Below are 72,089 nucleotides of genomic sequence, written 5' to 3'. Positions count from 1 at the left end.
GGTTTGGAGCAGAGGATCTCTCTGGAGGTTGGTTATGATTATGTAAAATTTTAATGGGTTGGGTTTAAATTTTCCATGCTGAATTTTCAGAAACAGTTAGCCTGAGGCAAATAGTCAGCCTTTCCAGAGGAAGATATTTGGGATGGGGGACATTTTGTCCATGTTAAAAAAAATTCTGGTAAGCTTTACTCTGTAAAGCTCTAGCACCATGATGCTTTTGAGCAGGGAGTTGGAAGTGTGTGTGTGCACGCACGCATGCATACAGGCATATCACTCTGTTATCAGGATAGTGCTTTTTGCCATTCCCATGAAGATTTGCCCAAATTTGGCTACGTTATAGGCCTAAATTTTAAAAAAATCTCAATTCTCACACACTCAGAAGAGGTTTGTTAAAAATTTGGCAGCTAAATTCTTCAAAGATTCTGTCTGTTCCGCGCATCCTCCAGCCCAGAGTTGCAGGTTCAATGAAATTGCTCCTGCTTGCAGCCATGGCAGGTATGGCATCAGGCACAGGAACTGAAAGCAGAAAGATTGTCTATCCTGCACCCTCAATCCCACACATCATTGACACTCAGGCAGGGAAGGAGGTGGCAGACTAACTGGGATGCAGCGGGATGAGCAGGCTGCAGGAGCCAGAGGATGGGGAGCAGCACAGAAGAAAGACAACATGAGCAGATTTACTACCACTGTCACGAGCTATTTTTCCAGTTTTGATATTTCAGCTAGTGTTTGCTGTCCTGACACTCATCTTGTGTCATTTTGGATCTCTTCCAGTCTGAGTAAAATCAAGTTAAGTCAGCAAACTACCTAGAAGAAAGGACTTGATATGAGACTGCGCAAGCTTCAGGGTTCGTTTGTTTCCTCCCTCACCTTTAGCACCATTCTCTCTTTCAAAAGAAAAGAATAACCTCTAATATCAGTGTGATGGAAATCTGGGAGCTCAACACAATCTCAATTTGAATCCCCAGCTGGGACTAGAACTGAGTTTGAATCTCAAAATGAAGGCAAATCTGAATTTGTATCCTCAGTTTATGCTGAAGCTCACTGCAGACAGCCAAAAATCAATGCACTAAAGCTAAAAGCTTCACGATGCTGAGTCCCCAAACCAGCTGGTTCCTGATTATTTTACTTATTTATTTATTTGGTGCACTGTGAGCGGTGCTTTTCAATCACTAATACACTGGTGTCCCAGAAGGCTATATATCCTGACAAACAACCCTGAGAACCCTCATTAACCCATGGAATTCATCTTAGATCTTCTCCATTATGCAAGTGAAAAGTACGATTGGTTCTTTTTTATATGGAACTATTGATCTACACAATGCCACGTTAGTCTCAACAACATAATTAGACTGTTTAATTAGCAAAAAGTTGTGTTTGTGGAGGTTTTTCTCCTTTCTTATTTAAAAAACCACACACATTTCTGGCTAAAAAACAGATATGGTATGCTAATAGTACTGTCCAGTGCACAAATCTCCTGGAGTAAATCGTTTATAATGAAGAGCAAAGTAATTATTGCCCGAGGTATGCGAAGGGACCACAGCAGTTGCTTATATAAGCAAAATACTTATTTTTTGGTATTCCGAAAATGGATTTGTTCACTGGGGACTAAAAAGTTTTAATGATTATTAGCTGTTAAGTGACAAATTGTGACCTTAATAATAATTGAGTGAAAGCGCTTTGCACATAGAAACTATGGAAAGGCTGGCTCCCTGATACACCTGGCCCGCAGGCACCTACAACAACCTACAAACGGGAAACACAGCCCACTGTTGTACTCTTCAAGGTGATTTTGTGGCTCAGTAAATCTCTTCTGTGCAAAAGAGTATATGGTCCCGCCTTATCCCTGCCCATATTGTCTTCATGTAATAGGAGACCAAGCTGATCTACATATCAAATCAGTGACTCAGAAGTATAGGACACAAAACCTGAGTTTATTCTTGTAACACATACAAGAAGTGTGCAGCTATCAAAAAGAGTATGAAATGAGGAAAACCCATGAGTAGAAAAATCCCTTCCTGCTCTCCCTTTCAGACACCTTTACCCCACACCACTCACCCAAGTTTTTTTTTTAAAAAGAAAGCACTCTTTATGTGTAGTTGGTATCTGATGTGACCTTATCCCTTTAAATAGCTCACTGTTGTATTCTCACTTTGAGCTACTATATTCAGCACAGAATGCAAGAAGTTCCCCCCCTTGTAGTTACCAGGAAGTATCCCCATCAACCATGCAGATAAAAATAATAGTAGGAAGATGAGGAAGTCCACCAATAGAGAAAAGAGAAAGAGAAATATACTTATCTGTGTGAAGTGAATGACTTGGCACTTCTGCTGCTACTTACAGAAGTAAAACCCTATGGAAAAGACCTTAGGAGTAAATAGAAAATAACTTTTCTAATAGGATTTTTGAACTGTCCTATATAAAAGTAATAAAAGTTATATTCCTGCTGTAAAATTTTATAGTATGATTCCAAAACCTATAGAAAGGACTTTGTTGTCTTGGTTATTACAGTTGTTTCCACAGAACTGATTGTATGTCTATGGAACTCTGTTAGTTGAATTTCTATTAAATTCTATGGAACTTTCCCATCAGGACAAGAAAAAACACATAATGCAGGTTTCCCACACACCTCTTCCCTTTCAGAAAGTCCCAGTTGCCCTTAGAGAAGGGCATGAAAAGAGGGAGACACCATCTACCCCTTACATTAGGAACTCCTTTTCAGGAAGCCTAAAACATAAAGCGCTCTTCTGCACACTGCATTTGGATTGTAGGTGCCCATTTAATTCAGCCCAATACAAAGAACAACATTAAGCTTCCCTCTCCCTAATATTTTTTTTACATTAATATAATAATAAATAGACATCAGCGCTCATCCAATATCATAAATCAAAATATATTTATACTTAGAAATGAGAACATCAAGGTAATTTCTCACACACACACACACACACCCCTATTTATTATTCCCCTTTCAAGCTCTGTATTGTACTTGCCAACTTTTGGCTGGAGACAGTACTTCACCACTGCCAAGGGAAGCACGTATGCTACACCAGGAGACCTGGCATATCTTTCTGCAAGAGACATCATGAAAGCACATGCCAAAATGCCATAATATATTGTAACATTTTGAAATTAAGCTTTTATAGAATACTTTTTAGTCCTTATGTTTAGAGAGGTAGATCTTCAGTTAATATAAATGTGTAACTCCACTGAAGTCATTTACACTACCTTAGGATCTAGCCCAGAGTATGGTTTCTCTCTCTCTCTCTTTTTTTTTTTTTTAAAGTAAACTCTGTACATAATAATAAATTTTGTTTTTATAGTGCCACTCCCCTGCAGAAGTTTTCCTGAGGTTCCTGTCACATTGGTACATAAGGATCAAGACGAAACATGTTTAAATGCCATAGAATACAGTAAGACCTTAAAATAACACCCATCCTAATATGTAAGATTCATTTCATACATCTCTCCTTCTGCCATTTCCTTAATCCCATCTCAATCTCTCCTTCTCTTCTTTCATTTCAATCATTTCCACCATCACCCCTTTTTGCTTATCAGTTGCTTTCAAATTCCCATATCCATTTCTTCCACCCTTCAATCTCTCCCTCTCTTTTTTGTGACATTTAGGGTACATCTACACTGACGGCAGCAAAGTCACCGCCGTCAGATCGACCTATCTGGATCGACTGAGAGGTCAGTGAAGATCCACTCAGTTGATCCAGAAGTCGACGCAGTAAAACCACCCCCTCAAGTGGCGTAGCGCTGTGTTGACGGGAACTGCATTCAATGCAGTGAAGATGGCATGCAGAAGGGAAGTACAGCAGTCGACGGGAGTTATGCATGCTACTGTGTGTAGCTTGCGTAACTCCTGTCGACCACTGCCATATTTCCCGGTAAGTGTAGACTAGGGCTTGGTATCTTTCCTTTACCCAATTCAGTGTCCAGAGGGATATCTTAAGGGACTGACTAATGCTAGCCATATTACCAATTGTTCTTTGAAAGCACCCCGTAGCAAGAATGCCTACCGCTCCAGAAACCCTGATGAACACACAAAAAACATGGTCTCTCTATATCCCTCTCTAACTCAATGTCCAAGTCCTGAATAGCTCCAAGGCCAAGTCTACACTCCGGAAAATCTTGAGTTTTGGGGAGGTCCAGAAAGGTTGTGTGCAGCTCTTAGACCCCCAGAGCACATAGGCATCTTTCTCTGATTTTTTTATCCCTGTCATGGGGCCCTGCCCCAGAGTTAGTATTATGTGCACAGAAGCAACTTACCAGCCAGTGCTCCCTTGTGGCTGGGTACAGGATGGCTGGTCCTTCTCCATCTGGGTCTTCTGTGGTCACGCCCTCTTGCCAGGTCACTTAAAAGTTCTGTTCCCTTCCAGGGTACTCAAAGTCCCAAAATAAAGATTTCTTTCAACAGTCCCACATTAACACAAACAAAAATTCTTCTATTCTTCCCGGGCTCAACTCACAGTTCTCCATTCCTCATGTGGTACACTAAGCCCCAGGACTGGGTAACTCAGGCAGCTATTGCCTCTTTCCTTAAGCCAGGAGTTCCCAGTTCTCCTCCTGGAGCAGGGTGAACTTTACTCTGCAGTAGGGACTCAGCCAACTTCTCCCTCGGCTGGCCTCAATTAGTCCTCAATCTCAGCGGGACTGGTAGCCTTCTGCTGCTGGTGTCTGACTGGTAGGAGGGAGGCAGATAGCATATGTCCTAGATTGCATCTCCCAGCTCATTCGCCTTTTTGCAAGGCTTCAGGTCCCAGGCCTTTAAAGTAAAAATATTCCTTCCAAATGCTATTTATCCCTTAATCCTTTTCTTCTCTCCCCATATCTCCTCAGCTTTTGTATTTCACACCATCCCAAACTCTGAAAGGAGCCAAGCCACATGACAGCGATGAGCTGACCACTAGATACGACTAGAAGGGGCAGGTTACCCAATCAGAATCCCCCTTGACTACATCACTGGCATTTTACAATGTACAAATGTACTCAGGCTGTTACTTGAGTAACCCAAGTATGTTTGCAGCATTCTGATTACTCATCCCCAAAACCCAGCATCTAGGAGTTCAGGGGACGCAGAACAATCAAGGAACTTGGTCATGATCAACACCAAAACTTTTTGAATTCTACATGTGCCCAACTCCAACTTCTGCCTTTAAATGGGGCACGCAGATTACTACTACAGCCATGCAAGATTTTGAAAAGTCTGGGAGCAGATTCTTCACATTCTGATTAACCTGAAATCAAAAACATTCTTGTCTTCCAGATGGAACTTCAAACTCATTCTTAACCTCAGCATCTCATCACACACTACAGTAGTGTGGGTGGCTTCCTTTTCAAGCACTTTGATTGATATGGTTACTAGGCTCATGTAACCGTATAAGAGAAACATTATATACTCAGGAAGAGAGAGGCAGTTGTCACTAGTAAGCCTATATTTCTGGTCAAAGATTGATTTCCAGATCAGAGGGTGCATTTCTTCTTTATCTTATGATAGAAAGCAGGACTTTACAGCCTTCCAGTTTTTCAGAAATTGGTTGAGAGCTATCACCTCTTTCAGGTATTAGACTAGAAGACGACAAATGCTGTATTCTTGTTCTACAGAATCAAAGCACATTCTTTCAATCCCTGAGCACCTGTTACCCCTGGACAAAGTGAGGATGGAGACAAGGAGTCCCATGGTGAAAGAGGTTCCATGTTAATGTTTGCTAAAATGCAGATCGAGCCATTCGTCCTCCCTTTCATTGCCAAAGAATGGCCACTTGACAGGTGATTGCCCATAAAAAGTTTGATGACACCTGGCTAGAGGCGTCATCTTATCCTTTGTCTTTGTCCCCAGACTTTCCTGGTAAGCACATTTTAGTCATAATTTCAGTTCATGTTCATGATGCTTATTGTACATTTCACACACAAGAATATCAACAATCAATGAGTTATTAGTTTTTCAATAATATATCACAAGGCATATTTTGCTCAAAGATTATTATAGTAGCACGTAGGATGTGACTACAGGAGTGCTTTCAGTCACACCTACCCATGGACCTGATAATGTGAAACTCTGCCTTAAATACTTGCATAGAGTCTAAGGTCAAAACAGACCATTGTGATCATCTAGTCTGACCTCACCTATCACGCAGGCCATAGAACTTCCATAAAATAATTGCCAGAGTATACCTTTTAGAAAAACAAAATTTTAAAAATTGTCAGCGATGGAGAATCCACCATGAGCCATGGTAAATTGTTCCATAAGACCATAAGAATGGCTGTATTGTGTAAGACCAACGGTCCATCTAGCCTAGTATCCGGTCTTCCAACAGTGACCAATGCCAGATGCTTCAGAGGAAATAAACATAACAGGCAATCATCAAGTGATCCATCCCATCATCCATTCCCAGCTTCTGGCAACACTCAGAGCATGCAGTTGCATCACTGACAACCTTGGCTAATAGCCACTGTTGGACCTATCCTCCATGAAATTATCTAGTTCTTTTTTGAACCCCACTATAATATTGGCCTTCACAACATCCCCTGGCAACAAATTCCACAAGTTGACTGTGCATTGCATGAAGAAGTACTTCCTTTTGTTTGTTCTAAACCTGCTGCCTATTAATTTCTTTGGGTGACTCTTAGTTCTTGTGTAATGTGAAGGAGTAAATAACATTTCTTTATTCACTTTCTGCACACCGGTCAAGATTTTATAGACCCCCTAGCATATCTTCCCCTTAGTCGTCTTTTTTTCAAGCTGAAAAGTCAGTGTCTTTTTAATCTCTCTGCATATGGAAGTTGTTCCATACCCCTAATCATTTTTGTTGCCCTCCTTTGTACCTTTTCCAATTCTAATATATCTTTTTTGAGATGGGGTGACTAGAATAGCACACAGTATTCAAGGTGCAAGTGTACCATTGATTTATATGGAAGCATTATGATATTTTCTATCTTATTAGCTATCCCTTTCCTAATGGTTCCTAACATTGTTAACTTTTTTGACTGCTGCTGCATATTGAACAGATGTTTACAGAGAACTCTCCACAATGACTACAATGACTCCACCATGATCTCTTTCTTGAGTGATAACAGCTAATTTAGACCCCATCATTTTGTACGTATAATTGGGATTATGTTTTCCAAGGTGCATTACTTTGCATTTCCTCTCTGGTGGATCATCACCTTGTGATGATCATCACCCATGATTAACTCAAATGTATGCATCATTTAAAATTATCTTCCAATTTTTTTTTTTTTTTTTTTTTGGTATAAGAGCCATTTGTTGTGGGTGTACTATACCTGAAATTTGAACAGCGGTAGTTAGTTCTGTGCGAACGTATAAGTCACATGATTTGTATCCATTCTCTGACTGCATGAGAACAACCCATAGGCTACACTACACAACACTTTCACGTGGTGTATAGATCACATATAGGTACTTGCCATAGTGAAAAGCAGGCTGCGTCCACACTGTGGTATGTAGCTACGTGCGTCAGTTAAAGACTCTGGCAGGGGGAAGACAGTGGAGAAAGTCTTTCCCTGCAGTGTGGAAGGGGTCCAGCAGCCAAGAACTGGCAGGATCTGGCTTTCCCCACTGCATTTCCACTGCCAAAGCTTTCTGCTTCTGGGGGGAGTTTTTTCCTATGGTAAGGAAAGGCCCCAGCAGTGGAGAAACTACACTACAAAAAGTATCAGTGTATGGCATGTTTTTGCATAAATACCCACACCCTTCACTCCTGTCTTTACTCTACATGCCTAAGCCATGCCTCACTGGCTACTCCTGCTGCTACTCCTGTTATGGGGGTACATACTCTACATGCCACCAAAAGTGGCGTGTAGTGTAGATGTAGCCTCAGAGTCAGGTTCTGAAGCAAATGCTTGTGCTTAGAAATTTAAAATTTGCTTTTGGCAAACAAACATTTTTCATTATTCACTTAACAGTTGCTTTGCGTGTGTGTGTGAAAGATTCCTACCAGTAAACTCATTCACAAGAACATATACAGAAAGCAAACACGAAACAGGTGCAAATCCACCTGCAGTAAATGTATTTAAAACTCCAAAGAATATTCACAGAATGTTTTATAGGACTAATTCACCTCCCCTAATAACTGCTGGCCTATTGGCCTTGGACTACTTTGCTTGTTTGATTTAAAGAATTGATGTGAAACATTTATTTAAAGGGATGTGGGGAGAGAAAAAAAGAATATGAAGAATTACACAACTTTTATCAACATAAAAGAAACAAAGGAGCCAGGCATTCTTCACAACTTCTCTTCAAATATGGTCATAATGTTCTGCTTTAAAGTGACAAAGTAAGGAAATGAAGATTGATACTATGACCTTAACTCATGCCATTGTGGGGAAAGATGCAGTGACTCAAGTGAAAGATGGTCTACATTATACATATATTTAAGAAATGTACTATTATTTATAAAGTGTTTTAATGGCTAAGAATAAAATATTATTCCATGTCTTCATTTTAGGGGCTTCAGGAGTAAATGTAAATCCAAAAAATATACTACCACTGATTAGATATTTTGAAATAAACATTTATTAAATTGCAAACCAAAATCTTAAAATATTTAACTAATAAAAAAGTGAATCTGAAACCATTACATTCTATGGGCCAAATTCTGACCTTGTATATAAGTGGACGGCTCCATTTTGGGCCTAGTTTGTTTTATAATCAGAGCTAAAGAATATTTCTCACTTTTGCAAATAAAAATGATGTCTTCTTGAAAAATAGCAGGATAAATTATTTTAATGCAAAATAGATTTTTAGAGTAGTGTTACAAACTGAATGTTATGGTTGATTCAACTAGGGAGGATCAAATTAAGTAGTTTATGAAAGAACCCACACCACCAAAAATACTTTTAATACAAACAGAACCACAATACTAAACTAGATAAAGGGCTTTTTGCTGAACATAAATCTGTGGAAGTATTCTGAAATTTAATTTCAGACCACAATTTGAGTGTTGTGGTAACTTTTAACATGATGAAAATAGTTTTGTATTTATTAAATGCAGTGTTTTCTGGCCAGGGTTCAGTTACTCTCTTCGGAAATACAAACCTAATCCAATTGCCTTACAGTTCAGAAAGTACTTAAATTAGAACCTAAACATTATATAACTGGGCATCAGAATGGGTAAATAGACATAGAATTTGGTCCAACATATTCGAGGAGATTCATTCATTTTTCTTTTGCAGGGGTTGAGAACTGAGATTTTTTTTCTCTTCAGCAACAAATGGCTTGTATATGTCTTTGATAGTAAGGGCCAGATCCTTAATCATGCTACAAGCCCATTGTGCTGCTCCAGCTATGGAAGGGGGCTGTAAAGCCATCTTAAACGTGGAGAGTCATTTCAGGCTATCTTTGTACATCATAAGGCAACAAAGAATGGTACAATCCCAGCTGCCTCCTTTCCAAATCATGAAGATTACACAAACATACACACACGCACAGGGCTCAATTCTGTCCCCAAGTAAGACACAAAATGCCAGTTGAAGTCAACAGTAAAAAGTAATTGATTTACAACACATGCAACGCAATTAAAAATTGGCCCAAGTTTGGATCTGCACCAAATATTTAAAAAACCCTCTGTTTAAACAAGATTCACATGGAGGCAGGAAATTTTCACGGAGATTCCACCAGTGGCCAAATCAGGTGACCTTACTGCCATACTTTCAAGGTCTATCTGCTTTCCTGGTATTTTTTCCCCCCAGGTGTAAAGGGAAGGGGAATTACTATATGAAGGACAGTGAGAGAGTCTTACTTTTGGGGAATACAGGTCAGTGGTTAATTTTGGACATTGGATCAATTTGGCTGATAAAATGATAAAGATTTTATTTGCCCAGAACTCTGGATGTGCACATTGTAATCCATGTTAAAAATCTATAAGCTGCACTAAATAAAGCTTGTATGTGTTGAATTTGAAAGAGTATACTCCTTCCACCTCTTATAATCAGAGATGAGATTTTGCAAAGGGACTAATGGAGATGCATGCCCAGTTCCTATTGGCTTTCAATGGGAGTTGGGTGCCTAACAGTCCTTTGTGCCTTTGAAAAATCTCCCCTTATATCCCTTCCTGAGTTCTCCGATTCACTTTTTCCCTGTCTTTTGTCCCATTGGATATTCAGTCACCTACAACTTCCTAAGCACTTTTAGAGCCCAATTGTAGCTGGCCCTGAATGGGTACTTAAACGGAGTCTTCAATCACACCATCTTGTTCGGATGACAGCCACAACCTAGGCACATGATGCAAGCTCTGCACTATGCTATGCATGCCACAAGACACACCAAAGGCTACCGGGTGAAGTCAGGGCCAATGCCCATCCCTCCTATGACATCTAGCAGAGCTAGGCTGGCACAAGATGGAGCACATGCTGACCCTGCTCAAAGGGTGACAGAACTGCTAATTCAGCATGTATTCAGAGGGTCCTCCAGAATTCCACCTGAACTCATTACTCATCCTTATCCTCCTGCATACAGCCTTGCCTTTGATCTCCTCTTGAACTACTACATGATGCCATGATTCATGAGCACAAAACATTATGCTCATATTTTCTCTCAGTGCAGTGCAGTTCCAAAGTATCAGGATTGTTTTTTATCTACCCTGGAATTCTGGTGCACTGTCCATAGCACCCTCTGAAAAATGTCAGCTGAAGTTCACTCAATTCACTGTTTAAGAGCTCCGTTTAAAGAGGTTTCACACTTAAAGTGATTACTGGTGTAACAATTAGCTAACAGGGATATCATTCCAGAAGGATGACATGCAAGAAGCTACTATCCACCCATCTGGAAATAATTCAGGCAAGCAAAAATTTTTCTCCTACACATGTGCCTTCAAATCACACTCACCACAGAAATGTATGTATCAGCTGGGCCTGTTTTCTGTAGTGATCTCAGAAATCTCTAGTCAGGGTGTAGGAAGATGGCCAAATGCATGAAGCGGTTCCCTTGTGCAGCTTCCCCAGAAATATTGTCTTGACATTTTATGCACTAAAATGCTGGCAAGTTTACAAATGACAGATACTGGATTGAAGAACACAACACTGTAATACAATGTGACGACAACATTGTGTGACAGCAAGGAGCGGGACTAAATAGATCCAATCACCATCTGATTGCTTTTGCTATCGACATTATCTCTGGATCACAAACGACAACAATGCCAGTCTCAGCTTCCCAGAATCTTTGAGACCTATAAATTATTTTGAGTACAAAGCCAACCATAAGCAGACTTTTCCTTTTACTATTGTATGCGATGAGGCAGGCCTTTGGTGAGGTCACATTGCTCAACTCTGATACTGGGCCCTTGCTTATTCATGGAAGCAGGAACATTGCTTACTTCTGCTGGAACAGTGTGTTCTACAAGATAAGGTTTAAGTGTTTGTGATTATTAATATGGTTTAGGACTCTTGAAAGGGAAAGCCATTTAGTCACAATGGAAAAGTATATGTATTAAAGATAAAGTAAGATGGCTGAAAGTTCAAAGATAGCAACTGAGATGCACCAAACATGGCTACCTTTCAATGCATCTCATTTTTTAGTGGACATTGTAACACAGTACGTTTAGTTGGCCTGATTTTGCAGCATTAGGATCACATGGAATTAGAAGAGCACTCTTAGATCATTGATTTCATCCCCATGCAGGAGTAGGATATTGGTTAATGGTATTCCTTGATTATGAAACATCAAATCTAGAATCAATTTGAGATTTGGTCTTATCTAAAAGGTAAAGATGCATCAACAGCTCATCATGCTTAACTTGCTGGACTGGATCCAAACAGCACTGCAGTTAATAGAAAGACTCCCAACTGACTACAGTGGACTTTGGAATAGGTTCTAAACCATCTTTCCATCCACCTGGGCTTGGAAAGTTATTCAGCTCCCAGCAGTCTCTGTTGAGAACAATGCATATGATATCATTAACAGAAACAGTGAGAGAGTTTGGACTGCAATGTCAAAAGCATGCTGATGACACTCAGCGATATGGGCCAGTGTTCGGTACATAACAGCTTCTTTTTCATCAACTAATTAAGTAGTCACATTGAGAATGATGAAAATGCTTGGGTGCTAAGCACACCTGCAGCTCTGGCCCATAGTCTCAATCAGCGTACTTTGGTCCTGCAACCTAAGCCATCTCACTTTGTCCCATAATGAACTCACATACATGAATTTGACAGAACACGCTCCTGTAGAAGAAGCAAAGAAGGGATTAGCTATAGTTACCCCACTAAGACGATTGAATTAGCACACAGCTCAGACTACTGAATAAAGTTGGTATGATTCCATCTTTCCTTCCAATTCTGTAAATGCTATAAATAGGGATATTTGGGGAGTAAAATACTCAACTCCATAAAACAGTGAATCCAGAAGACCAAATTCACCAATAGCATATTTTAGTGCAACTGCCAGTGATTTAAATAAAAGGAGCCCTTGTTTACATTAAGAATTAGGTGGCAGGAATTTGAACAGAGTGTAAATATGGCTAAATACTGGAGAGTGATTCCCTTAATCAGGGAAAGGCACTCAGGTATTGCAATGATAACAGCCATAGAAGAATGTAAACAGAGACAGTTGGTGTACACATGCCAGTGTCTTCATATAAAAAGAATAAGTCATTAAATTTTGAGGGAACATGCAATGAAAGGTGGATATTAATATTCTTTGAATATCAGAATATTAAAGAAGCATGTAATAGAAAAGTCTCTAAAAATATGTTTGGCAGTCCTCACAAATGTGTCTTCCCAGCTGCCTGCTAATTGGTGGCAACTAATGGCAAAAAATAGAATCCCTCTTTCCCTCCTCAGGGCTAAGTCCCACCTTCTGAAAAGGAGCTGGCAGAAAAAGAAAAAAATACTCTTCCAAGCTGTGAAATGTATGGCACTTGAACTACAGCACAATATAATCCAATAACTTTACGCTATAGATAACTTCAGCATTTATAGAACCAAAGAAAATTCTCTCCAGACATTTGAATACATTGGTTACAAACAATTAAGTACATGCTGAAAAAAAATGTGGGGCTGGCACTAGACAAGTGCTCCTGATTTACATCTGCATGTTCAAGAGGAGACTCACAGCCACTACCTCCATGATTTAGCATAATGGGAATTTTGCCTGAGGAATTTGGGCTCTTAGTTCTTTTGTCCCTCAGGGGAATCACATCAAGCTTTCACTATTTTCTCCATACTTGACCTCTTTAATTCTGACTGAATCAGTTTTCATTTTTTCTGAACCTGAACCTTATTCTTACAGTCAAAGAAGGGGCAGGACTCTCTGAACAGGAACAGCACGCACTCATGATTAGGCAAGAGACTACATGCCCATCACCAAGAGGACTGGATATGACCCCTTAACAGCAGGCAAAAGTCTATTGGAGGCCCATGCAGTAACCAGCCATCTCCCTTAACACTCTTGAAAACTATGGAAAACCCTGTTTGTGCTGCTTGTATGTGGGGGAAGAGACTAACAATGCAAACATCTCACCTGCCTATACATACTAGCACATCACAGGACAGGACTTAGTCCTAGATATAGATATCAACACTGTTCTCATCTAAGCAATCCATTTTGCATCACAAAATGAGCCATTCCATTTTTTGAGCTGCTTCCAGTTCTCAGTTTGTTGTTAAGTGTGAAAGCAATACTTACCATTTCAAATCCTGAACTGCAGATAGTCACGTTTTAGGGACCTGAATAATATGATTTGAGATGCTTACAATACTAAATGGCTTAGATTAGCCCATTGTTCCATTTCTACAGTTAGTAACCCAGATAAGAAATTCTCTACAATTCTGTAGATCCAAAATGTTTGACCAGATTAAGGCTGAAGTATTCACAGCCTTTATATCTTTAAGGGATCAAAACTGATATTCTAGGGTGGAGGAAGGAGTGGATTGAGAGGTTAAATATAGGATAATCTGGGAAGTATTTTAGGAAGAAGAGCCCAGAAAACACAAGTTGATAGAACATATTTAAATAGAGTATATTGCTTAATTAAAGCAGTGTTTTATTGGTACAGGCCTACCAGGGAATTTGTTTATCAGATTATAGTGAATGTTATAAACTCCTGCTTACATAGTGCAGAAAATATAAATGTTGTCTAATGGGGAGGCAGTAGGCCAAGTGTCATTTAATCAGGTGTCAAAGAGGTGATATTCTCAGCCCCATTCTTTTCATATAGGAGCTGCCAATAAAGACAAGAAGAAACAGTTGTGCAGTGTCCTAAATCCCATTTTTATCTTCAGTACAATATTTTGTTTCCTTTTTAAAAAAAATAGTCTCATAATCAGGATGTCCGATTAAACAGAATTGTAAGCTGCCCAAGTGGTGTCTTAGTTAGGAGGATTCCACTGTATTACTTTTAAAGCATAGGATATACTGTACTTTTAAAAGAAGGATATCATGGCACCAGCTGCTCTTACATAAATGTTTTATGGAATTGTGAGCAGTTCAATATGTAGGGAGGAAGAAAGTTGAAGCACTGTCCAGAGAAGCAGTTGCAAGTAAACAAAGTCTAGGAGACAGCATAGTGGGAGTGTGAAGTACGGCATAAAAGCAACTCTGGAACTCTCCATCATTGATTGAAGGTCTGCAGTTACTGGGTGACACTGGAAACAGGAAAGTTGAGCATATGTATAACGATTTGTTTTTCTTTTAAGCTATTATATTTTACCCATAAGTTTCACAAAACATGGTGCTGTAAGTTAAAGCAAAATTTTTAACCTATACTTCACCATCTTTGAGGGGAAGTACAGTATTCCCTGCTTATATATCTCAAAAGCTAGAGTGCAAATTTTTTAAAGCTACATATAGTAAAACTTGCAATGGGAACCCAATTCAGTAGGCAACCCTTCAACTACATTCGAGTATCCAAACAGATTCCATTGCAATTTTGTCTGACCTTTAGTTGAAACAATTTATGTAAATCTGTCTGGTCTCTTCAATGACAATGAGATGGCTCAAGACCTGTCACTTCATATTTGTTTTTTGGAATGCATGTTTTGGTTGCGGCAATGACCATGGCCATACTGTAGGTATATCACGTTAACTTCAAGGTTTTGGTCCTTAACATTAAGGCTCTCGATGGCCGGGGCCCATGACACCTAAAAGAACTTGAACTCTGAGAGGATGACTGTATTTAACAGTACTGCTCCTCATCTGTGCAGAAGACAGCTTTCTTGGGAGCTGACCTAAGACCATGGAACAAACTCCCAGAGGAATGAAGAACCATCACAAACCTTACTACCTTTCACTCTAACTGCAATATGCTTTCCTCAACCTCCGTTCTGTAATATAAGCACATCACAGAATATACATTTTAAAAAAAGCCAAATGCCAACACAAAACCACGCCAAAACAAAATCCTATGCTGTATACACAATTCTCTCCTGGAATGACAGAGAGAAGGACCTATACATGACAGATGTAAGTCACATTGCTAAATGCACTGCTGGAAGGTGCCCAGATACCAGTGATGAGGGGTGATGGTATATTCCAGATCTAAAGCTTGTCCCCTAAAATAGATTTGAAAACATCATGAAAATGTAATTTCTTATGAATTCAAGAAGAAGCTTGTAGATAAATAAAGAAAGGGGAGACAGAAGCTAAACAAATATAATAAGATTATAGTCACATGAACTAAATCTTGACAGCTAGGAAATACAGAATCAAGTGACTGTTGAGTAGCAATGAATACAAATTTCCCTATCTTATCCCAGGTACAGAAATAAAAAATGAAATTTGCTGGCCCAGAAAACTGCAGTGTCCAATACTTTTAGTTGTTATATACAGGTGTGACTGTTTGGAAACTATGTCTGTGTCAACATACAAATTCCATTTTTGTTTTAGCAATGCCTGTTGTATTTCAACCTCTATTTTGAATATAATCTTTGGTATGGCTTTGACCATTCATTCAGTATAGTAACATGCCAGCTGGGGCACAGACTACGTCTGGACAGCTGAGAGAGTAACTAAGGACAATCTATATTCAAAAGGCTTTACCCCAGTGAAACAACAGGTTTGCTACCAACAAGGTCAATGACTTTGGCTATGTACACACTGACGGCAGCAAATTCACCCCCGTCAGATTGATCTTTCTGGATCGATTGAGCGGTCAGTGAAGACCCGCTCAATTGATCTGGAAGTCAACACACTAAAACCACCCCCTCAAGTGGCATACTGCTGTGTTGATGGGAACGCACTTCCCAGCGGTGCAGCACAGTGAAGATGCCACGCACAACAGAAGTTAAGAAGTCGACGGGAGTTACGCAAGCTACTCTGTGTAGCTTGCATAACTCCCATCAACTGCCACCGAATTTTCAGGTAAGTGTAGACCTGGCCGGTGAGTGGCCTGTGTTCACAGAAACCAGTGTGGGGAGAAGAGGGTGCTGGAATCACCTAGTGTAAGCACATGGCTGGGAGCATTGCAGTTTCTCCACTTGACCACCTGATCCAGAGGTAGGAACGACTGTTTTGAAAGGTAGCTGCTTTTTAGACCACGGTAATCATTTCATTGCCAAAAGCAGAAGTCGAGAGTGAATGCAGGAAAGACTTTGCCTCCTATAAAGGATCTAGACCATTCCCAGAATTCATAAGTGTAGTGAAGACAATGAGGAGATTGTTGTTTTCCATGAACCTGTGTGTGTGTGCTTCTGGGGCTGACTCACTGTTTCCAGGCTTTAGACAACTGGACAGCAGGATCTCACTGGGTGATTGAGAGCTAGGAACAGTGATCAGTTGGTATCCAGATCCAAGTTGCTTAGCAGCAAGCAGGCTTCAGCAGTTGGATCTAATCGCTATAGTTTGGCGTCCATTCAGAGGTCAGGACAGACCAGGTTGTGATGACAGAGAAGACTCATAATCCTGAAGATGGATTTTTTAGAAGTATAAGTGCCCTTTCCTGCGCTGTATACTCACTTGAGCAACCATTCCTCATATGACTAAATCCCACTGAGTCCCTAGTCTCCTAATTGTACGTTAGTTTCTGACTCCCACCTCATTCCCACATCATGATGACCGCAGGCACAATGGTGATCTAATTCCGCACAAGAACTGGGGTTGGCCAAAATTATTAGTCTTAACCTAGTCCTTGTCCAAAGTGTGAGTTATTGTTTTATAATTGTAATACTTTCTTTTCCCCCAGAGGAAGATCAAAATCATGCCATATGTTCAAACCATGGCTAATATCTCTGGTGCAAATCTCTTCCAAATAGAGTTTATTCAATCAGTTAGTATGTTCCATAAGAATAAGCAGGTCTCATGTTATTTAACTATACTGAAAATTGGATGTCTGACCAAATTCATTAAATAAATATTCCTTAAAAAGATGAAGATCATGATCTTACACAGCACAAGTGCTGCGAAGCAAGAGGGGAAGTGGAAGGTAAAGAGGGATGAGCAGAATGGGCACTGCAGGGGGGAACTAATCCTGCATTATGGCAAGATGTTTCCTGGCTCTTTTGTTAACACCTAGGTTGGGGAGAGAGGGATGCCAGAAGTCTGCCACCAGGCCTTTGGGCACAGACCAGGGACAGTAAGTCAGTTGCTCCAGGGGGAGTAGAATTAGCACCCAGCCATTTATAAAGGTGAGCTGAGGGAAAGATTTTGTGTAGTTTTACTTCCATTTACTGTAGAGAAGTTTGGTCAGTGCTTAAATCACACTGACACCCACACATTGCCTCTGTTCACACTGAAATGCAATAGCCTTCCACTTCCTGCTACACACTTGCACTAGGACTTACCACATCAGGGCTTAAGAGTTAACCAATTAATGTGAAAAATAATGAAAAAAATATAGCATTTGGCTATTCCCTGCTCTACTTTGCAAATGTTCATTTTCCTAGGTAACAGTCTACTCAGTTTCAATTCCCCTAGCTATTACTAAATTTAAAATAAATGCTTTTCTTCATACATAACTTTTCTGAAGTAAGAAGCAGGTATGAGAGTGGATCCTTTAGGAGTACTCAAATGCTTGGGTCCATCCATCCTCGCTCTCTCTCTCTCTCACTCACAAGTGTGCACATGCACCCTTACACAAACTCAAAAGGTACGTCCACACAAAGAAAAACCTGCAGCTGGCCCATGCCAGCTGATTTAGGCTCATGGAGTTTCAGCTGCAGGGTTGTTCCATTGCTGTGTAGACTTCCAGGCTTGGGCTGGAGATGGGTCCCAGGACTCTGCGAGGGTCCCAGGACTCTGCGAGGGTCCCAGGACTCAGGCTCCAGGCCAAGCCTGGAATTCTACATAGCCATGAAACAGCCCAGCAGCCTGAACTCCATGAGCCGAGTTGGCTAGCATGAGCCAGCCATGTATTTTTCTTTGCAGATACTGGGTATGTCTACATAGCATTCTCAAAAATAATATAAAAATACATACGTTTCCACAGGAAACTAAATTGCATCATTTCTTCTGTCCCATAGGATCAAAACTTAACCACAACACTATAAAAAAAGCTGAGGTTTCAGGGGCTTTCAATCTCTGAAAAGATTTAGTTTTTTTTTAAGTGTTGTAAAGCCACAGAAGAAGTGACTTAGGGTGATCCTAGGAATTCTAAACCGTTTAGAGGCTGAACATATTTTTGTAAACAGGGGAAGCACCCCCACTCTTTCCTATTTGCATTTGCTGAAAACAGGTCTGAGAGGGGAGAACGGTCTGTGACTAACCATACAAATAAGTAGAAAAACATCCTACTTTGCTTCAGAATTCTCATTTTCAGAGCATCTCAGAGCTAGTCTGTGATGCACTGGCAAAGTGCACTAGATGGGTGTGATTAGTAGAGCGGTCTAAAATCCTATGCTCTGTTGACCCTGCTGGTGTACTCTTAAGAAGTACCTAGTTCATGTTATCATAGTCCTGTTTGAAATGGGACTACATCAACATAAACTAGGTACTTCTTAAGAGTACACCAGCAGGGTTTACCCAGGGCTGCGAGAGCCCAGAACATTAATACGCTTTACAACTCATGCCCCTCTGGCGCTCTTTGCCATACCATGTACACAGGTCCTCAGTTGATAGACCAGTACTCTCAGGCCAGGTCTACCCTAAAGAATTTTAGCACTGGTGTGCACCCTAGGACTTAGTCCTCAGCTGCACCAATAAACACCAAGCTCCGCTGAAGTTAGGCAATAACAGAGGGCCATTTGCAGCTCTTTGATCCTGGGGCAGGTTCTGCTACTCAGGACTGCTCCAAATCATGCAGGAATCACAAGAGAACAGAGGGAAGCTCTCCATGCTCCTTCTTCCCAGCCATGCTCCCAATACTCTCTATGGAAGGGCCAATCAGTATGCTATAGGAGTAGAATGTACTGGCTTTATTCCTCCCAAGGATTCCCCAAGCCAGAGGGGAAAAAATCAGTTGTCCTGATAGGCCAGCTGTTTGGCCCCTGAACATCTCCCTTGAAGTGCAAAGGGGCTAGAGCCAGGGTTGAAGATTAATCCCTAGCACAGACAAGGCTGCAGCAGATTCTGGCATTGCACCATGTCAATTAAATCTGAGCTTCAGGTGAAGGAGCACTGGTAAGAATATTTTTTCCTGAAATTCCCTAGAGTTTTCACAGCCCAAGAGCCTCAGCTGACAGGCTTCCAGTAGTCTGCTTTCTCTCAGTCACATGTTCACATACAGACAAGGTTTTTGCACATTGGCTGTTGAAAGTGGTCCAGCATATTCCAAACCATCAGCATCTAGGTAACACATTATGTGTTCTACCTGCAGGCCTCTAAGTAGCACTCCTCACTTTCAGAGGTACGTACAATTTGTTGAACAAGTACAGTCTTCTTCTGAATTAAGTTATAGACATGATCTACAGTGAAGTAACAATGCCATCATGCAGGTTCAATGTTTGTTGTCGCTCAGTAATTATCAGGTCCTATTTGTTCAGTTTACAAGTAAAGAGATTTTTTCCCCTCTAACTGCCAGCCCTGCAAACTCAACCTAGGGTCTGAAGAATCATAGAAGATTAGGGTTGGAAGTATTCAAGGCCACTAAGCATCCAGTATCAACAGGAAGGAACCTCAGGAGATCATCTAATCCAACTCCCTGATCAAAACAGGACCAACCCCAACCAAATCATCCCAGCCAGGGCTTTGTCAAGCCACACCTTTAAAAAAAAATCTCTGAAGGATGGATATTTCATCACCTCCCTAGGTAATCCATTCCAGTGCTTCACCACCCTCCTGGTGAAATTTTTTTTTCCTAATATCCAACCTAGACCTCCCTCACTGCAACTTGAGACCATTGATTCTTGTTCTGTCATCTGCTACCACTGAGAACAGCCTATCTCCATCCTCCCTAGAACCTCCTTTCAGGTAGTTAAAGGCTGCTATCAAACCCCCCCCCCTCCTTCTTCTCTTCTGTAGACTAAACAAGCCTAGTTCCCTCAGCCTCTCCTCATAAGTCATGTGCTCCGGCCCCCTAATCATTTTCATTGCTCTCCAATTTGTTCACATCCTTTCTGTAGTGGGGGGCACGAAACTGGACACAGTACTCCAAATGTGGCTTCACCAGTGCCAAATAGAGGAGAATAATCACTTCCCGTGATCTGCTGGCAATGCTCCTACTAATGCAGCCCAATATGCCATTAGCTTTTCAATAAGGGCACGCTGTTGACTCATATCCAGCTTCTTATCCTCTGTAACCTCTAGATCCATGCTGACAGTTCCTGATCACCTTCCTCTCTTCCTAGTGCTTCAAAATGGATTCCTTGAGGACCTGCTCCAAGAACACACTTGGTTCTTTCCAAGCCCTATATTCTCATCCTCACTGAACAAAGATTCCACCAGCCAAATTGTGCCCTCAGTCACTCCTGTGCAAGCTATAGTTTTGTGCACAACCATTACCATGGCTAAAATATATTGAAATCCCTGCAGTTTGAACCTGGGATCAAGTTCTTGCACATTTCCACATAAGTCAATATGGTTTCATGGTGTAAATCAGAGCAGAATTTGACTCTCATTTAACAATTCTATTAGTAATGCATGAGCCGGAATAGAATCCAGTTCTTTCTGTTTCCAATGTGCTGGCTTTGCAAGGCAAACAGGAGTGAAAAATAGTGAAAAATCTATTTTTGTCACCGAAGCCAGCAGCTATGTTTGAATAAACAGAGGGAGCAGTTCTATTAATTAAGAAAGTGTCGTTTTTACCTAATCACCTTTCAGAATAGAATTCCAGTTGAAATATGCTAATGTGGGGCCTAGGAGATATTTTAGAAGTGGGTGACTTTTACCTATTAAGTGCCAAATGGAGAAGAGCAGTTCAAGATCTTCTGCTAGATGACACGGTATTTCCCACAGTTCTTTCACACTAAGTGGTGGGTTTTCCCAGAGCACTGGGCACACCAGAACTACTGGTGCCAAAGGGTTAAAGGTGCAAGAGCAATTAACAGTTCAGATCAAAAGTGTTAGGACATGAAGATGGAAGAAATGTGAACTTTCTGCCTCCTGAGTTTCTATGACTGCAGAGTTTCTGCTTTCCCATTTGCTCTATTTTCTAACCTCCAGATTTTCACTCCTGGGAATTACAGAAAGATAAAAGATAAAAAAATTAGCATATGATCACACAACACTTTTACCACTCAAAACACTTGTATACACCTTGTCTACCTATGTTGCCCAACGGTAATATAAAACTTAGCAAAGGTATGTGCTTGGCTTATTGCCTGCTGAGTTATTTTATAGATCACAGATTGAAAACCAGGATTAAGTTTATTATTAAAAAGGTATTTTCTCACAGAGGCAGAGTGACTTGTTTTAGAAAATTGAGAATGGGCTTAGGAGGCAGATCTCTTGAGTTCTAATCTTAGCTTCTGCTATTGGCTCACTGGGTATCCTTGCACCAATCACTTAAAACTAAATTTTCCAGAGGTCTGTGCACACAAATCCCCATATGTACACTTATTCCAGTAAAACATGGAAAATATGTGAGCAGATTTTCTAAGCAGGTGACTGGGCATGTACAGAATATATCCATGCCAAAGAACATGGCACACCAAAGGAAATGCATGTAGATATGGCCTCTGGGAAGTGCCCACAGCTTATTTTCAGACTTCCGTGGAGAGCTCCATGACCTATCTAAGTATGCAAAGACACTAGGGGGAATGAAGGGGGCAATATTCCAATTTTATATCCATTGTCTGCTGTGCCAGCCATTTCTCTACAAGAGACAGGAAACATCCATTAGTTGAGCAAAAGACAAAGAAAAGGAAAACATACATGATGGGCAGTTTATGTGGGATCTTAGCATTAGAAATGTGAGAGGGAGGGAGACAGATTAGGCTGGGGGAATCCTTGAAGGCTGTAGAGCTCTGGTGGATAACTGGAGATGGTGACATAGCCACCAAAGAGAAGAAAGGAGCTGCAAAAGGGAGCCCAGGAGGGAAGAGGGCGTGTCAAGGAACAGCCAGCCTGCTTTCTTAAAGTTCATGGATGATTTGTGCATGTCAGTGACAGCAGGTAGGAGTTGGCTTAGCAGCAAGTCATGCAGGATTTCTATGCTACGGCCCTGCCAGCTCTGCGGACTGCTTGTCCTTGGCAGGCACATGGAGTTCCCTCTGGATCTTAATCTTCTCTACAGTCCTATGAAGACTCACAGAACTGATCCTGTGTTGTCAATTAGTTCTTCCGTCACTTCCATAGACGAAGCAGTCCTCATGGAAATGCATCTTCACCTGCCCTTGCTCACACACCAGCAGTTCCTCAATGAAGAAATTCACCCCCTCATTTGTAAGGTGGGTTCTCTTTGGGGCCTCATCCTCTCCTGCCACTCTCAGCAGCATGTTAGTGTTCAGTTAGAATGTGCTAATGTGGCAGGTGTGGACATGGCTGCTCAGCACTCTGATGCCAGCTTGATTGGCTCCCTGGTTTGAAAATTTGACTACTGTAGGGACAATCTGGTACATGCTGAGTCATGTGCAAGCATACAAATCACCCTCCATTGATTAGCAGAGCCAGGAGGGAAGGAAAGACCTGGCTGTTCAGCAACTGCATAGCATATAGCACACTTAAATAGAAAAATACTGCAATGCCAGATTAACCTATTAATCCAGCAGACCACTCGCCCAGTGACCATGCATTTGAGTATAGTGTTTCATGGCTTCCACCTGAAATTTTACATCATCTCACTTTTCTCCCCGCTTTTAAGCGTGACCAAAGGAACTAGCAATGGTTATTAGTGAGAGAGACATTTCTATGAATATTTTTAGCCCATGGCACTATCACCGCAGGTGCCACTAATCACCACACTAATTGTTTTGTTAGTATATTACCTTACGTTGTGGGTATGTTACCTTACCCTTTACCCAGCTCCCCCTTTTTCTTTGTTCATTTTTGTCATCTTTTAGATTGCAGGCATGGATTGTCTTCCCCACATTCATGCTCAGCACCTGGCACTGTAAGATAAACGATCATCACATTTGGTTAAGATCCACTGTGTGAAGACAGACCCAGCCAGACCATTTGTCTCCCGCACGTTCCTGAATACTAGCCCATGAGCAAAATTCTTTTGACTGTTCCCAGTCCACCCCACGCCGCCCCCACCACTTGTGCTCAGGTGACATAGCTCCCAGTCAAGCAATCCTTGCTGATAACTGCAAAGAACAGACATGGTATAAGAGTAGCTGTATCTAGGTCAGTCATTGCCCTCTTCACCGAGGCTTCTAATAAAGATACTAATTAACAACAATTGAGAGTTATTTGTGCTAGAGATACCTATCGTTAGAAATTATACTGAAGCCACCAACACTTCCCATGAGCCACTAAACTACCATAAAATGTTATTTTAATTCTGTTTCCATCTTTCATTTCCCCTGGATTGGTTAAATAGTTTTAGGGTTTTTTTTGATTCTCCTACTGAGGATGCGGACAGACTCTTTAAGCTGTTACATTAGCAGATAAATGAAAGATTCAAACAATCCTCTCTAGACTCCTTATGCCACGCCAATACTGTCTCTCTCAACTGCCCTGGGCTTCTCTGATAGTCTGTCTCTTGGTTCCAAAATGCTCACTCTTTTTGAGAGTTTACAAAGTAAAAAAACCCAACCAACCAACAACCCAGGCTAGAGTCTGCTAATAATCTTGGCTACCCACCTCCAACAAATCACTTCTGGCTCCCGTCCCAGTCACTCTCCCCTGGCCCACAAGATCCAATGAACCACTACTCTGAAACACATGCACATAATGCACATGCACATAATATAAACTGCTCTTGAAATTAGTGAGAATCAGCAAATTGAAAACAATGTGATCCCTGTTCCCCATAAACTAGAAGAGTTCGCCCCACCCTTTTTTCTCCCCCCCCCCTTTTTTTTTTTTTGCCTTCAGAGTTTCATAATTAAACCGCTTTCCGTAATTAAACCTTTGCGTATTCTCACAACTGCAAGGATTTTTTTTTTTTAAATTAACATTTAATTTCTACAGTTTGGGCAAAAAAATGCAAAAGCTCTGGGATCTGTTAAATACACACACTTTCCTGCCACTGCATATCTTTAAAATATGTTGTAAGTGATGTTCTTAATGTTTTGGTAGAAATAATTGCCTCTCTACTGACAACTTGTCAAGTTTCAGCATGATGCAATTTGAAAAGACTGAGATATTGCCTCCCAAAAAGCAGGTTTCTAATGGAAATGCTGATAGACCCTTAACTAGAGCAGTGTTACCGGGTGCCTCAGCAAACATACACACTGACAGCATAAGGTAATCTTTTTTCAAATGGTCACCATTATTTTGTTGTAAGTGATCTTGCAAACTCATCCACCATAGAAGAAATATCAGTGCTCAGCTGCACACACAGTATATGCTTTGCAATGTGGCCTTTTGTATTTGATCACAAAAGTGTTTTGGGTTTCTCTGTCTCTCTGATCTTCACCATACATTTTGTGCCAGCCCATTATACTCATTGTAGTAAAAAAAATTGAGACATGGAAGGGTCCTAGAAACTGGAGATTTTTTCTTTTTAAAGAGTATTATGTAGAATGATTTATAGATGGGTAAATAATTTGCAGATGGGTAAATCACTTTAGGTCAGTGACTAACTTGACTCACCCTTTACCCATTCAATGATGGTAAGAAATCAGTAATAATCTGAGGATCCCAAAGTGCTTTATTAATTAAGCCATATAGGTCTACATATGGTCTACATATCCCTTACCTTCAGATACAGCCACCATCTCAGTTTCCTTCTTACTGCTTGAGGTCATTGAACCCTCAGGCTAAACCAAAGCTCTCCCCTTCTGGCATGACCAATCAAACAGCAGTTCCAAAAAGCTGATTTTTGCCTTATTTCTCTTCCTCTCTGGGTCTCTGACTGTCTGTCAAGGTGTACCAATCTTTATCCAGGTCACTCAACCTGAGCCACAGGTTTTCTACATCTGAAAATATCTTCCCTTGCTAGTGCAAGGCAATGAAGGGATTTCTACTCACCTTCACCCAGTTTCTCACTTTGTGCTGCTGCCCTTTCTTGAGAATCTATTGGTCTTCACACACCTTGCAGGATATGACCTCATAGCCCCTAATAGGTCATCAAAGCTAGCCTCTTCCCAGCCCCCTTCAGACACCCTTTTCATGGAAGAGCCCAAAGCTCATGCCCTTTCCAAAACCCCAACTGTCCACATAAAGAGACCCCCAAGTATTCCTACTCCTTTTCTCTCTACCAAAGCCTATTTCTTCTCTCCCTTTCTTCAGAACAAGTCCTTGACACTGAGGTAAAAGACATTTCTTTTATCCTTGTTCCCTCTTATAATGAGTTTTGCTGGCAGGCCTACAGTTCTACAGTTCTCTAGGAACTACAAATCCCAGAATGAGTCTTTTTTGGGTTAGTAACAGGACTGTGCTTGGCCTGTATCCTCTTTCAAATGGGCAGCACATCCTGTTAGGTAGCAAAGTAATATTATTGCCATTTTAGAGGTGAGGAAACAGAGTAAGGAACAATGGAAGTCTGCATTGGCTTCTCATTTAGTTTTGGGTGCAATTTAAAGGGTCATTGTTAACCTATAAAGCCCTGCATGTTTACCAGGGTACCCCCAGAAATTGCGTACTTCCCTGTGAGAGACCATTTCAGTGCTCAGGCATTTTCACTGATGGCTCCTTGTTTTCGGAGCTCATCTTCCTGGTTGGTCCACCAGCAACAAACCACATTTATTGGCTTTCATCTCATACCGCAGAGGTAATCTTTTCTCCCAGACTTTCTCTGGGAAAGTGGGCTGACTGGTACTGGATGGAAGGTCTCAGTTTGAGTAGGTTTAGTAGGAATTCATATTTTGGACATTGGTACTAGATTGTAAGTTTTTATTATTTAAACATTATACATGCACCTAGAGCTTGGGATGGGCACCTTTTAAAACAAACCACAATTCATTAATTGATTCAAGTGGGACAGAGAGGAGGCCACAGTGTCTCTTCCCCTTTTGGCTTGGCTCATTTTAGTGCAAAGCAGCTTTTCAGTTCCTATACTCAAGGGTGTTTCATCCTTCTCCCCAAGAGATACACATTGCTTTTAAGAAGGCAGGAAGGAATGTGTGCCATGTGCAAGTTCTCTCTAAGCCTTCCTACAAAAGAGGACCAGGAGCGCATGGGCTATGCCCCATGAAGGATTAAGTTAAGAGATATGCCCCACTATTAAAAGGCATTCTGCAGCTCTGCTCCACTCCTTACCTTGGGCTGTGCCAAACTGGCATGATCTAGCCTTTTAATTACTACATAATTGTCCTGGTGAGCGTGACCCTAAGAGCACCTCTGTTCCAGAAGGCAAAAGGCTTTCTGGTATCTAGCTTCCTGGTATCAGCTCAGTGCACCCCAACTCACTGTTGTCATAATCTGTATCTAAAAGGTACAGAAAGGTCATAGAAGGTATCATATGCAAACTGGTAACACACCGGTCATTAATATTATTGTGTAGTGTACATAGAGGTGATATACAAAAAATTATAAATATGAAATGGAAATATGTTCTTAAAATGTATTTGGCAAGTAGGGCTTAACTCACTCTGCCCTAGACACAGGAATGTAGTCCTTCCTGCTTGAATGCATCTCCACTGTAAATTGAGCAAGAGAATGGAAATGTATTTACATAAAAGGTTAAAAAAAAGCCATAAAACTAGCAAGTGAGAGAGATGACCTCTTGAGTATCACAACAGAGGGTGTGTGGGGCAGAGGAGACTGCAAAAAATAATATGGTTGATGCAGCAAGCTGAGCCCCCTGGAGGGCTTTCTGACTTTGAAAACAGAAAAAAACGTAGAGGATATAAGCAGAGAGAGAAAGCCATTTTGGCATATTTCACCTGAAGAGTCAAAAAAACAGCGCTTTGGGCTCTGTGTTGGATCCTGGCTGAGAACTGGCCAGTCCTGCTGTGATAAGAAACTTACTTTGATCAAAACACTCTAGTTTGTTAAGTTGTGCTTCTAAGACTAAAACCTATTTTTAATTTTGTTTGTTTGTAACCATTTCTATCTCAATTCCTTCTGTCTGGTATCACTTACATATCTATTCTTTGTTAATAAACTTAATCTTGTTTTATTACACAACCATCACAATGCAGTGTTTCAAACTGAAGGGTAAAATCCTCAGGCAAACTAATAGCCTGGTGCTGTGTACAATCTCCTTAAAGGAGCAGTGAACTTTATAAGATTCCGTGAGGGTTATAGTGAGAGGGGCTGAGAACTACAGATGAGAGGGTTTCAGGGAGACTCTGGCCTGGTAGGGCTATTGGCATCACCCTGCAAGGAGTAACCAGGCTAGTGGAAACCCTGGTCATGTCATTGTGCAGCAAGGAGGGGCTAGTGTTAGGGCTCAGAGCAAAAGCTGCACAACACAGACGCACACCGTGTTGCTGGGCAGGTAGTAACAACTCCTGCTGGTCTGGGTGAACCCCCAAAACGTCATGGTAAGTAAGAGATGCAGTTCACAAATGCTATGCCTTTGACCCAATCCTTCAAAGACTTACTTAATTTTAAGCACATATGTGAGTAGTCCCATGAATAGGCACTACCGAGAAGCTTACAGTTAAGCACATCAGTCTTTCTAGAACCAAGCCCTTACATTTTACTCATCTAATACTTCCATAATTCTTGTTACCATTTCAAAATACTCTGTTTCTCCTGCCTACTCTAGTTTCTTCTAAACTGAATGGAACTTTTTTCCTATTAATTATAATAGGTGTTTTAGTGTCAGATAGGCAGATAGACAGCTCCAAAACCAACATTTTTTGGTGAAATTAAAGAACAGACAAGGAAATGAGTTCTTCTCAGCTCAGAACCTGCAAACAGTTACCCTATAGTATATCTACGGCATATAAGAGATACCGGTGAGAGAACAGTTTGTCACTTAATTTGCCTGAGTGAGGATTTCAACAAATCCCGGTTGGTCCTCCTAACAAGTCTCCTTGGGAGTTTAGCTAGCATACTTGACAGCTTTCCTTATTGATTTTTCTGTGTCACATTTTATATAAAGGGTTATGTTTACAAATAGTTTTAAAGGATTAATAAATATGTTAATAAATGGTTAATTATGGATTGTTACTGAATCCAATAAGTCAATAGGTTGCTTAGAATTACCTGTAATAACTTCCACTGATGTGTTTATAAAAATCTATAGCACATGCTTCTCATGTCTATGCCATCCATATAACAGATTCATAACTTCTATATTTTATAAGCTATTTATAAATGTGCCCTTAACATAGTGTGACCCTGCTCCAATTCCAGTTGGAGGAATTGGGAACAAGACTTAATTTGGATGTCACTAAAGCTGTCTTTCTGACCAGTTTTTGTACAGATGTTAGCCAGTTTTCCTAGCCTTCCAATGGTTCCTTGGTTGCCCTAAGCTTCTTCTGATCTCCACTAAGATTCTTCTTTTGTTTTAATATTTCGTTGAAGGTATTTAGTCAATCAGATACAACATCTGTGAATACAGATATGCAACTGATCGGTGAGTGATACCACAGCATAAAATTTTAAGGAGAGCAAAAGGAATCTTCTTGTGAAATATCAGACTGTGACCCGTCTGTGCCTATGGTAGTCACCTGAAAATGACAAGGTCAGGGCAGGCTGTAAAAGGAGAGCAGATTCTCCCAACACTGGTGGGTGACACTGAAGTCAGACTTCTCAACCAGTCACAAACAGTGCTTCTGATTCCCCACACTAGTTATCAAGAAGCCAAAATAAAAACATACGCAGCCCCCTTTACTGCATTTCAGTCTCTGGCCACTAGGTCCAGTAAAGAGATCAGTTATTTAAAACTCTATGCTCTTTACCAAAAAGGTTTCTCCTCAGCCACACTACCAGATCAATATAAGTTTGGATCTTACCCAAAATACCACGCTGCCAGCCAATCGTTTAGTAACTAAAACTAAAGGTTTAATATAAAAAGAAAGAAAAACTATAAGAGAAATGTTAAAGGATTAAAGCAATCACATACATACAAATAACTGGAAAGTCCATATATATCAGGTTTCTATAAGAATTGTGGAGTTTGCAAGCTTGTATAGATCCTCTGGTACATATCCAGTACCTGGATGGGGTTTCAGTCCTTTGTTTCACAGCTTCAGTAGATGAGTTGATCCAGAGGTAGGTGATGGCTGAAAGACAGACTAAAAACTGGTGACTGAAGACAAAATGCCTTTTATGTCCTTTGGTCTGTGCCATGCTGCTTGTGGAATTTTGCGGGAACCAAAATGGAGCCCAGAGTCACATGAGTAAGTCCTGGTGACTCATCAGGTATATCCCTGGCTTCTCCCCCTGTGCCCCTTGTACCTGTGAATTTCTTAATGGGCCACTAAGCAGGCTATCACTGCAGCCATCCTGTCTGGGGTGTGTCCCAGACGCAGCACAATTTGAAATACAGATATATCAAACATATCCCTAACTTCCATTACACATATAACACATGAACATAAACATTATCATCTTACTTCGCACATTATAGTCTTTCTAACAGTATCTGACATGGCATATCTCATATAAATTATTATGATTTTGACATATTGATGTTAAATAATATAATAAATGCCCCACCTCAATCCAGCCAGCGTGACACAGACATTTCCCCAAGGCCAGGTTCAATCAATGGAAGGCATGGATCTTGAGAGGACTTCCCTCTCACTTTCTGAGGTTCTTGAGCACTACTATTGACTCTGATACCTTTTAGGGTTTGCACCAAGGTATTTAAACCTACACAGTCTCTGCAAATTCATCCCATGGAATGCTCTCTCTCTCTCTAGCTCACAGCATTCATAGCTCTTTACTAAGCTCAGAAGGTTAGATTTTTCAAAAGTACTAACTCCAATTGCTTTTCAAAGTCAATGGACGTTGGGCACTTAACTCTGAAAATCTCCCTCTCAGAAACTAAACTTATTCTGAGTCTAGTGGATTTTCACAGGAATATTCTTTCCTATAAGGCTACCTTCCACAGAATGGTGCCATTCGTAGATCTCCAGTTCTCTAACATGTCTTTGTAACTGGTACTTTGTCATATTTCACTCTGATGTGAACATTCATTTAGGTTCCACAAAAGACTTATGGATAGGATGTGCTATATTTTAAAATTCATGAGATAAAAAATGAATGCTTACCAGCAAAAAATAAATATCCTGTCCTCCCCAAAAAAGTTTTTAAGGAGAAGTGACCTAATGCTTCTAATACAATTATCTTAGTTATATGGAAAATTTCTGATCTGCCAGCTCTATTTGATTCAGTAGTAAAACTTTATGGTTCAATATCCTAGACAAGTCTATGTACCATAAAAGCCCAGGGTAAATATAGAACAGGGTATTGGAAATCACATAACATTTGTTTGTTCTGTTTGGTGTATAGTCACAATTCTTTGTATTAATAAACTAAAATATTTATTATAGATTTGGTCCTAGGGGACCACAGGGCCTTTATTGTGGAGCCACAGAGTCTAAATTGAGAAAGAAAGTACATATCATCCTGGATTCTCAGATGGCTACAAATCCAGCCAGTTTTCTTTAACTACACAGCTCTTAGCTCCTGTAATATGTCCCTTGTTTGATCACAGCATTGAAACTAGAGACGTTTATGGGAAAATTCAACTACAGATCAATTAATCTTACTGTATATCTTTATCAGCTAAACCACAAGCTAAAGCTGGTGTTTAGATAAAGATAATTCAGGCAAGTTGTCATTATACCTTTCCTTTGTCATCAAATCTAATTATATCTCAGATTTAAATGGGGGGGGGGGCAGAGGGAAATGGGACTGTCATTGATCGTAAACCTTTCAAAAATCAAAATGGTTCAAATAGTAAACTACTTGTATTCATTTCTTTAAATAATATATCACTCTTGATATAAACCCTGCTGAATAAGAAGAAATGTACAGTCCATTTAGTCTAGTGTCCTGTTGCCAACAGTAGCTAATGCTGGATGCTTCAGAGAAAGGATAATTTTTAAGCCTAATGTTCCTATTCCTTTATAGGACTCACCATGGAATGGAATCATTTCCTGACACCAGGCTCTGTTAAGTTTATGCCCTGAAGTATGAGTATACTACATACTATACCTTTCTTATCCACTTTGGAAGTAGTGATTCATCCTGATTTTAATACACGTAAACCTCCTCATCTAAAAGACTAAGGCAAATACTAACCAAAACATTAAAATTTTCTTTTTTTTAAATGAATTTCCTTTGGCTACATTCACCTCTTTTTGGGTTTTCTTTTTGCAAACATTCTGATGATGACATTTTATTGGAAACAGATGTTCATAAAAACAATTTTCAAAATCATATGAGTAAATATCCACAAAAGCCAAATTTTAGCCTCTCACAAGCAAGCATTTTTGGCAGACTTATCCAATCTAATAAAAGAAACAAAAATGTGATTTCCCTAACCAATCACAGATAGCCAACATAGCTCAAATACAGAACACTGAATATTCATGAACTGTTCAGTCAATCCACAGAACTGAATGGTGGATTTTCAAAAGCACCTAAAGGACTTAGACACCCAGCTGCCACTGGAAATCAATGGGAATTAGGCACTTAGCTCCCTTAAGCACTTTTGATAATCCTATCCTAATCGCTCATCAGAACAAAATTTCAGATAATTTTGAACATCAAAGAAATCTAGGGAAACCACAATCTGCTTGAAGGTATCCTATAAACTGAGAAGAGAGGCAAAGTTTAAAAGAAAAATAATTCCTTGTGAATAATTTGCTCATTCCTAGTAATCATGGTAGAAACTTAAGTACAATATATGCCATTAAAACATTTATTTTAACTCTTTACATTGGTTAAAGGTAATACTAGTATAAGCATTATATTACCTATGCTTAGAACAGGGAATACCACTACTATTAATACCTTAAAAAGGCTCTTACTCTATTCAATATCAAAGCTTTCTTCACACCCCTAAATGCTCAAGTATTTAAAGACTTTTTTCTAGAACATTAAAATACATTTTTTACTCCATTGCCCTCAGATATATGATGCAGCTACAGAAGTCACTGTTTTCTACTTGTTTATATATTTGAAAGTCAAGATAAAGATCTTATCCCAATTAGAAGAGTACTAATAGTGCTTATATATCTTGGCACTTATATAGCGCTTTTTATCTTTAAAGCATTTTACAAATAAGGTATTCACTTACAACACCCATTAGACAGCTGCTTTGTGTTATTAGTTATCCCCAGATTACAGATATACAAACTGAGCCTCAGATTATGAGGTGTCTCTGAAGTACAGAGATAGGAAAGATCACTAGATTAACAATGAGGAATAGTTCACAAGCTTCCTGCTGCAAAATAATGTTTTGTTTTGTAACAAAGGGTATGTCTACACTGCCAGGGATGCACGCACGGATCGATGCAGTGGGATAAATTGAGCGGGCAGTGGAGATCTGCTCAATTGATCCCAGAAGTGCTCTCCAGTTGACGCCATAAATCCACCTCCTCCCCCACAAAAAAAAGAGTAAGGCTGAGTCAACCAGAGAGCATCTCTCGTCGACGCAGCACAGTGGAGATACTGTGGTACGGCAACCTAAGGTGACAGGAGATTCGCAAGCTACATTATGTACACATATGTAAGTATGTATATTACATTATGTAGTTTGCATATCTCCCGTCGACTGCCGGTGGCAATGTAGACCAGAGCAAAGTTGGGAAAGTTGAGATCTGGATCTGAACTTTTCTTAAGTGTAGCAATGTTTGGATTCATGGTTTAGGCTCAGGCCCATCTCTAATTTGTAATGATTAGCACTGTACACATTAGTGCCTTCAAAATTACTCAGTTCCCATCTTGTAAAGAAGAAGAAATGGCTTTATCCCTGAAAACAAGGGAACCATCATTTTTTCCTTCTGTTAATACAATGAGTTTTCTTGGCACCAATGAGTGAAATTTCTTCTTAGCTCTGGTGAAAGAAAAAAAACTGACATCATTAAGTATCAAATTCTCTCTCTTACTCCCCTTGACAAATGCCTTACTCTTTGGGGAGACCATTATGTTCAATCAGACTACTCACAGAGTAAAGCAGAACGTATCACTACTAAAAATGTGATTGCAAAGCCTGTGAGAAAATAAATCAAAAACTTTTCAGAGTCAGCAAATTCTAGAGTCTTCCAAATAAACTCATAATTCAGAAGCATTTGAAAGACACTACAGCAGCAGTGCATCAATAATGGATCTTTATTATGTATCAGGTTATATCCCTGAAAAGAGGTAGACAGTTGAGTGGGCAAAATAAAGTTGTTGGTGGCCTAATATGTTGCAAGTGGTTTGTCACCTACAGCACTGCATTCGTTAAAGATGTCTAACACACAAAAAAATCTCTCAAGTGAATTTATTGACTAAAACCAGTTCCACAGAACCAATTAGTATCTTACACAGGCTGCCCTGCAAGGCTTATGAGGCTATCCATCACCTGTCCATTTAACTATTTAGCATTTGTTCCAGCAATTTGTCACACTGTCAGAATGCTAGCATTTCAGAACAGGAGTTTTTGGTTGAAAGAAATCTAACTCAGATACCACAGATATTTCTTCTTTAATAAGACTTACACAAGATTTATGTTTCTATTATATTTAACCTTAAGCATCTTGTCTAGAGGGTGAGGTTAATTCTTTGTACTTCAAAGGTTTCCTTTTAAAAACAATTGTTTTATGTGAGAATTTAAAAATATATACAAAATAGAATTATTTCAAACTCCATCAACAATTCAGAGTTCTGACATCATAAAGCACCTTATCTTACTGCTGCAGTGATTATGTTTTTATCACTTTTCCCATCTAGTCATTTGCTTTTCGCATTCATTTATGGCAACTTTCTTGATTTCATATCACAAAATGAATTACCAAAAAAATAAAATATTTCCATTCAATGAAAGCAAAATATCTACATAATATTAACATGCCTGTTTCTGAGGTACTTTAGATTTTGAACTCAAGATGTCGAAAGGAAGCAGGATTATTGCAGAGCTTCAATTAACCACTTACATATATTTATAAATTAATATGAATTTAGGAAAAGATAAGATGCAAAAAAAAAAAAAAAAAAAAAAAAAAGATTTCCAGTTTGGCTGTCTTTTATAGAACATTCTGTATCTGTAATGCATGTGCTGGGAACTCTGTCAAGATGACAGTATTCAGTTTATAAAACTCAGAACATTTTGATAGTTTAATTCTTACATATTATTCAAACACAATTCCTACATTAAATGAAAAACAGCTACAATAAGTATGTTATGCAGCCTGTTAACATACACGTACCATCAGAGGAATTGTTGCAGTCTCAATGTACATACTTGTATCTATGCACCTGGTATTTTACTACTTTATGCATTTCACTGAAATGTATGAACATTATTCAAGTTTCTAACTTTATTGTTTCAAAACTAGAATTCAGCTTTTAATGGTAAAAGCATGCAGATCAGAGGTCTCCTTTCCTGATAGCTTGTAGGTTTTCCTGATTTAGAGTTTTTTTTATAAAGCAGATGCAGCAGAGATGCTTGGGAATCAAATGCCATCTCTGCATCTGAATGCTGTTAAGCAGCTCCCATGGCATTTCTCACAGACTTTCAATGTGTGTCTGTCACTAAGCTCACTCCCAGAGATAAAACAGAAAATGTGAACTCCTAAGGGAAGGAGTGTTGAGTAAAAACCTTTCTTGAAGCCCTCAGAATGTTACAGCTCAGTCAATCATCAGGCCTTCAATCAGTGGGCTCATCTCACCTTGCATACAGGGGGTTTTGCAATGTATGGATATTAGGTGGGGATGACTGAATGTTTTATATACAGGGCAAAGTATAAAGTGACTATCCATGTTTTAAAGGCTCTGCAAATTTCACCAGATAATACTGGGATTCCTCATTATTGCTTGTAAAGAAAGACAGCTTTGCTGAGTAATCTTTAAGTGTTAAAAAGCCTTCTGGATATATATACATATTTGTATTTGAATATATATATACATAGTTAAGAAAACAATTTATTAACTATTCATTTCTCACTAAATTCGTATATCTCAGTCATTTGTATTCTTTCTGAAGTTTTGATGCTGTAGTCTTATTTGCAGAAAAAATTTATACTGTATTGTACTTCTAATCTGTACTACGTATTAATATATATATATATATATATATATATATATATACACACACACACACACACACATATACACACACATATATACACACACATTTTCTAGATGTATTGAAAGAATAATAAGAATAATTGAAAGAAGAAGAAGAGTTTAAGACTGAAAAAACAGGCACATGGGCAGGATAAACAATATGAAGATCATAATTAACAAAGATTGCTTGGCATGCATTTCAAGGCTGAGGTAGGCAAGATGCCCAGGAGAAAGACAGAATAGCAAAACTTATAAGACAAGCCTATGGATGCAGCGAGGAACTAATAAAAAGCAGAAACTTTCATCTAGTCTCTAATGATTTTGACACCATGTAATTTTTTTTTTTTTTAAAGTGGGGGAGGGAAGGTTTGGCCAATGGATATTCTGTTTTGTTTTGTTTTTGTAGCTATACCTGTAGGCAGTAGTTCTGAACATAACAGAATACAGAGATTCAAATAGCGAGCAAACTTTACTGGTAATAGCCAACCGCAGCAAAAGAGAATTTCACCGCAGCCAACAATCCAGCATTTCTTCCAAGTTGCAGCTGTGTATACATCTATTTAAAAAGAACTCATAAGATTACTTTTAATAGTGCCATCTGGGGACTAACAACAAAAATTATAGTCTGACCTGGCTGTGAGGATAATGATTGTTCCTTGTTACTAGAACTCTCAAGAAGTTAATGTTGACCCAGAGACAGGACAGTAAAACATCCCCAATTTTTATATCATTGTAGTCACATATAGTATTAGTCCACACTCACAAAAAAATTTGTTTTTTTAATCAAAGTATAACTTAAAACCTATTTGGTTAGATCAATATGAGCTTTGCTTTTTTGCCATGGCTTCATGTTAATTTATACATTAATCTTAAATGGAATAATTATTTGTAATTATATTTAATCAGAGAAGTAATAATCTTGTAGATAGTATTGTTACTTGCTATTTGTAAAGGTTCATAAAAATCCTGAACTACATTTGTGTGTGTAATATAACATTTTCAAAACACTTATATGAAGTATCCTTTTCCTGTACGCCCACAGGAAGCAACTGGACACTAAACTGAGGGATGCTATAGAAAACCCTAATATTAATAAACAAACATTTGATTTCCTTTATGGATTGTAAATTAATCTTCAGAACAGTTTGCAAAGATTGCAATTTTTTGTGGATAAACACCACAGGTCTCATAGTCTGGAGTTAACCGTCGTTGTCCAGCAGTCTTTGGTATAAAAGGCAAGTCTGAATGAATGCACTTTTTAGCTGGGACAGAAATTCATAGTATAAGCAGAAAAGCCATTGGTGCTACTAAAATTATTCAGAATGAAATTATGACCTCATGATCTTGTCCAGAATATAAAAAGGTGTTAAGACCAATAGTACCTGTGCCGAAAAGATTGAGACAGAAAGAGAAGAGAGCAATAGGAAATGAAATGGATTAATCACTAAAGGACAAATCCTGCCTTGTGTTGTGTGTATGCAGTTCCGTTGATGACAAAAGAATTGGAGTTGTCAATATCACTCAGTTTTGTGCCAATTTGGTATTCTGGGAAACTCAATCCATAGCTGATTGAAATCACAATTAATTATGTCAAAGAGGTTTCAAAACATCCCTAAACATGATAGATATCAGATGGGAAGCTCAGAAGTGTAAAATTATCTAAATAATGATCAATTACTGTGTAAAGTGATGTTCAGGAATATATGTTAATGCTTCCAGCAAGGAAGTGAAAAATAAAGTAGGGCCCAAGTTGCAGTTTCTTGGGACAGTGCTATGTTTTTAGAGGAGTAGAGTACACTGAATCTGCTGATTTAAGGACCCATAACCATTTTGTATATAAAAAATGGGGGGGGAGGGAGTCAGAGGGGAGCCTAGAGGGATGATTACTAAGATCTTACAAAAGCATTACCAAAAGGACCTGCATACATTACAGTAACAAATAGTTCCCATAGGGGAAAAATAGTAACCATAGGTGGGCATGTATAAAAGCCACCATTGAAGAAATAAGTACCTTGTCCAAAGTGTATACATTTCAGAGTAGTTTCAGGGGTGTGAGGTGTTGAGGAGGCCAAAAGGAGATGCTGCACACAGCACTACTACCCATGTGGCAGCTTTTGTAGTAGGATGTGTGGAAATTTGCAATTAACATTTTCAAGTCTCTTGTTATCCGAATCAAAGGGCACACACTCCACATAGCCCTTGCGTGCTTAAACATCAACTGAAACACGGATATTTTGACACAAGGTACAAATTTCTGCCATTAGCAGATTGATTAATTTGCTATCAATTTTCTGTAGTAATTTATATTTTTTTCTCTAGGTAGTATAAGTGCTACTTGGCCTATGACCTGATCCCTCCTATTTTACCCCACAGGCTTTCTTGGCTGATGTTCTTGTGGGACCGCTTTTGCTTTGCAAGTTAGGGTAGCATAGCAAAATAAAATAAAATAAGAGCTTTCATTTTGTACGTAGAATCAGAAGGCAAGTTTAGTACTAAGTAGCTATGTTGTTCAGAGCGCAAGTCACTGGAGCATATGGGCCTTGGGGATGCATCTGAACGACTAATACAACCCACAGTTAAAAAGATAAGAGTACCATTGAACTACTACAGGATCATTAGGACAGTATGTCTAACAAGCATGTGCTCCAATATTCTGGAAAATGGGAATGGATTCTCAAAAAGTGAGAGATTTCAGGGCTGTTAAGAAGAGGTGCTGCATTTTATGAGTGCACGATTATTCCAGCAAGTACATGAAAACAAATGCACAGTAGCTTCCTCAGAGTGTTCCCTAGTGATTACACTCTGCCTATTTGTGGTTTCGCACCTCTTTCACTTAACTCAGAGCTGCACTACACGTAAAATCTACCAGAACCTGCAGATTTGTAACCTCCTCACAAGTTTGTGAATCCACAAAACAAACCCTATTTGCCAGAAATAATGATAATACTATTGTTCGTTTCAGAATTCAGCCAAGTATAATTCAGGCAAAGTTTCCATCGAGGAGAGGAGAGGAGGGGAGGGAACAAACAAAACCCCCCAACATTGATGCAAATGTAAGTTGAGAGAAATCAATCAGGAGGAAAGGTTGCTAATGTTAAGCAAGTTTGTGTTTCTCCCCCACACTGCCCCTCAGGCCTGAGAGGCACCCCCTGTAAACATTTGCAGTTCTATCTCATTGTCCTCTTTCAAATCCCTCCTCAAACGTCTCCTTTGCCATGAGATCTACAAAAAACTCGACATCAGTTAGGCTGCTGGTTTGATGAAACCACAGCCTACCTGCTGATCAATATTATCCCATTGTTTCCTTATGTCTGTATCTAACTGTTGTCTCTTGTCTTGTACTTAAGTGTAAGCTCTTCGGGCCATGGATGAATTTTTTGTTCAGTTTGTGCAGTGCCTATTACAATAGGGTCTTGGTCTAGGACTGAGGCTCCTAGACTTCACAGTAATACCAAAAATAACATTGCAGAGATATCAAGCCATCAAAAGTGCTTTTGTTTTCATATAAAGTCTCAATATCATTATAAATCATTCATCAGTTAAAATATTATTTATTACAAAACCACTTTGTCATGAAACATTGCACACGATATGATACATTACAGAACAAATAGTCTTCTTATTTGGCTTCATTTTTATATCTTATTGATACCTTTTAAAACAAAGCCAAGTTTGAAGAACATCGGTTCAGAAAATCCCACTGGTTAGACAAAGAAACATTTAGTGCTCATAACTTCAAAGGCCATTGAACCAATTCCTGCAAAGTAGGCTTGTTCCTTAGTCATGTTTATTGCTACAGTCAGCAGCCCATTGGCAGTTGCAAAAAGCAGTCATAAATTAAAGTAGCCCCAGGGATGCTGCTATTTATACTGGGGATCACACTGGTCCCCGGGGTATGCAGAATGTAGAGGGCACAAAACTACCTTTGTCCTCCAGTCCTCCTGAAATGGGCTGTGATGAAGCACAGAATCAGGCCCACAGAGTCCTTTGTGTAAAGTTATCTAAAATGGCTTGCATGTCACCTAATATACCATAAATGTGTGCCAAAATTTCTATTGTTATACTTGTTGATAGGAAAGTGAGAATGAGCATATGACTTTTATACTTCCTACTCACTGGTATTTGCACGTTTTAATGGAAGAAAAGTAAAGTAGGAAAGTAACTCTAAAGCTAAGAATAATGTTACATTCAGACAGAGAAACCTTGCATTTAAAATGCTCCTAGATATTAGGATCAGTGGAATGTCTGAAAGGGACTAATGTGTGAGAGCAACGTTTCCTGATTCATGTCTCAAGGACAAAATTGCTATTATTCTGCCATCCCATGCAGACATGGATGGATGCTCTCATAAACAAAATGCTAGAGGCCATGTCACTGTTCTGCTTACTTCCAGCTTTCCACCTCTATACTTCCAGACCAGACATATCTCAATGACTTCTTGTGACAACATGGAGTGCAAAAGACAGTGACACTCAGACAGGTAGCCAACAAGTAGCAGCATAAACTGAATAGAGCCCACACTGTTTCTAAGGGATTGGCTCCACATGTCATTTGTACTGCTTTAACTAGTATGGATGCAGTTATATCAGCGCTCATACCAGTATACTTATTCCTATACAGGCAGTGGAATAAACTAAACTAGAAGAAGACACCTTTATACTGGTATGACTGCATCCACACACGGAGCTGTACTGGTATAACTATTTCTGTTTAAAAAATTATACCAGTAACTGAAATAGCTACAGCAGTATAAAAACTATTTATAGACCAGATCTTAGTACTTTTCTCATCTCCTCAGAATGAATCGAGACTCCATGAATGCAAGCTCCATCTGACTGCTTATGGGTGGAAGGATTGTTCTATGCTGAAAGGTCACTGGATGTCAGGGAAGATCTGGAAGCTATGAAGCCAGGTACTGCCATTTCTCTTTTAAATGTTGTTCTCATATTTTCAGCGCTCCTGGAGATATTGTCACTGACAGATCAATCTTGCTGACTTAGGCTAGTATTGAACTTTTCACATTTTAATGTTTAACTTTATGGGGATTTTTTGTTTTCAAAATATATCACGTTTAAATACACTAAGAAAACTATCTTATAAATGTGTAATCATCATAAAGATGATACCAAATAAGAAGTCAAGTGTGTTTGTACTCACACGCACACACTAGTCAGGCCAGATTCTGATCTCAGACACAGCCATGTAATTCCATTTAAGTATGCTACATCCGGCATGCTGGTGATTCCAATGTGGGATGGGTATTTCATTCTAGGTCTGCTATTGTTCTCCCAGAGCATCCAAGAGGAAGAGAGGATGGAATAATGGCCTCTAAAATGTAATTCTCTCTCCTTCAAAATTATTTCAGCGGATAAGACAGACAAGGAGAGAGTGTGAGCTGTGTGGTGGGGTCAGGATCTGTTCTTATATTAGAAGTACAGTTCTTCACTACACTCTTTTTTTCCTGGAAAACTCTAGAGAAGCAGTAGGATGAGGACTTTTTTTCAGGAAAAGAAATCTGATCTACCAGAGTGGACATTATTTTTATTTACATTGTTTAAAGCACTTTGGTTTTTATTTCCGTTGACATCTGTTTAAATCAAACACCAAACAAGCAGTTGGAAGAAAATCTCCTTTGTTAAAGATTCGACATCCCCGTTCCTGAATTTAATAAGTGGGAGAGAATCCAGTCTAAACCTCTGTGTTCTCCAAAGGAGACTTCCAACAAAACAGGGAACTCAAGACCTGAACTTCCTGATGGCTCTATGGTTAAAACACAACCTAGTTATTTTAAAAATATTTGCCTATCAGTAATAGTGTTCAGGTCATCTTTTTACATCACAATGAACCAAACAAAAGAGCAAACCCAGTTTTTTCACTGCTCTTTCAGTCAGCTTAAGTAATTATAGTAACAGTCACTTCAGTTCTGTTGATAATTTAGACCTTGCCCTGCCATCTATTTATCCACAGAAAACGTCACATACCAGCTGGCTACAATGAGGGGAGAAGCAGGTGAAGAGAATTTGTCCAGCAAATGTGTACACAGATTAAGTAGAGTTGTTTTCTTACTCCCCCATGTCCCAACTTTACTCTACAATTTACCATTGGTTTTAATGAAACTCACCCAAAGTTTGTGAGCCGAATAAATTTGGGAACTTCCTTTCCACTTAGTTGCCAGAGCTCTTGCAGTTCTTGTTCAAGAGTTTTGCTTTTAATAATTTTCCTTTAACACCCTTTAGCTAGAAACATTTTCACCAAAATGATAGATTTAATACTAGCCTCAGAATATTTCCCTGCATGCATCACTCAAAGCTTATGATTAGTTTATGCTGCTATCAAGCATAAATGCTCTCAATGGACTCTAAAAATAAAACACATTTTATTCCTTTTATATAAGGAAGATTTCTATTTTATTGGTAACCAGTCACTGCTATTATGTAGAATTTACAAGAGGCTTTGCCTGGTTAAGGACTGCAGGATTTGGCCCAGAGACTATAAGGATCATTATAGTTAAAAAGCTCTATGGATTAGAGCTGGGCAAACTACGCATAGCAATTTTTTTTTTTTTTTTATAAAAGATTTCACACCTTTTTGTCTATTCATGAATAGACATTACTTTTATTAGTGTTTCTCTTTGAAATTCTTTGACTAATTCATAGATTCCAAGGCCAGAAGGGATCACTGTGATCATCTAGTCTGACCTCCTGTTTAACACAGGCCATAGAACTTCTTTCAAAGTAATTCTTAGAGTGGATCTTTTAGAAAAACATTCAATCTTGATTTAAAAATTGTCAGTGATGGAGAAACCAACCTGACCCTTAATAAATTGTTCCAGTGGTTAATTGGTTTCACTATTTAAAAATTTACACCTTATTTCAAGTCTGATTCTGTCTAGCTTCAGTGTCCAGACATTGGATTGTGTTATACCTTTGTCTGTTAGAGGGAGGAACGCATTATTAAATAGTTGTAGAAACACACCCATTCTATGATTCCCTGTTTAACCAATTCACCTCAGAATGTAACTGCAGTCATCTTTTAATCAAGTGAATATGTACCACATTCATTTTACATCTTTCTAGATTTTTTAATCAAAATGTCACACCATGCCATGTCTAATACTTTACAGACGTCTATTACATCAACACTATTACATTTATCAACCAAACTTGTAATCTAATAAAGAGAATCAAGCTAGTTCGAGAGGATCTATTTTCCATAAACCCATATTGATTGGCAATAGTTAACAAAGAATCAAAGCAAAGTAATATAACTGAGTCATGTATCAGCTGTTCCATTATCCTGTCTGGGATCAATGTCAGATTGACAGTCCTATAAATACCTGGGTAAATCCCATTCACCCTTTTTGAATATTGGCACAACACTAGCTTTCTTCTAGTCTCCTGAAACTTCCCCAATGTTCCAAGACTTATTGAAAAATCAACATTAAAGTCCAATCATTTCCTCATCCAGCTCTTTTAAAACTCTTGGTTGCACGTTATCAGGACCTGCTGATTTATGTCTAATTTCAACAGCTACTGTTTACTATCATCCTCAGATACTAGTGGAATAAAAAGAGTTATCATATGGTATGACTACAGCATGTGTTTTTAACTAATTACAGAACAGAAATATTTTGAACACATCTTTTCTGCATTATTCTACAATTTCCACCTAATAATGGACCTATATTATTGTTAGGATTTTTTCTGGTCCTAATATATTTAAACTCGAGTGTCCTTAAGTCTCCTGGTCATAGATTTCTCCTTGTGTCCCTTTGCTCTCCTTCTCAATTTTCTACAGTTACTAGCTTCTATTTATATTTATTATGAACTTTCCCTTTTGGTATTTTTATAGCTGCCTTTATTCCCACTCTAAACTGTTAGGTTTTTTTAACTAAAGTTGCCTTCTTCCTCAATTGTGGCTTTTGGGGCATTGAGTAATGTGTTCTTGAACAATTCCCAATCACTTTTTTTTTATTAAATCCTTTCTCGCACCTGATTGGCTCATAATTGTTTTCAGCTTTGTGAAACTGGCCCTCTTAAAGCACTATATATATTTTATCACTGTCCTGGACTTTATTCTATTTCTACTTTATAAATGTGATCAACTCATGATCACTTGTACTTAAGTTATCATTAATTTTTAATTCTGTGATCAGTTCCCTTTTATCTGTCAAGAAATTGTTGGATGCAAAACAAATTTAAGACTGGAGTGCTCATGATCTATGCTCACTGTATAGATTAAGTATTTGTTATTACAGCCATGAGACCAATCAGCTTAGTCACATGTTACTACTTCTGTTCTTTGACTGGATGAGAAACTGTAATAAAGACAAGAAAAGCACATTTCTCCCAGGAGAAGGGTGGGGGCAGCTAAACTGTGAGGATTAAGGTATTCAAACTTTCTCTTTGGGGGCCTACTTGAATGAAGTGTTGCCTGAGACCCCACTATGCTATTTTTCTAGTAATGGAACTTTATTGGCAAGCTCCTATTTTAAATTCAATTTTCTCTCAAATTATTCACGCAAAGTAATTGTGTGGAGCACACATATGAGCAGTCCCAGCTGCAACATATGTAACTAGATTCTTGTCTATTTTATTTAAATTGTCTCTGTACCAAGGCTCTAAATAAGAGTTTTGTAGGGTCTTAGATGCAGAGGGTGTGATCACATATCTTCAGTCTCATCAAACGGTGAGATCTAGGGCTTTGGTAAACAATCCCTATAAGGCTTTGTAGTTAAGCACTGTGTCCTCATTCCAGATTTTAGTGTTGTGAGTGAATTTATAGAATTTACTGGTATTCACTAATTGCTTTTTCCCAGTTATTGTCACAAGTTAGTAACTGCTGTGTGTAAAGGTGGGAAGGGTCCCCACAATGGCTTAGCACAGTAGCCAATGGTCTAATATTGCAGCAAATCTACTTGTGTGAATTAAGCTTTGTTTTATGTGTAACCATCTTTAGTAATCAGCACTTGCAATAAACAGATGGTAGCAGTGCTGAAAGGGACTCCACCCAAACTCCCCCTTCCCCCCAACATTTACATCTTCACAGCAGCCTATGCATAATCCTCACATGGGCAGCACCAGCATGAGTTATCACAACCTAGCTCTTCTTCTACTGGCCAGCCACAATGATATGCTGCATGATTAGCCTACTTTGCACATTGTAACTGGGAGGAGCAGGCCATTAAAGACTGGGCTGATATGATGTGGCTGGTGCGACATATGTCTTGTGTGTGAGAGAAGAGAGGAGGCTTCTGCCACTGCAGACATCAAAGTTCTGTAGTTGGTGTTTAAATGTTTGTTACAGACTGTGTGCACACCACTGCTGTCAATCAACACTTTGCCTTACTAAAGATAAATACACACCACCAGACACAGCAGGAAAGGATTCCAATGAGAAACTGGCCTCCTCCAAGTTAACAGTGGAGGATGCGAGAGGATTTTAGGGAGTGCAATTTCCCCTCCATCCATCTCTGGAAACTCCACTTTGAGCTCCCTGAAATATGCCAGCAGATCAATTGGAGCAACATAAATAAAAGATCCAGGATTCGGTTTTTAATCATCTTTGTAAATAGTTCTATTAACAGTTGGACTGTTGGTTTTTCAAGGAAAACTCCACATGTATCAAGAACAACAAATGCAGCAAAAATATTGCTCATCCTCCTTATCACCCATGAAACCTGGCTGTTTATTTATTTATTTGTTTGTTTTAAATATAAAAAGGGTTTCCCCTACTTTAAAGGCCAAGAGTACTTTGGAATCATTTTAGTGAACTTTAAACTACCGCCATATAAATACTAATTTCGTTATCTAACTGCCTGTGTGTAGACATACACATCACTTAATTAAAAAAACTCAACTCAGACAAAAGTGATACAGAACACATTCCACTCTACTCTCTCCAGCTAAATGTTTCTGACTCTGAGGAGGAAAAATGAGAGGAGAATGGTAGCACCACAGGGGATTAGCTGGAAAGAAAATCAAGACAAGCATTAAGTGGGAAGGAGGTTCCTGGGGAGGTGGCCTTCAACATCCACTCGAAGGTAGGAAGATTTAGGCAGGAGGACGACAAAATCTGAAGAGGACAGTTGTAACCTCTCTTCTCTCCTTAATGCTCATTCTCCTCCCTAGGAGATTTCCCTCCTCCTGCACCTTCCCCCCCCCCCCCCCCCCCCGCACCTCCAGAGTCCAGTACCCTCCCATGAAGATGTTGCTCTCGTCTCTTGTAAGATTCCTCCTCTTCTGCAGTCAGTATGTGAGTGGAAAAATGGTCCTCATAGTCCTCAAAGAAGGCGTGCAGCCACTGTGAGTATCCCTGGCAACTGCTTTTCCTCTTGCTGTTGCCTCTTCTGGAGCAAAGCACTACTCCCTCAGAGGTGAAAGCCACAACCCCTATTAACTTGATCATTAGGTCTCCAATTTCTCCCTGTTGTGAACCTGCGGATGAACCCATGCAGGTGAGGTGCTCGCCCTGTCCTCATTGCAGCCTTGGCTTATTACAAAAGTGCTCTGCAGGAGAGCTATGTCTGTATATGTAAATAATCAACAGGTAAGATGCCAGGAGTTGGCACACAAGAATCGGTAGCATTGTTCTTAGGTTTGCAGGACCAATAAAACTTCTTGTTATGAACTGCAGATGGCTTACTCTGGGCAACTGTTTAAATGCAACTCTTAACAGACTCACCTGCATTTCACAAAGATTGCAGATTAGAGTGATTTGATTCTATACACCCTCTATCAAGCTAGCTCTCTTTCTTTCCCATCTCCCTCAAGGAGGAGTGGGCGCTTCTGCTCATCTCACCTCATACTACTCCACTTATCTTCCTTCGTTCTTCCACTCCTTTTCTTTGTCTCCACTTTTCCCCTCTCCTCATTGTCACTTACCCTTCTCCTTTACCACACCCACAAAGGATATTCTAAAATAGCTTAGAATTCCATTCATTCAATGCATTTTGGTTATAGGCCAGAAATGTTATTTCCATGGTGGTCATGTGACTAAAACTTTGCTCATATAAATGTATGGAAGAAGTAAACACAGAAGGGTTGCAGACAGTGATTCGAAGTGCAGTTTCTAATTTGCTGAAAGAGTCTCTGCCTTGCTTTAGCATGAATGCATTTCACAAGCTAAAAGGAAACTTGAGCAAAATGTGTTAGATCACAAAGGATATTAAAAACACCATCAGGAGCTCAAGCAGAGCTCTGCCAAGGAAAAAGAGTAATAATGTATTTTAAGAAGCACAAATAGAATTTCTGAGAAATGCACATTTCATATTTACCTAAGCAGAGTGAAAAACTCTTGTGCATATTTTTCAATTGAAGAATGGTTATAAAAAACCCGCAAGTACTTGAAATCCTCAAGTACTTGAATACAAAATCACAATGAAACTCAGTGTCTTACTGAAAGCAGCTACCAAAACTGATGAATGACCAGTTTCTATTTTCCTCTGCCATAACCAGATATGGGACTTCTCATGTGTCTGACAAAGTAACACCGCATGACAAGAAAAACATGAAAATTAGAACAAAGCAAGGGGGTCTGATTCTGATCTCGTGACATCCATTTTATATTGGTGTTCCTGCGCTGGTTTCAATGGAGTTGTTCCTCATTTTCACGGATGAGATTGAAATAAAGTTCTAGAATCCACCGGAGAGGTGGCAATCCTTCCCAGGAGACCAGGTCTGCAAACACCTCCGCACGCTATCATCACTGCATCCAAAGGATTTCAGAGGTAAAGTTACTCACTTAAGTAGATAGAACTAGATCCCAGGCCATTGTCTAATTTACCTTTTCGGCCAACTTGCTTCTGTATCTTTCTCAAGCAGCCTGAAGGCAAAGGATCAGCATTAGAAATTATGTATCTTGCTCTGATTCCTTCCTCCAGTTTGGCAAGGTACTGGTCATTTGTAAAAATGCTGCTTTTCCAGAACGATTGTTTCAGACAAGATAGCTTCTTTCTCCTGTTTTAAGTGAAGCTCCAATCTAGAAGTGGGGACGGGAGGCTGTCCCCGTACACAGAATGTCTTGCCCCACCGCCTAAGCCACTGAAAGGATACTATCCATCTTTGTCCGCCAAATCAAAAAAGCAAATCTGTTTTGAGATGTAGACCGAAGACTTTAGGAACAAGCTGGCTGAGAATAGGTGCATGGGTGGCTGCCAGCTTTCTAGCCAAGATCCTAGAAGTCTAAACATACTTGGCACCAGCCTGATTTTCCAGGAGTTCCTTTGTCATTTTGATCCTTAATCAAATTTAGAAACCCTGCTCATCTCTTAAAATTTCACAAAAGGTTTTTATTTTCAGTTCTCACCCACAACTCCTTGGAAGTGTTCTTTCCTGCTATTTATTTCTATTAGCACAGTTTCAAAAACTTATTCATAATAAAAGGGACAAGGTGAGTGAGGTAATATCTTCTACTGGATAATATCTTCTGTTGATGAGAGGGACAGGTTTTTAAGTTTACACAGAGCTCTTCTTCAGGTCTGGAAAACATACCCAGTGTCACAGCTTCATGTAGCCAGTTCGATTTGTGTGTTGAAGTTTTTTAAACGTATTTTCCCATTGATTTTTAGTGGTTATCCCTCTTATGGAAATCACTGCTTGCAGCCACAAGTCAAGGGGGGGGGGGGAGGGGAAATCAGAGTGTGGATTTCTAATGAGAACTATCACAGATGAAAAAGGTTTAGATTTTTCACCAGATTAGCATAGCATCATTTATAATGAATATGCAGGGCACTGCACTACATAACTCTGTCTGGGGTTTTTCTAAGAAAGCCATAAGATTTAAGGATTCTTGATGGACATCACGTCAGGCATTCCAGGGTCTACATACCATGGTAGAAACTAGCAAACTAATAAAATGCCCTGAGGAAGAAAGGAGTAGGCACAAAGGTTCAATTGCCTTATTTAATGTTAAATTCTCCTAACAAGGAGAAAGGAAGGGTCAGGGGAAAGAAAATTTCTGAAACTGAAAGCCTGGATAGTCACCCAACTATGACTCCCTGACAGTTCTATTGACCACAGGTTGTAATGGGATTTTAGATGGGTTCAGGGAGAAATTTAAAAAAGTCCAAGAAGTCAATTCCTTTTTGAAAGTGACCTTTTGCTTTATTTCTACAGATGAGTTCAAAGCAAAACCCTGGATCTAGATAACCGCTTCGCTCCCCAACACTGGGGAAATAATGGATCTGGATCTCAGCTTCATGACTGGCTAATAACTCCAGCATAATGAGGCAAAATACAATCTTAAAATGATAGGTAATTTCAGAGTCAGAGCCAAACCCAGCAACTAGAATCTATTTCATATTATTTTCTTCACTTGTGGGTGTGATAAGCTTCTCTCTCAATTTTCATCTGAGAGCTCTGCCTTGGATGTCCTGTCTGACACCAATGCTTGTAACCATGCAGAAGTGTCTTTTGCAGGACAGGGACCTCTATTATCTGGGTAAGAATTCCATTTGTCTGTTACAAATCTACTGACATTCCTTTGTCATTGGAGTGTCACACTATTTTTAGCCAGAAGCAGAAGTATCATGAAAAATTATTTCTCTTTTGAAATTTCCTGTCCCTGCCTTATCGACTCAAGATCATGAATTATTTTGAAGGATGCCCATCACTAGTACTATCTCAATCAGGCGACTGCTCTTTTCAAGAGCCGTGAATGTGTGCATATTGTGAAAACATCCCCCTTTCCAGGGGGAGGGGGGGGAGTAAGGGAGAGGGTGGGAGGGAGAGCATCTGTCTCTTCTTATCCAGCTAGAAAACACAACATCTAGCACCTGTGAACCAGCTCTATCCAGCTGATTGCATGCTGGTATGGATTTAAATGCAGTACATGATGTACGCCAGGTAGGGTGGGTGATGATAGATTCTGTAAGAGAAAAAACTACTGCAACATTAAAATCATTTCCTTCCTTTCATTGTCTTTCCTTTTATCTCCTCTGCCCATGTTCCTGTTTTTCTCCTTCCTCCAATGGCAGTAATATTGAATACTGATGAGACGTCACAACTAAGTCCAGCTCTCACTTGTCATGTTCATTTAAATGATCTGGGTTCCAACTTCCAAGCACCTAGCTCCAGATTTTTAGAAGTAATTGGCAGGTTATGTAACCCACCGACCATCAGGTAATATTATGGTAACTGTGTGCAGCTCTGAACATTTCCATGCCAGCCATGCACTATAATAAGCATGCTAAAGATGGGACTGGTTACTTTTTTTTGTAGGAAGAAAAAGGTTTGACAGGATTAAAAAATAATCCAACAATCACACAAAGGGCTAAGAGGAATCAGAGCATCTAAAAATAGCATCTATATTCAAAATTAATATGGAGACATTTATTGAAAGCAATACACAAATATCCCCTGACAACACTATTGCACTATGTAATCCAAACCGTATTTGCTTTCTGATTATGCAGGAGAGCAGCAACACAGCCTATGGAGAAAACCCTTTGCAAGAAAGCACTTTGTCTCACCCTCCTCAGTAAACAAACACAAGAGATATCCAAATGTGTTTTCAATGCATGTGGAAGTGAAAATATTAAAATCTGGAAGGTGCTGTTTCTACCACATTTCAACTTTCCTTCCTTTAATGTGGAGATTTAAAGCATTGAAAATGTTTTTACCCTTGTCCAGAAACATCAAGGTATTTTATTGTTTAAAACCATTTTAAATCTAAAAACTCTTGAGTGCTAATCCTATAAAACAATATTGCTTTCTGAAGTGTTTTGCAACACTTATAATACACCAAGAAAGAAATAACAGCCACTAAAGAACTGTGCTATATAGATTGAACTAAGCATTGAGTTGGCACTATCGTCTTTTTGGGTCATCACCTTTTTTATAGTGATTGGCATATCTGATCTGACATTGTTCAACTTGTCTCTTGATTGGCTAGTTCCCTACTTTAGACCTCCCAAAGGCAAAGCCTTCAAAGCTATGCTTTGTCCAACAGTTGTGCTCCTCAGAAGCAGCTAAGCATTTTCATGAGCAGAGGACAGAGAGGTGAGAGAAAACGTCAATCATCACTAGCAGTACTGCCGTCCCTGATGCGCTGACAATGAAGAAAGAACACCATTTAAGTGACTTCTGCATAAATGCTGTTATTTTCATCTGTCTTTTTTTTTTTTTTTTTTTTTTTTTTAAATAGGAAATAAAGGGCCTGCAGAGAGGGGGTTGGATATAATGTACCATTGTCATGGCTGAATTGCATTGTTGTACCAGTGACCCAGTCTTCAGTCACTTAAGATTTTTTTTAAATATATTTTCAAAAAACAGTATGTGAGAAGAGAAATCTGTTTTGGCCTCATGGGTTTTCAATCTGAATAGTATTTTCAGATTTCTTTAAATAATAAATTCACTTCATAAACAAGGCCACGTGGCCCAGTGCTACTTTACATCTTATATGTGAGATTTTACTGATCAACAGAAATGGACTCCTGGATGTTAAGGAACTCTGGAGAGGAAAAGGGAAGAAGAAACTCTCTCATGGTGGCATAGAGCAATTGCAGAGCCTCTCCATGGGCCCAACTTCAGTGCAATAATGAGCAGAGAAGAAATTAAAAGAAAATGATCCATGAATTATAGAGCCGCAAGGATCTCGTGTTCTTCGAGACTGACCTCCTGCTTAATACAGCTATACGCCTTTCTTCAATTTAATTCCTGTTTGAAATTGAATATCTTTCTACATATATACTCTATCTTGATTTAAAAATGTATTAGTGATGGAAAATCCACCAGAATACTTGGTAAGTTGTTCCAGTGGCAAATTACTCACATTGTTAAAAAGTTGCACCTGGTTTCCAGTCTGAACTGGTTTAGATTCAGCTTCCAATCATGAGATCTGGTTATAAAACTTTGTCAGCTGGATTGAAAAGCCCATTATGAAATTTCGGTTCTTAGTGTAGGTACTTACAGATTTTGCTCAAGTCATCCTGTAATTCAGGCAGCCACCTTCCGAGTGTCTCTTCCTGGCCAGTATTCACTGTACAGCATCCTGCCTCTGTTTTGCCCCCTCCCTCCTTCCAGTCCTTTTAAGAACTCACTCAGTTCAAAGGAAGTTCAAACAATCCCCACAAGTAGTCCTTGGGTACACACTGGCACTCCAGGCCTCAATCCTAGTTCACTGTCTCTCAGTAGTCCAAAACACCACAAAGTATTTGAAAATAGAATATAAATTTTCAGTTTTTATCCCAGTTTCAGCTGGGCACAAGCTCTCCTCCCTGAGAGTAGGTCTGCTTCCCTGTACCTTCTGCCTGGAGTTTGTCCATCTCCACAGGCCTTTCCAGTCTCTCTCTTGCTTGGATAGGTTCTTTCCCACACCTTCCTTTCTGGAGAAGTTCTCACTTTCTCCTGCTTCTTGAGCTTTTCCCCTGTTGATTCAGGGCCCTGCAAGAGCCATCTTGCTCCCTGTAGAGTCTACAGGCAAAGCTGTAGTATGCTGGACTTCCCCATGTAATCCAGGGGCCCCTTGATGCCAACTGGCAGAGAGCACAGGGGGCTAGGGGTCCCTTGAGTCAGATATATGCATAATAGTTCGCCAAAGGTGAGATGTCTGTGGAGAAACAGTAGCCCACTGGTAATCACCATCATGAAATGTATGTACAGTAATGTATGAATACTGAAAATTATGCTTGTAAGATCTTGGGGTAAAGACAGGCCACCAAGAGGTGATATACTTTGTAGATGTTCCCTTTAGGCAAGAGGTAATTGACACTTATCTCCCTGTCTAGCTATTTGTATATTGTATGCCTCACGCTATCCACTTATTTGCATATAGTGCACTTGAATTGAGGAATTGCTAATTATGACAACTTGCATACTGAGCCAGGTGCAAGTTGAGAGACTGCAAGATAGACGAGAGAGGAAATCTGCAGGAAGAAACAAAAAGGAAAGAGGTATCCCTGTTATGAATAAAGACAAAGGATCGGTCTGTATATCTTGGAATGTAAAGAGAAATCTTTCACCAAGGAGGTAAAGTGATAGCGTGCATTGTGTCATGAAAAAAAAGGGTCACAGCCCACTTGGCTGTAAAGCACTGCAAGGATTTTGGGTGAGCAATAATTTTAGACATGAGAGTATCTTGTTAGTGAAGTCTAGGTTCTAGCTTGCATGTTATGATTTTATTATATATGTAATCAGTTGTTTCTAATACTTCTACTTGCTACCACTCAAATCTCTGCACTTTGTTAAATAAACTTATAATTGAATTCACAATAAACGAATCTCGGTGCTGTGAGTTAAGCAGAGAGGTGATCTGAGGTGAAACTGGTAAGCTGGGGCGTGCTTTTTTCTGGAAGCCGCGGATCAGTGAATGCAGCAAGTGTCCAGTGAACCAGAAGCTGCACTCTCCAGGGAGACACTTGAAGGCTGAAGTGTATCACTAACCTGCAGAGTGACAGCAGGGCCTGTGAAGCCTAGCAGGAGTGATTGTGTTGCCTCTGTCAAGGGAGCTGACCCACAGAAGGCACAGACAAGACTTCCTCATGCTAATGGAAAGAGGCAGTGAGGTGTCCCACAACCCTGGGAAGCATTATTGCAGTGGCAACACTGCTGCCACGCCCATTCCCTTCCCCCACCACAATTTCCTGCTCCTTTTGTACTAGAAGTACCCGATTCCTCTCAGGTGAGGCTCATTCTGAATTCATTCCTCTCCACCTATGGAGCAAGCCACCCTTTTATACTTCTTTGTAAAGTTAAATGGATTGAGCAGGTGGAGTCTCCCTATAAAGGTAGGTTTTCTAGTCCTTTAATTATTTGCATGGCTCTTCAATGAACCCTCTCTAGTTTATCAACATCCTTCTTGAGTTGTAGGCACCAGAACCAGACACAGCATTCTGGTAGCAGTAGCACTAATGCCAAATACAGAGATAAAATAACCTTCCTCTTACTACTTAGGATTCCCCTGCTTATGCATTCTATGGTTGCATTAGCTCTTTTGGCCATAGCATCAGACTGGGAGCTCATGTTCAGCTCATTATCCAGCATGACCTCCATGTGTTTTTCAGAGAATCCCTGGGATAGAAAGGATCATCCAGTGGTTAGCATGCTAGGAATTTGGAGACCTGGGTTCAAGTCCCTATTCCACCACCAATTTCCAGTGTAAAATCAATCAATGGAATTGAAATCAAGGGAAGTTAGGTGCCAAATACCTTTGAGCAGCTGGGCCTTAGCGTCTCAGTACCTCAGCTCCCTGTCTGTAAAATGAGAAATGCTTCCCTACCTCACATGGCTGTTGTGAGGATAACTACAATAAAGATCATGAAGTGCTCAGATATTATGGTGATGGAGACCATATAAGATATGCAGACATGTAGTGGTGAGTCCTCTTTCTCCACCCCATTCTTCTTGAATTACGGTATACAAGGAGACCCCACAGTTATGTTCTACCACTCACATGACCTTCCAAAAATCCCTCCCCCCATACAGTGGGACTACAACTGATCTGCTGCTGAACCTTTGGTAGAGGGGATAAGTGATAAATCCTACCCTAGCCCCAAGTAGAACTTTCAAATGTTAATATACAGTGCAGATCAGTAAAGGGCAGAAACATCTCCCTGCACACATCAGGCAGTTGAATTCTTTCCTAATAGTGCAGTCAGCTTTGTGAACTCCAAACTGAATCAAGGACATTTGTTCTTCCAAATGATTTTTCAATAGTTTTCTATTGGCCACTTGTTGCTTATGGGATGATCTAAAGCCATAAATATAATTTTAATAGTGTTTAAAAAAAAAAAAAAAAAAAAACTAAGACAGTTCTGAAAACAGATTTTTTTTTTAAATTCAACATTGCTAAATTTATAAAATGAATACCCAATAGACAAGAGAGCACATTACATATTTTCATGCACTTCTTGTACAGTATTCTGTGTGTTTCACTCCTTATGGACATTATTCCTAGCATTACCTATGCTTGTACTATCTAAATGAAGAGAACAAGGAGAATGACTAATAAGAGTCCGATGCTAAATTGGCTTATAGCTGTGGAAAGGATAAAAATCCATTTCTCTGCCATGAATCTTTGCATGGGCGGGGGTGGGAGGGGAGAATCTATGCTTTTTAAATCTTACATCCTCTGTCATTTTTATGCATAGATTTCAAAATAAAATGAAGGGTTAGGAACAATGTTTAAAAATAAGCCTACATATTTTTACAGCCTTTTTTTTTTTTTAATTAAAAAAAAAAAAAAAAAGGGTGAACGAGGTAATATTGAAAGGAAAAAAACTGCTTGCTCCCAGTTAAGTTTATTAAGTCAGTCATAAAGGCAACTGATCTGAAATGCATCAGCTGTCACTAGTTCAGTCCCAGTCTGACAGTTCAATACCTCCTCATCTTCCGAGAATGGCAGTGCTGAACCCTGAGTAAACTGCATCTGTATGCAAACTGTCAGAGAGCACTTGGCATATCATTAGGCCTGACCTCCATGGCAGCGGTGACAACAGGGAACATTACAGCCAATTGTCATCAGAGTTCAAATTAATCTACAGATCTCTGAATTCAGCAGTATGTGAAGCAAGCCCCACAGATAGTGGTCAGTTGCTGAACTACATAATTTACTAAAATAATCTTAACCCTTGGGAGACCACAGACACATACTGCGAGTTCACTATATACTCTCTATAGCTATATTCTTTCCTAAACTTTTATTTGACATACGACGACATGATTGTCAGTACATCCTAAGGACTTTGTGTGGGGTTTTATGGCCAGAGCAGCATGTAAGTCTAGGGAGAAATAGTGCAAGGTCCATTGTCTAAGCATGGTAGCTAGAGCCCCACATACAGGAAAGCACACTTACTGGCAATCCTTGCTGTATGCTTAAAAGAAGAGTAGCTGGTATTGTCACTAGCCCAGACCAAAAGCCAGAAGGTGGTGTGCTAAGGAGAGGCCCCAGACAGACAGACACACATCCATGCCCTTTTGGGATACAGCTTGTATAGCTGGTCAGGAATTTTTCAATTAAACTTTTTTGTCATCCAAAAATATCAATTCCTCAAAACCTAAACTGTTCAGGAACGAGGAGTGGTTTCAATTAATTTCTGGTGTCAAAAACTTAATGTAAAATTTTGAGATTGTCGATATGCCCCTATTTTTACATTTTCTAAACAAAACCCTTTGTTACAAAATTTAATTTGTTGTTTAAAAGAAGACCCTCCAGATCAAAATTGAAACAAAATATTCCAAAATTATCGAAACAATGTTTCATCTGATCCCAGGCAAAAACATGCTTTGGATTATTGGTTTGCAAAAAAACACCCTCAAGATTGACTTTTCATCCTGATTCAAAACAAGAGTTTTGAAGTCTCAAAAATTCTCAAGGGAAATTCTCAAAATTCTGCCCGAGTGCTTCCTGCTAAGCATGCTAGCATTCCCCTCCTCTCCTATGCACTCAGCTGTCCAATTATATTTTCTTATCAAAAAACAACTAGCGGAGGGAAGGGAAGCTTCTCCTCACTAATGCCTCCACTCTGAAAGGCCATAATTTGTCCGTTTAGGCCTAAAATAGAAACAGTTTAAGGTCAAAGCTATTTCTATTAATAAGCAAGCTCTGTTGTCTTAATAATCAATGGGTTTGCAGGGGACCAGAATGCCTCTCAGCACCTATCCTGAGGCATTAAAATATCCAATAAAAATCATAGAAAACATTGGACTGGAAGGGACCTTGAAAGGTCATCTAGTCTTTCCTTCTGCACTGAGGCAAGATCAAGTAAACCTAGACCATGCCTGAAAGGTGTTTATCCAACCTGTTCTTATAAACCACCAGTGATGGGGTTTGCACATCCTCCATTGGTAGAGTATGAGAGCTTAACTATCTTTATAGTTAGGGAAAATTTTCCCTAATATCTAACCAAAATCTCCCTTGTTGAAAGATTATTATTTGTCCTACCTTCAATGGACATTGAAAACAATTATTCACTGTCTTTAACACATTTGAAGACTTATCCAGTTCTCCCTTCAGTTTTCTTTTCTCAAGATTGAACATTTTTTTTGACCCTTTCCTCATAGGTCAGGTTTTCTAAACCTTTTATTGTTGTTGCTGCTGCTGCTCCTCTCATCTGGATTTGCACATTTGTCCACAACTTTCCTAAAGTTGGTGCCCAGAACTGGACACAATACTCCAGCTGAGACATCACCAGTACAGAGTAAAATAAGTAGGAACAATTACCTCCCATGTCTTACATAGGACATGTTAATACTACAGAATGAGATTGCATTTTTGCAACTGTTGGCTCATATTCAATTTATGATCCATTATAACCCCCAGATCCTTTTCTGCCACACTACTGCCCATCTAGTTACTCCCATTTTGTAGTTGTGCACTTGATTTTTCCTTCCTAAGTATACTACTTTACACTTATTTTTATTAAATTTTATTGATTTCAGACAAGTTCTCCAATTTAAGGCCATTTTGAATTCTAATCCTGTCCTCCAGAATGCTGGCATCCCCTCACAGGTTGGTGTAAGCTGCAAATTTTATAAGCATATTCTTCACTATGCTATTCAAATCAAGGAAAATACCGTGTAGTACCAGACCCCTGCAGAATCTAGATACCTTCTCCCAATTTGACAGCAAGCCATTGATAACTACTGTTTGAATATGGTTTTTCACCTAGACTACACATTTGGCTAGTTTGCTATGAGAAGGCTCTACGTGACTGTCAAAAGCCTTACTAAAAATCAAGATATATCCGATCTACTTCTTCCCCACTTTCCCCCATTCATTAGAGCACTAACCCTGTCAGAGAAGGAAATTAGGTTGGTTTGGCAAAATTAGTTCTTGACAAATTCAGCTTGGCTATTATTTACCACTCTATTATCCTCTAGGTGCTTACAAATTGATTGTTTAATAATTTGTTCTTATATCTTTCCAGGAATTCAAGTTAAAATGACTGATCTATAGTTCCCCAGGTCCTCTTACTTCCCCATTTTATACATAGGTACTATGTTTGCCCTTCTTCAGTCTTCTGAGACCTCACCTGTCCTTCGTGAGTTCTCGAACATAATTGCTAATGGTTCTAAGATTTTCACCTAGGCTAGATCTCATTCCCTGCTGAGTTCAATACATCTAATTTATTTAAATATTCTTTAAACTATTTTTCCCCAATTCTGATTGTGTTCCTTTCCTCATCTCGTTAATATTAATTCTGTTATGAGCCTGGTTACAATTTACCTTTTTAGTGAAGACCGAAGCAAAAACAGGCATTAAACACCTCATCATTGTCCATTATTAGCTCTCCTTCCCTGCTAAGTAATGAACATAGATTCATCTTTTTCTTGCTCCTAATGTAAGTGTATTTATAGAATCTCTTATTATTGCCTCTAAGCATAACTCCTTTTCTGCTTTAACTTTTCTGATTTTATCCCTACATGTTTGTGCTATTCTCTTCCTTAGAGACTTGTTCATGTCCAATTTTTGGATTTTTAGGTCATTAAAGAGCTCCTATTAGTCTCTTACTATTATTCCTGTCTTTCTTTTGCATTGGGATAGTTTACTGTTGTGCCTTAATAGCATCTTTTTGATAAGCTGCTAGCTCTCCTGAACTCCTTTATCCCTTAGATTTTCTTCCCAGGAGATTTTACATACCACTTCTGAGTTTGTCAGAGTCAGTTTTTTTTTTAAAAAAAGTTTATTGTTCTTATTCTGCTGCTCTCATTCCTTCCTTTCCTTAGAATCATAAACTGATCACTTTCACCCAAATTACCTTCCACCTTCCAATTTGCAGCCAATTCCTTCTTTTTAGGAAAAAAGAAATCTAAAATGGTTGTTCCCCTCATTACTTCCTCCACCTTCTGAAACAAGAAGTTGTCCCCAACACATTCCAAGAATGTCTGAAAAAACTTAATACATTCAATATTACTTTTCCAACAGATATGTAGGTAGTTGAAGTCCCCCATTACTATCAGGTTGTGTATTTCAGATATTTGTACTAGTAATACTACATCTACCTCCTCCTCTTGATTTAGTGACTTGTGGAAGACAACTAATATATCACCCATTTTTCCCCTTTTATTTTCACCCAGAGAGGTTCAATGGTCTGATTCTCACCTACTTCTGGACCTCAGAACAAGTATAAATATTCTTTATGTACAATGCCACACCTCCTCCTTCCCTTCCACCCCCCACTTGTTTCTGAACCAGCTATACCCCTCTAGTCTAATATACCTGGTCATGAGACTCTCTCACCAAGTCCTTCTGAGGCCAATTAAGGCATAATTTAGATTATGTATTAAGATTCAGTTTTTCTTTATTCTCTATATTCCTTGCATTGGTGTATACACATTTGAAAAGGCATCTGGGTAGTACCATGCTGGTTGGAAATACTATACTCTCTTCAAGTTTGTATTGTCCATTTAGGGACCAATGCATTGTGACTCTGTTCAAACCATGGCTTCTATATTTGCCTTAATTGGCCAAGTCTCAGAGCAGAGAGAGACATGGATTCACTGCAAGTTAATTACTCATAACTTCTCACTAACCTATTTACATTCACTTTAATCCAATGCCAAATGCACACATGCCCTTCGTTTGACCCAGTATATTCATCTGCAGGACCTTTAGTCAAAGCAAACCATGAAAGGCAGGGCTTTGGGGGTTATAGTATGGAACATCAGGAAAAGCTACTGGCCAAATTTTCAAACCTGGGATCCTAAAGCTAAGCAGCTAAGTCTATATTTATGTCTCCAAGTGGCCTCGTTTTCAGCACTGACTTCAATGGTCATTGCAGATGCTTAGTACCTCAGATAACAAGGTCATATATAGAAGAGTCTTTAGAGTCTTTATCTGAAAATTGTGGCCATACTTCCTGTTCTCCCTCATAAAAAGATTTCCAAGGATCCCTTCTGGAAGCACATAGCTATAAAAAGGAATCTGAATGCTGCTGCCCCCCCCAGGCAAAATTCAGTACCAAGATGGAGGCTATAAAGAATCAATTTCTCATTCTTTTCCCCACCCGTCTATGGCAACAAATACTATCTGATTTTGAGAAGTTTTTCATCGCTTATCTTAAAAATTCTCTTCCATGATCATATGGCTGCATTCTCCTAAGGCCCTCATGAATGCTTTGTATCTTATGAGGCTATCCTAGTGGGCAAACAATTTCAAACAAAATAATATTCCATGTTTCTGTAGTGAAATTCAGAGGAGCTTTTTTCCCCTCTCCCCCCCATCCCCTCATTTATCATAATTCATAGTGTAGTTTTCCTTCTCTGGAGGTGGGTCCTACTCTTCAGTGCCTGCCTCATAGAAATAAAGTGCTGCAATGGTTTCTTCTACTCAATGGGACAGAGTGAAAATGACTAAAATGAAGTGGTTTGTTCTGAAAAATTATTTTACTAAAAGGTTTCACTAATATATGGTTCAACATGTGTTTGACAGAGGTTCTATTCTGTGCACTATGTGGAACACCGAAATTACCTCTGTGCTTGTTGGAGGTACACAGTACCTTTTAGACTAGAATGAAAAAATATTAAATAAAAAGATACAGGCTCAATCTCCCTTCTGCCAAAGGGCTTCTCAGCACAAAGCAAGCAGGGGCTATTAAGGTGGTGATTATAGCTCCCCTGTTCAGTACCATCCTGATCCTGGCCTTAGAGAGAGTAACCTAGAGGTTGCTTTACTTTTACCATGGACATGTGATCATTAAGGGACCTTATGCCAATCAAAGATTGTCATAATGAGGTAGAGCTCTGCCCCACCTCCAACATGATCCCTTTGCCATAGTGGTGAAGTGGCAGCCGGCAGAGGACCTGGCTCTGCTGGCTTCATATTGGCTGCAACATGCTCTCCACTCTAGGAATTCTCTACTAGCGAACTCAAGTCTAAATCAAGCCCTGTCTGACTTTGCTTTTACGAATTGTGAATATTATACAAGCTAAATGACTTAATGTTAATAAAGTGAATGGTAAATAAATATCTGTCCACATTACCCATGAGGAAAAAAAGGGTTCTCAAAGTTAGATTTTACTGAATGACTTACTTTATATGGATAGTTCCAAAGTACTTGTCATGCAGTTCAATATAAAAGCAATGTTGCAGTGAGTTTCTGGAAGGTTATGGTATGATCTTCTCAGGACTTCTTTGCATAGAAGGGAAAATATTATTGAATAGTTAACTAAAGGTTCTGGTTTATTAAACATTACTACTATTATATCAACACAATTATTATATTAAGTTGCATGACTCATTTATAAGATAGAATTAGTGTGACCATATTTGAGAAGCTATAAGCAATTCTTTAAGTAGTCTTGCAGTTCTTGTTCATATTATTCAGTAAGAGTCCCATTGGCTCATCAGAACTATGTAAATATAATTTAATAAGTTAAGTAGAGCAATAACATTAACTATGGATGTACTCAGACCCAAATTCTGACCTCAGATATATGCACGTCTTGCCGCAGGATTTGACCATATTTACATACTTTCTGACTGTATATAAACCGCAAAAACAAAAGTACAATCAAAGTCAGGGCCAGGTTTTGCTACTTCTTCCTCTTGCTGAGTAGTAGCTTGTTCTGAGTAGCTCCCTTTGGAAATATTGCTACTGATGCATGTGCCATTGTGCTGAGCATCAACGTAACTTATTCATCTCATGCTATTACTTTTTAAAACAGCACTACAACTGCCAATACCATTCAGTTGAATTAACTCCACACACACAAACTATAAAACAAGCATTTTATGCCTAGAAATTCTCATGTGGGTAGAATGCAATCAGAATTCCTCCCTTCTCTTCCCTGTCCCCACTAGCTAGGATGTCCTTCTATAACTCATTCCCTGGTTCCACTTCACTCTGCCACTCATGTGTTAAGAGGTCATCTCTAACTGAAAGAAAAATATTTCTCACTTACAGTGTCCAGTGTCATATTTTCCTCTATATTAGGCTTTAACACAGATAGATCAATAGCAAAAGCAGAGTTGACTCCAGTAGTTTAGCAGAGATCTGAGCCTCTGATTCCCCAGTAAGGGTGGTCATTTTCCATTTGACTTGAAAATTATACACAAGAATTTGGGTGGTAAGCTACGGATCCATTGTGTCATTAAAAAAATAAACCATAAAATAAAATGCATTTCTTCAGTGCATTCAGAATGAATTCCTGTATTCTTCACCACTGCTTTTCAATGACCGTGTCGGGGGGAGTTGGTTTGGGTTTTGTTTTTTTAAACCACGAAACCCATAACATTGTCTGGCACATTTCACACAGAGTTCTCAGTTACACTGAACCGCATCTGACACTCTTCCAGTTCAATATCACTACCCAGGAGAAACGGGAAGTTGGAGGTAAAAAAAATTAATTGACATTCAGCCCATCAGGAAGTATATTTTTATAAAAGGCAATGAATATTTACTCTTTTTCATGACAGGACACTACAGGTTATTTCCAAATTGTCTGTAGGTTAATTTATCTTTGATAGTTTATATTTGACATGAAACAAGCTGTGGAAATTGAATTGAAGGTATTGATAACTGTTGGTGGTTTAGATGGGTTCCTATTCCTTCGGACCACTAGCACAATTAACTGACAGGCCCTGGAAGGCCCAGCAGTTCCACTGTATACATTTTTGGTTGAATTACAGCCATCCAATAGTAGGCAGTTTCCAGATGATATGACTGTATGCTGGGATATTTCTTCCTTTCCTCCTCCCCCTTATTTGTATAGATAGAAAAATATTGGCTTGACCAGACAATGTTAAACTCCACCTAGTAAGAACCATGAAAGGTAAAAGCTAGTAGGACAAAAAAAAAGAAAGTTAGCTGCTCAGAACTCTTTCCATTTTTATTTTGTTTTTTAATGCCTCAGAAGAGAAAAGCCTTTCAAGACTACCAAAATTCTGCTTAACATCAACATCAGAGGAATTGGTCACATTTTATAGGAAGGTTTTGTTCGTAAATGGGTAATAAAGGTTTAATAAAAGGTTATTTGATTGTTAGCGAGTTCAACAGGTTGCTTATAGCCCTGGTGAATAACCCTTTACAAAACCTTCTACTAGTGTGCTTATCTATAACACTCCTCATGTCCATAACATACTTCTAGCATCTCAATCATTTATAAACCCTTTATAAATAGAATTTTAACATGAAGTGTGACTGAGGAATCTTAATGAGCCAAAGAATCCCAAAGTCCAATTTAATTGTAGTTATATGATAGAATATTAGCAAGCATATCCACAACCAGCAAAAAACAAAACAAAAGGTATTTTTATATTGGTTATTGTTCAGTTTATTAAATGTTTCCCATAGAATCATAGAAATGTAGGGCTAGACAGGACTGTAGGAGGTCATCTGCTGTAGCCCACTGCTTTGAGGCAAGACCAAGTGTACGTAGGCCATTTCTTACATGTTTGTTTAACCTGTTCTTAATAACCTCTAAATGAAGTGATTCTAAAACCTCCCATGGAAGCCTATTCTTAAATATCTTTATGGCTAGAAAGTTTCTCCTAATATCTAACCTAGTCTCCCTTGAATATTAAGCCCATTACTTCCTGTCCTCCCTTCTGTAAACATGAAGAATAATTGATCAGTGTACTCATTCTAACAGTCCTTAACATACTTGAAAACTTATCAAGTCCCGTGCCAAAGTTTGTGGGTTTTTTGTTTGTTTGTTTTTTTAAAAAAAAAACCCTTCTTATACATCAGGTTGTCTAAACCTTTTATCATTCTTTCTGCTTTCCTTTGGACACTTTCCAGTGTGTCCACATCCTTCCTAAAGTGCGATGTCCAGAACTGGGCATAATACTCCAGATGAGAGCTCACCAGTATATTTCAGTAGGCCCTGCTAACCTGAATATATTTAGGGAACAGGTTAAAGAACATTTAATTTATTTCCCTATTTTGGCTTGTGTTCCTTCCCTCTCTTGTTAATATTAATTCTGTTAAGCATCTGGGCACAATTTACCCTTTTTTTTTTTTTTTAAAGTGAAGACTGAAGTAAAACAGGCATTAAACACCTCAGATGATTTAACAAGTCCATTATTAATGCTCCTTCCCTGCTAAATAAGAGACTTACACTTTCTTTCATCTTTCTCTTGTTCCTAATGTATTTATAGAACCTCTTCCTACTATCTTTTAATGTTCCTTGCTTGATATTACTCATTTTTGTCTACACCTTCCTGACTGTCCCTACATGCTTGCACTATTCTTTTGTACACATTCTTATTAATTTGTCCATATTCCCATTTTATGGGAGATTTTATTTTCAGATTAAAGAGCTCCTGACAGAGCCATCTTGGTCTTGTACTATTTTTACATCTTTCCTTCACACTGTAATAGTTTACTGTTGTGCCTTTAATATTGTCTGAGAACCGACTCCTCTCCTGAACTCCTTTATCCCTTAGATTCCACCCCCCACCCCCCCAGGATACCTTAACCTACTAGTTTTCTGAGTTTGTTAAAATCTGCTTTCTTGAACTTCGTTGTCCTTATTTTGCTGTTAATTCCTTCTTTTCCTTAAAATAATTAAATTAGTAATTTCATGATCATTTTTATCCAAATTGCCTTCAGATTCACAACCAATTCTTCCCTGTTAGTCAGAATCAAATCCAAACATACTGTTCCCATTGCTACTTCCTGCACCTTCTGAAAGTTATCCCCAGTACATTCCAATAACTTATTGGAGATTTTATGTTTTGCTTTATTACTTGTCCAACAGAGGCCCTCGCTGTCCTCAATACCATGTCTTGCGTTCTGGATTTTTCTGTTCTTGTTTCTAGATTTCCTCTTCCATATCCTTCTTCTCCTGCTTTGGCAGTCTACGGTAGATACCTACCATCATATCTCAGTTTTCTCCTCTCCCTTTTATCTTCACCCAAGGGCTTTCAAACTGGCTCTCTCTCACCTCCTTCTGGACCTCAGAACAAGTGTCTATTCTTGATGTATAATGCAACACCCTCTCCCACGTTTCTCCACACCTGTCCTTCCTCACCAAGCTAGATCCCTCTATACCAACATTCCAGACATGAGACTTATTCCCCTCCCCCCCCCCAAACTTTCTATGATACAAGTCTGTCATCCTTGCATTATGAGAAAGTGAGCACTGTTATTTACCCTCTCTATATACCATTCATTTTGTATGCATTTATCATATATTTGTCTTGTTCATCTAAGCCACCCAGCTTTTCACTCTCTTTCATGCAAGAGGTTTTTATGCCTTTAATCATTTTAGTAGCCCATTTTATTTCTGCTGTCTCTCTTTCTTCTGTTTCCTCTAGCCCTCGCCTGACCAATAACTTAGTGACATCACTGTACACCTACTTTTTCAGTAGGACTATTGTCCTAAAACAGAGCTTTGGTGTTTTCTACTGTTCACTTTTATAAAGTGACCACATTACTAATAAATTATATTGCCTCATGACTGAATTTGGTCAGAGAATTTTATGATGCATTATTAAAACAAAATAGAAAGTCATCTGTAATACCAGCTAATAAACAGCATGATCCAATGTTAATTGAAGTCAAAGAAAGAAGATCTATTAGCTTTAATGGACTTGGCTCAAACCCAAAGCATACTCCACTCCCTTCACCACATTTGTATGACATTCAGGCAATTCATTAAGTTTTCACTGAACAGATCAAGTTTTTAGTGTAGTGACTACTCAGCAGTCCTAAATATTAGAACATTAAATGAATCTGATTTTAAGTGTGTCACAACTTCACATAACTCTTAGACAAGAACAACTTTGAAAAAGATCACATGTGCTGCTGAATGCAAAGATAATTACAGGGTAGGTAAGTGTAAAGTTAAACGCAGTAACTTAAATGTACAGAATGGATAGCTATTGTTTTTCTGCTTCATCTGGTTACAAAATTATCATTCACACAGCTGTATAAAGATGATGGCTAAGTCATCTTCCCTGGTGTTTGGAATTCAGTAGCCTAAATAGAATTTAACTAAACTGAAGCCAGATATCAGTTTCTACCATGAAAGTCATGTCATTTCACATGTTATAAGAAAGTTTATAAGCCTCAGAGGAAACATTCCAACACACTGGAGAGACAGACTAAATACATATGTTTAAAACGCTGTATATACATATTTCCCTTGATCACATCTGAGACTTTTCAAAAGACTGGGTGCCAGAACTTCTACAGATATAACTGAGTCAATGGAGCTATGCTTATTTACACCAACTCAGCATTTGACCCATGAACTTAGTTGACTCGTTTACTTAAGGGCTGGACAATGTACCACAACAGGGAAAATCTGGGCTCAGAAGCAGTCTTAAATGTTTGAAGAACATGAGCTTCATGCAGGTCATTGAAGTGATATATCCATTATCCAGAGTCAGGGCAAAGGAGATACCTAAATTACCTAAGAAAAAGACAAAGTAACTCGAGAGGTTTCTTATTCTCCCTTCTTGAAGGTGATGAAGTGTCTACTAGCAAATTCAGGGGACCACAAACATAAGAAGACTGGCACCAAAAATCTGTGGAAGGTAAATTTTTTTTCCCCCCCCTCCAAAAGAAAAGAACACCACACACCCCACACACATACACACGCATAACTGTTCCCCATCCCCTCCAGCAACAAACTTTAAAGGGAAAGATTTCATTCAGGTTTGTTTTATTTCCCTCACCACCCCACGCCACCACCATGTGAGGAGAATATTTCAAAGCAAAACAAAATTCATTTTTATTTGAAGTCCATTACATTTAGGGGTTTGTTTTTGTTTTTTTGGGGGGCCACTGAATGTAATAGAACTAATGATGTCTAGATTTTTTGTTTCATTTTTTCTACCCTATAACTTTTCAAACTCTTACTTTGGAAAAGAGAGAGTGGCAAAGTGAAAAAGTGAAACTGCCAACTCTGTATGTTAAGTTTCCTCAGTTTCAGAAAAGTTACCATGTTTCATTTTTCCTTAAGTAAAAATTTCTCTTTGAAATATTTAGTTGAGAATATTTTCCAGTGAAAATTCTCTTATTTATGAGATCCCATTTTTCTAGCAAGAAGGTTTTTCAGTCATCTGTAGCTCAAACAAATGTAAGGGATAGGAGAGTTACTATTCAGGTCCACTTTACTGCTCTAGATTTGTGCAGGGAACTCAACAAGTGCATATGTTGATTCAGTGTCCTAAATTTCTATTTAACGTTGCCTACTAACAGCTGCACCTACATGAAAAAACTGCATTTTATTTGGGCTACCTCCTATTCACTGTCTTCCCACTTCCATCCCTCCCACCTCGCTCCCCCCAGTCTATCCCTTATTTCATTTTTCTGCCTATTATATAGCTATCTACTAAAGACAATTTTCATTTTACAAACACACTAAGGGATTCAGCCAGTTTCAGTAAAACAAACAGACGTTCAATGTTCCATACAGTTTCAAGTGTAGCCAATAATACATGGAAATAAAATTGCATTTCACACATAAATTTAGATATTGTTAAAATATCTTCAAAATATGCCTAACAAATTAAGTTAATTGTAAATTCTGCAAATGTATGTGTTGTGGAAAAGAAATCTTTAATGCAATGGTAATAGGTCCTATAGAAAACCTTAAAATACCTAGAATAGATGTCAAGCTAAAATCTTAACTGTTTTGCTAATCTTTAAGCAATCATCCCTTCCCTGAGGACAATACAGGAAAATTATTGAATCCATCATGAATCACATTGTGTGTCCTAAGCGGAACGCAAATGTGCATTATGTCGTCACTGTTGATAGCAGTATTTCACTACTGGACTTGTAACAAATGGGTGCATTTAGGTATAAATATATGCTGTCATTTTTTGTTTTGTTTTAGATTTTTCACAACAAAAGTGAGAGAGCGCCTATCCGTTCATCTGCATATTTCTCCCTTTCAACACTCTTATCTTGACCTAGGAATCTGCTTTTCCATGCAGTTGTTTCTAGTAGACATGGTATTCAAATAGTTCTTTGGGGCCTTGGTTAGGGAACATTACTAACCATTAGTGTCTTAACGGTATTGTCAATGTTCATTTGGGCCTGATCCAAATCCTACTGAAGTCAGTGGAAAGAGTCCCATTAACTCCAATAGGAGTCAGATCAAGCCCCCCGTTACAGACATCTGTTGTATATAATCAAATCCGCAGAGGTCAATAGATCCAAGTGGTAAGGCTTACACGATAAGGATACATGAGTTATCAGCCATGCAACTCTACTCTTATTGTGTGGGACTTGGTTAAAGTGAGATAGTAACTGCTTGCTGCAGGGTTCTTTACACACAGGATGCATGTCAGCCTATATGATTTTAAGCAGGCCTGGAAGTCTAAGACATCAGGAAATAGATATATACATAACTCCCATATACTATACAAAGAAAGTTTCTGGAACACATGGTCACACCGATTACAGAGAGCCCTTACCAGGAAGTTTGATACCCCCTAGAAGTACAGCGAAAAAAATAGCAAGCTTTTCTCCTAAGTAGATACTACAACAGTTGAAGCTAATAGGGTGACAGAGTAAGTTTAACCTTGGTGTACACAGGCCCAACTTCTTTCTCTTCAATTCAGTTGTGCCTCTTTGAACCAGGGCTGAATTTTGCCCCAGATACCATGTATGAAAATAATATGCCTCCAATATTACAGTTCATCTATCACATGAAACTCCCCAACAGTAAAAACACAGGCTATATGAATTAAGCTGCTAGAAGATTTATGGTAAAACTAAACACATTCCTACTTGACTGAGATGAGAGCCACAAAACAAATCTGAGGTCTGCAGGAAAAAAAAAATGCAGTGGTATGTATAGGGGAATCCATTCTTAAGGTGTGCTAGGGCAAAGTTCAAGTCACAAGTAACATGACAACATTATTGCTGGAAAATGTAATTATACTGGGCAAGAGCACTAATAAAAGGGTAATAAAAAACACAGAACCACAGACTTACACATCCAGCCTATCCCACTGCCACTACTGCCTTGGTCTCTACAGTATACTCTCCAGCTCTGTCTGATCTAGTTTTAAATGCCTGTGATTTCTCACAAGGTTCACAGTTTAAAAGCAATAATCTTCAAGTGACCCATAGGTTAGGAAGAGTGGGCCATCAGAGTCCCCAGTCCTACTAACCAACCTGAGTGAGTAGCCGTTATATGACTAATCCTATTGATTTCTCATGTGAATAGTAACTATTTGAGATGGAAGAGATTGTCAGGTCTGGGCTCATAATTTGCAGCTGAAAACAAAGGATGGTGCGGAATCTGACTGACACGATTCTGTACACCTAAAGGGAATGGGACTTGCAGTATCAAAAACATTGTTGAATTTTCTCTTTCCCTCATTTTAATCCAAGAGAGAAATATGAATAATTTATATATTTGAATACTGGTACCCTTGTAAAAAGGGGTTGAGTGCATTAGTAATACAACTTAGTGATGTAAAGGGATACCAATGCACGCAACGTTAAATAAAGCATATTAAATGAATAAGAGTTTAAGACCAGGTGGGCCAGGTTCTTGAAACTGTCAAGTTCACTTTGCACGGCCTATCCCATGCATTACATGGTAAAGTGAATTTAAACTGTTTGCCCCCTACACAGTGCAAGTTTCCAGTCTCTGCCCATGTAAAACTAGTAGTGATGATTCTGCTGCCTGACTTTACCACCTCCTGAACCAGAACCCCTCCCCCCAGTATAATACTGAACCTCCTTTGTAAAGCACTTTGAGAGCTATGATGAAAGAAATCTAGGGTCATTATTATAAAGGGAAGGAGACATGACAGGTCCACAGCTGACTCCTCCACAACCTCCCCTCTCCACTGTGAGCAAGCAGAGCTCAGGCACCATGGAGAATCAAACCCTCTAAGCTCATCTCAATTACCACAAATACAGATACTTGGAGAGCAAAAGAAGAAACATTGAGGTGGATGTTACTGTGTCTTAATGAGAATTAAAGTAATTTTGATGTAGTTTTGCGAGAAGTAGTAGTTAAAATGAAAAGTCACATGCAGATTGCAACATTTTACGGGAAAAACTTAATACTTCAAATAATTCTCATACCTCAGCCCCGAGCCAGTTTCAGTGTTCTGAGAAGACTGCCTCCTTCACTAATGCATGTGCACCTTTACACACATACCCTAATGCAGTTAGTAATTATCAACAGTTTCTCTTCAGTTTAACAGTAACTTTTCAAAATGTCAATCAATCATTGTTAAATAGCTTAGTTTTGAACAAAAGAAATTGCCCTTGCACCATAGTTGGAATTTAGAGAGTCCAAAGTATCTCCAATATTCACATTTGAAAAAGCTCACTTTCTAAATTCACTTGGAAGATAATTATCTTGTCACAGAAACAAGACAAATATATCTTTACAGGAGCAATTTTATCTCCAATTGGCTAGCCTAGGCAGTTGATCTGTCCTCAGTAAAAAGGACTAAATCTAGCTGTAGAAAAGGGCCATAAGCCCATAGAGTTAAAAGTCTGACAGCATTTCTATTTTCCAGACTATAACTGAGCTGTAAGAAGTCACTATGAGCTAGGACTTCAGAAACAAGCTTTCAACCCACTAAGGGCACATCCTCACCTCTAAGGCACCCTCTCATGCCTGGACACAGCATCCTTCACTTCTCATGGCCAACAGTTGGGTAATTCCTTGGGTACAACAGCTAGTCCCAGGCATGGTCTTCTCCTGACTCCATCTCTGGGTTTTCTGTGATTCAGGAGCCCTCCAGCCAAGTTATGTGAGAGTTCACAAGTCTTCCAAGGTAGTAACAGGATCCTGCTTAAGGTCCAAATCAAATGCCCTGACTAATAGTTCTTCTGTCCCTCTCAGGCTCCATTGAAGTCATCTGCTTCTTGGTCCCTTCTCCTTGCCCCTGCACAACTTCTCTTATCTTGCATCTTCCCTAAAAAGATTCCCCTATTGCCTCCCTTCACCAGGGACACTCCAGCAGTTTACCTCTGAAGACCACCCTGCTCCTCCTTTGGCCCTAGCTAAGAGTTCTCCCCCACACAGCAGCTTTCTCCTGTTGCCAGACTTCATGCAAGATACCCACACACCTAAGCTGTGTTCACAGAGTGATTCAGCATGATAGACTCAGCCCAGAAAGGAACCCCTCTTTGCTTTGCCTTGCACTATTGAATGCCCAGCTCTATTTAAGTAGTGCTCCCTCTGCTTCACCACCCAGCTGGGGTCAGTCTTTCTAATTAAGCATCATTATACCCAGCTGGGTTCACTCATTAGCCCTGCTAGCTCACCAGTAAGGCTGAGGGGTAGTCATAGGCAGTGTTGAGCCTAGCCTGCCTCAAAGGGCTAGCCAGCCTGTGACAAACCCCAAAGGGTTTTTTTTCAAATATAGAAGTTCTCAAATTTGTTCTGATTGTAACTAAAGAGATGAATTTCAGCCAGTATATTTTGAGTTACAAGTAAAGAGGAGGGAAAAACAAGTTATTTAGGGCTCATTTGTGCCAGTTAAACACAGCCCTATATTAGATCGAATTCCCCAGTCTGCAGAGGACTGCAAAAATGCTATGGCATTTTAAGAGGTGCAGCATAGCTCTACCTACACACCAATCCCTGTTAGGTACCTCTGGTAGCAACTCTGAGGGCAGAGGGTACAATTCTGGGCAGCCTTGATGCAGGTTGAACAAGGGGAAGTGCCTCTTTCCCTGCTGCTCCACAATGCATATATATAAGGGCCAGCCAGACTCTAGCCCTTAGGTTTAAAAACAAGGATTGCACATGTACCATTTCAACCCCAAGGTGCACTCATGTACCCCCCCCCCCCAATACTTCACTGGGGTTTGAGGAGGTAACATAGAAGCTCAGTTTAGCTCATTGTCAGTTTATAATACATTTTAGGGGGATTTTTAAAGGCTGAATTATCTGCACTTACTTAATAGGCTGTCACAGGTCTTTGAAGGTCAGTGATCCATGAACTAAAACAGTCTTTAAGAAGTCCTTAATGTATTATATGGTAATGACTCCAAAGCCGCTATAATGGACTATTGAGCAGATAATTACATATTTATAATGGGAATTATGGTACATTATGTCAAGTCTCTAAAGCTTATATGATCCATGGTTTGGGGGTTTTTTTATGATTGAAATAAATGACCTTATGGGTCTTATGCTACTTTCTGCCTTCCAAAGAGAGTTGTAGGACAACACAGTGGGCGCAAATGAGGGGGGAAATGCCACCCTCCCGAAATGCTCTCTCTTTTCACCATTCGATGATAGCACTTCCATGGGGAAAAGGAAGGGACAAGTCATGAACAGGATGGAGTACTGCAGGGGAACAGCCACTCTCAAAGAGATTACCTGCTGCACAGCCACATGGAGATTTGGAACCTAAATGAAGGCTGATATTGGCAGCATTAAGTTGTGCGCCATCCCTCACCACAATCTGAACTTGCCATGAAAAAAGAGATTTGCATGGGGAGCAGCCCATACAAACTCAGGTCCACAGGACCCAGGCTCCTAGAGGGTTGTGGGCTTGGAAAGAGTGCAAAGGCACAGGGACACAGGTTTGGGTGCAGGGCCAGCGCCAGCCTGGATTCTTTCCCCAACTCAGTAGTAAGAAAACACCACATTCCCAAATTCCGCTTTCCTGCTCTTTCGTAGGAGAATGTGGCCCTAAATTA

At 39.3% G+C, this 72,089-nt stretch overlaps 1 long non-coding RNA gene across 1 annotated transcript; it reads right to left on the bottom strand.

The window, feature by feature from the left end:
• Positions 1-14,131: 14,131 nt before the first annotated feature.
• On the bottom strand, positions 14,132-70,571 carry LOC137146821 (uncharacterized). The gene is made up of 3 exons (XR_010918057.1): positions 70,030-70,571; positions 23,260-23,382; positions 14,132-14,610 (listed from the first exon to the last, which is right to left on the bottom strand). It is a non-coding gene; the product is annotated as an uncharacterized lncRNA (long non-coding RNA).
• Between the last annotated feature and the right edge of the window lie 1,518 nt (positions 70,572-72,089).

This window comes from Emydura macquarii, unplaced genomic scaffold (genome assembly GCF_026122565.2).
Source record: "Emydura macquarii macquarii isolate MOO-44397 ecotype Brisbane River unplaced genomic scaffold, CSIRO-AGI_Emac_v2 contig_480, whole genome shotgun sequence".
NCBI lineage: Eukaryota > Metazoa > Chordata > Testudines > Chelidae > Emydura > Emydura macquarii.
Note: the sequence above shows the minus strand (reverse complement) of the source record. Positions and strands in the feature narration are given on the sequence as shown.